The sequence below is a fragment of the Miniopterus natalensis genome, chromosome 9 (assembly GCF_054644295.1).
Source record: "Miniopterus natalensis isolate mMinNat1 chromosome 9, mMinNat1.hap1, whole genome shotgun sequence".
NCBI classification, from domain to species: domain Eukaryota; kingdom Metazoa; phylum Chordata; class Mammalia; order Chiroptera; family Miniopteridae; genus Miniopterus; species Miniopterus natalensis.
The window spans coordinates 71072912-71145000 of NC_142089.1; the positions used below are offsets into that span (position 1 = coordinate 71072912).

General features: G+C 43.9%; 2 protein-coding genes across 2 annotated transcripts; both read right to left on the bottom strand.

The window, feature by feature from the left end:
- Positions 1–2396: 2396 nt before the first annotated feature.
- On the bottom strand, positions 2397–40814 carry LOC107530417 (N-acetyllactosaminide beta-1,6-N-acetylglucosaminyl-transferase-like). The gene is made up of 3 exons (XM_087820643.1): positions 39818–40814; positions 9907–9999; positions 2397–4735 (listed from the first exon to the last, which is right to left on the bottom strand). The coding sequence occupies exons 1-3, from the start codon at positions 40734–40736 to the stop codon at positions 4545–4547; spliced, it is 1203 nt and encodes a 400-aa protein (XP_087676769.1). The 5' UTR covers positions 40737–40814; the 3' UTR covers positions 2397–4544.
- Positions 40815–63250: 22436 nt separating this feature from the next.
- LOC107530416 (N-acetyllactosaminide beta-1,6-N-acetylglucosaminyl-transferase-like) lies at positions 63251–64494 on the bottom strand. The gene has a single exon (XM_016204190.2). It carries the CDS (start codon positions 64340–64342, stop codon positions 63416–63418), a length of 927 nt encoding a protein of 308 aa, XP_016059676.2. The 5' UTR covers positions 64343–64494; the 3' UTR covers positions 63251–63415.
- Between the last annotated feature and the right edge of the window lie 7595 nt (positions 64495–72089).

Genomic DNA, 72089 nt, shown 5'->3' on the forward strand with positions numbered 1-72089 from the left:
GTTCCCCCTGAGAATAGTGGGGTCTAGCCGGGCTCCCAGGCCTAGAGCATCAGAACTGGGAAAGGCGCCCACATAACATCCAGCTGTGAAAAGCAGTGGGGTTTCTGTCCACCGGGGAGAGACAGTGGAGAGATGCAGGCACCGCCTTAAAGAGCCAACACACAAAACTTCATTCACAGCCACTCACCCTGGGCTCCGGCAGAGGGAGGGAACTGTGCACTAGAGCTGTGTGAGGAGAATCTGGGCCTGGTGGCTCTGGGGAAAGAGCTGAAGGGTCAGTCGCCAGGATCCCTGGCTCAGCGAAGGAACAATGACCTCTGCCAACACTTCTGCCTGGGAGAAAACTGCCCCTCCAGCTCTTGCCCTGATCCCGGACAATTCAGTCCCTCCCCATGTGTCCCTGGTGTCTTTGGAGCTGCTGCCCCAGCACTGGAGCTCAGAGCAAGTGAGTCCAAAGAAGTCCCTGTGTGGGCCCTTTGGGAGGAACCCCTAGGTCTCCAGCAGCCCCGCATCTCGCTCAGCCACAATCCCCACTGGCCTTTATAGCCAGGAGTTACGGGGACTTCTCTTCCTGGCACTGGAACCCTGGGCTGGGGGCCTGGTGCGGGGCTGGAATCTCTTGCTCTTCAGGGGGACCTCCGCAACCAAGACATCTTAATTTTTATCTGGTGTGGGACCAGCCAGTTCTGCACCTCAGCCCCTCCTACCAGTCTCACTGTGGCTTCTTTAAATCCCTCTTTGTGGGACTTCCATTCAGCTAGATTTCAGGTGGTTCTGAATGATGGTTGTTCTGTAGTTTAGCTTAAATTTTGATGTGGTTGGGGGAGGATGTGAGTACCACATTTACCTACGCTGCCATCTTGATGGGAACCCCTAAAAGCTTCTTTTTAAAGGGCCCAAAAAATCAAGCTACAGAAAGACATCACTTCCATTATATACCTACATAATCATCTAATTTTTTAAAAAGCTGGTATCTTTGTGTGCATGTGCACTGTGTACCCAAACACACACACATAATTAATGTATACCTATAGAACTGGGCTGTGCAGTAGCCACTAGTCAATGTGGCTATTTAAATTTAATTAAAGCTAAATAAAATAAAAAATAAGTAATATTTTCTCAGTCATACTACTCACATTTCAAGTGCCCAATAGCTAAAGTGACAGATTACCATCTTGGAAAGAACATTTTCATCACTGCAGAAATCCTATTGGACAGCACTGCTGTAAGGGGTGTGTGAGTGTGTGTGTGTATCATTGCATTGAAAAGGGACTTTGAAATATACACCAAGTAAGTGGTTACTTCTAGAGAAAGGGGTTCACTTTTTATTCTATATTCTTCTGTATTCTTTCTATTTTTATGAGCATATATATTTTTTATTATTTTAGTAGTTTAAAATGTTTTGCACTTTAGTTTAAAAATATGTGTTTTAGCCCTAGTTGGTGTGGCTCAGTTGGTTGGAGCATTGTCCTGGGCACCAAAAGGTAGTGGAACATTCCTGGTGGGGACACGTGCCCAAGTTGTAGGTTTGATCCCCAGTTGGGGCGTGTGGGGGAGGCAACCAACTGATGTTTCTCTCTCACATCGATGTTCCCCTCTCTCTCCCCGTCTTTCCTTCCTATCAATAAAATATATATAAATATATATATTTTTTAAATGGTGCACAAGATATCCTTTAACTGAGTTATTTTCCTTAGTATTCCTATCATTTTCCACTTGTCTAGTAAAGGCAATATTTGTTTAGCAAAACTTAGCACTAAAAGGCTTCTCGAAAACTTGAGCATTTGCCCTGGCAGGTGTGGTGCCGTTGGCTGAGTATTGTCCCATTCACCTAGAGGTCACAGGTTTGATTCCCGGTCAGGGCACATGCCTGGGCTGTGGGCTCGGTTCCCAGTGGGGGGCATGCAGGAGGCAGCCCATCGATGTCTCTCATCAATGTTTCCCTGTCTCTCTAAAAAAAAAAAAAAAAAAATCAATAAAGCATATTTTTAAAAAAACTTGGCCATTTGATAATCAAGTAATTGTGATAATAGTAACATGAGGCTTTTTCCTAAATTGTATCTTGATTTTTAAAAAAATGAATAAAGCAGGCAAACATGGAAAGATAACTTATTCCTGCCTCAAATTTTAAAATAGTTGTACCTAATTTCAATGAAATTGAGCTTCCATTATATTCTCTTTCTTATCATTCTCAAAACTCTCCTGACACCCCCAAAAGGGAAAGTTTAATTATTTTTCAGTGGACAGATGTTTTTTAGACAGGCATGTGTGATTGTATGAATGTGCTTATTTATGTATTTTTTAAGTACTAGGAGCATGTTAAACATGTTAAAAATGCTCTTTAGTGGATATTAACCAACCATCAAATAAAAATACACAACAGCCCCAAAGGTGGAAAACAATATATTAATTTATTTCCAAGAAAACAACATGGAACAGCATCAAAAACAGAGACAGATTCAGTAGTTTTGGGGCATCTCCAAGGGGAGGAGAAACCCACTACCCAACACTACACTCTTCCAACATTAAAGTATTAAAGACACAGGAGAGATGACCAACAACAGACATGTAAACATCTATTCCAAAATATTTCTCATTCTATGTGAGAAAGATCCAGTGTAAAACATTACTTCTCAGGTGGTATCATTTAAATAAGTTGCAAACTGACTCTGCCATGAGCTCTCAGTGTTCCCTACCCCTCAGCCCTTTACCACCCAATACACGTCCATCTTTCTAAGCAGCAGGAACAAAGACGGCTTTCTTTCGAAGTCATTCCTTTTAAATAGGATTAACATTCGACAGGCACAATTACAGGAAAAAAAGAAAAAATGTGTTAATTAAATGCATCATTAGCTGGAGTAGCTGTTTTTCATCAGGATAAATAAATATTAAGGAGCCCAGTGGATTAGAGGAATACAAAAGTAGACTTCACATTTTTCTGAGGCGACAGGACTTTTTCTCAATATTAACACTGAGATCATTCTTCAAACGTACCTTCTCTGGTATACTAAATATGGCTATATTTCACCTTCGTTAATATTCCACCTCAGGAAATGAACTAAGGCCAGTAGGAGAATCCCACCTGTCAGAGAGCTTGTTTCCTAAGCCTCAGTAACAACCTCTCTAAGCCTCAGCTACTTCATCTGCAAAAACGGGGGTCATGAGGACCTCACAAGGGCCTTGTGAGGTTTGAATGCAGTGAGCTGGCAGAATGCCTTGAACACGTAGGCTTTTTAGCTTCCCGTCTCCTCCTTCCCTTCACTCTTTTGAGTAATCTCTGATTTAAACCTTAATTTGTAATTACTGAGATCCTTGATCCGATATCACAATTTACAATCCTACATATGAATGTCTTAAAATACAACCATTACCTAAGGTTCTCTAGAGCAGTCTTCCCAACGTTAACATTATTACCAAGATTTTTAGAGTGAAAAGCTTGTGTCTTATTTTCCCTGCCTTGTCTCAGCACGTGTCAGGTGTATAATAGACACTCGAGAAATATTTACTGACTGCATGCTGGGCGAATTAGAGGAGGGAATGGACAACGGATACGTGGCAGGGATGCTCACTCACAACTGAAAGCTCTTAAAAATCTAGGCGTTCTTATCAGCACCAGGCATTGTTAAGCCGCTCAGAGAACACTATGGAGTTGTTAAAGCCTCACAGGACAGCATTTGGTTTCCATTTTGCACATAAGATAATTTTGGTGGGGGTGGAGGGGGTGGCAGAAGAGGAAAGTGACTCATTCTGAGGTATAAGGGACTTGAGACTAGATCCATGCAGTACCACCTCTCTTTGAGGAGTATCTTCATTCTGTGAGAACTTTCCAGCGTTCTCAATGAAAAGTTACGGAAGAGGGATCAGAGCACATTCTGACATAATCGAGAAATGGTCTGTCTCCCGGGGGCCTTCTACTGAAGCAGCAGGCAGTGATGCTTAAGGCACGCCCTGCCTCCGGTTAATGACTTTATAGTCTATACAGACCTTCAGACAAGTAAACTGAAAATGCTTGTGTTAAAACTCAGGAACAGGATCTAGTTCTCAGTTCTAATAGCTCAAGTTTTAAAGGAGGTTGGTGAGTTACCTAAAAGCTGCTTATATGTCTATGTGCAGTTGAGCAAAGAAGAGTGGTGTCCATTAATATGTGGTTGTGGATCTGTTATAAAAGATTCGCTCTTCAAAGAAACCCAATCCTTATTTTCCTAAATCATATTACCTATGATTCTCCTTTTGATCAGAACATTTATATTAGGATGAGTTTCTGGTGTAAAGAGTGACGACAGTGAAATTGATCATTGATCAGAGAACAAGTGGACACAGAAGTGAGCATCAGGAAACAGCCAGAGTGGCCGAAGTGCCAGGGCCGCTCTGTGCAGCCTCCTGTTGGCGTAGTTCACAGTGTCCAGTGGATATTTCAACTTAGAGGGGTGGAGCCAGGCCCTGAAGCCACGACCTCAGTCCTGAACCCTTAGCCAAGGCAAAGTCCCCTCACAAAGGCTCTTCATCCCAAGGGCAACTTCCCTTCTATCAGGAGTTGCAGTGGATCAAAAATACCAGCTGGGTTGTATTGCAGTCTCACTCTGATTTAGGGTTCTTTCTCGAAGCCTCAGTTCTAGGCATTCCACAGTAAGGGGGTACGTCGTAAGCTCAAACTTGTTAGCGAAAAGGCTTGGCGAATTAATCAACCACTTTAAGTCTCCATTTCCATAGATACAAATGCCACGGACGTAGTGGCCTGCAAAGGAGAGAACAAAAAACCATCAAAACATGCTTGCTTTCAGAAGTCGGGGTAGCGAACTTGCACAGCGTTGGGTTCCTCCAAATGCTAAGAAGCCAATGCTGGGCCAAGTGCTACGGGTTCTAACGAAACACGATTGTGTAGGCCCAGCCTGCAAAGAAGCACAGCTCTTCATAGGAAGACAAAGGGTACAATATGTATTTGAAGAAAATGAGTGTTAAGCAATATAAAGCAGGAACACACTAGGCATCACGAGGCAATTCATGTATTATCTAATTAAGAATTATGGATGAGAATTTCTAGAAGTGTCTTTATGAGTTGCACTGGGCAGGCCTCTTCCCTGAGCTCCAGCCTAGTCTCTCCAAGTGCCTATTTTATATCTTCGCTTAGATGAGTGATAAACCTAACCAATATAACATGCCAGGACCGAACTCCTTAATTCTCTCCAGGTCTTCCCCATCGAAATCCACAGCGATTCTATTCTCTGGTGATTTTGGCACTTCTCCCCTCTCACCCCCCACATCCAGCCTGTCAGCAATTCTGTCAGTTCAACCTTCAAAATGTTAATAGAATTTGACTACTTCCCCCACCTCCACTGCTACCATCCCAGCCCCAGTCACCACCATCTTCCTGTCTTGAGCTGCTGCAATAATAACTGGTTTCCGCTGACTCCGGCCCTGCCTGTTAATAAAGTTCTCAGCACAACAGCCACAGTGATTGTTTTAAATGTAAGCAGAGCGTGTCTCCTCTGCTCGAACGGCTTCTCATCCTAGGTGGAATAAAAGCCAAAATCCTAGCAATGGCATTCAAGACTCCTCAGAGTCTAGACCCTTGTCACCTGACTTACTTCCCACTGCTTGCTCGGCCACTTCTAACCCTTAATAACCCTCGCTCGTTCATTTCGGACACACAGGCCTCCCTGCTGGCCCCAAGCACACTAGGCGTGTCCTACTTGAGAATCCCCATTTGCCCTTCCTCCCAGGGCCACCCCCTTTCCCCAGACATCCTCAAGGCTCCCTCTCGCACTACCTGAGGTCTCTGCCTCAAGGCCATCTCCTCAGTGAGGACTCGTTTGACCTCCTTTTCTGTTGCATTTTTCTTTTCACACTTATTACCAACTGGTATGTATATATCAGTGCTGTGAAGGAAAATGATATTTTGTTTATTGTCTTTCTTAACAGAGAACTGTTTGTCGTCTTTCTCCCCAGATTAGAATATAAGCTCCAGAAGAGCTGGAATTTGAAACCAGATTGTTTACTGCTGTGTCCCCTGCATGTGAACCAGTGTCTGGTAAATATTAGGTGTTAAATTAATAAGTTTTGAATAAAAGGATGGAGAAGGAGGAGTGGAGAATTAGTGGATGGGTAGAATTAGCAAGCGTCAGGGGGATGAATGGTGGTTTCAGTTGGGGAAAACGCCTCTAAAAAACTGTAGAGATGGGAATGTTCTGCTAGAATGGGGAGTTTTATTGGGGAATGGGTTAGAAACAGAATGGTAGGAAGCTGGAGCTCTTTTTCAGAGGTTGCTTGGCATATAGTAGGACTATTATGGATGACTGACTTAAAACAGATTAAATAAAGACTTGGGCCTTTTTTTATCCCATAATTATGGAGAGTCTTTGAATAGAGGAGTCAACGATGAAATTCATTTTAGCAAGATTAATTTTTCAGAACTTTGCAGGGTACATTAGAAATCAATCAAGAGACTGCAGTAATACCTTAATGTAAACCAGAGAGCTCATTCAAAGTTAATGGTTTCCATGAGTGGGAAAGAAAGGATATTAGAGACAGAACACAGGAGGACTGACAGGTCTTGATGATTAACTCAACGTGGCAGGGAGGAAGTGCAATGGAGAGGAAATCAGTGGGGAAAGAAGCCAGAGTTGCGGGAAGTTACCGAATAACTGGCTGAGAAGTTCAGGCGTAACTTGGTGGGGGGACCGAGCACACAGGCCGCATCCCCAGGCCTGAGAAAGTGGGAGGAAGGGGAGCGCGTGCTCCGGTCTGCGTCAGGCAGCGGCCTCCGGCTAGAGGCGCTCGGCAAACTTGCAGGCGGAAGGGAAAGAATCATCAGCGAGAAAGGCGCCGAGAATGCGGGAGAGCCAGGGGATAAGCCGGGGGCACCCACCCCTCACGGAGACCACAGGCAGCGACCTGGGTGGGGAGGACGGGAAACGTTCCCTCTAGGAATGTGAGTGTGTCCAAAATACCCTCCGATGGAGGGAAGGGGTGCCACGAGAAAGGAATTGATAAGGAGGTTTTGATGAAATGTCTCAAAAGTTCTCCCTAGAGTTGAAATTGTCATTTTTGTTTAAAGTGGAAAGGCTGTTTTAGCCCGAGATTGAGAGCTTAGAGGTGAGCAGGGAAGCTAAAGTGGCGCAGGCAGGGGAGATAGTGAGGTAAATAAAAGAGTAAGTGGCAGCCGGGAGCGCCCGGCTGCAGCTGGAGGGCAGGTCCCCTGACCATTCTCCAGCGACGCTGTGCAGGGACACGCAGGCGGCCCAAAGCAGGCGCTGGCCGCGACTAAGCGGAGGAATCAGCCTGGCAGGGCCAAATGGCAAGGGAGCCTCAGGCGCTAGTGAAGACAGCGTGGGACGGCTGACAGAGTGCACAGGCTGGGCACGGGGTCCTCAGAAGGAAACCAGGAAAAGGGAGAAGCTGGAACAGTCGAACCTCCGGAAATCCCAATTTTAAAAAAGGAAACACGTTGAAAACAGCAACGATGATGACAACAACAACATATTTCAGGTGTGGGGATGTAGCAATGGACAATTTGGTCAAAAATCCTAGCCCTCGTAGAGCTTTTATTCTGTTCTGGGGAGAAAGTAAATACATATAGTATGTAAATTGGTGAATGAAATTAGTAGTGTGGCAAAGAGATTGTAAGCAGAGGCGAGAGCTCTAAGTTCAAGACCGTAGAGGTAGAATGGTGCTCTGTGATTCTAGGTGCTAAGAGGGCTTGTAAAGCAGGTAACATACATGGGGTTGGAACAAATCCTGTTACAGCCGAGGGGAACGGTCTAGATCGCATTACTGACTTGCTGAGTTGGCATGCAATGTTCTACTTCCTCTGGATTATGTCTTTTTCTTTTTCCTCTATAGTGGTTTGGGGGACAAACTTTTTTTAATTGATTCTAGAGAGAGGAGGGGAGAGAGGAACATCAGTGTGAGGGAGAAACATCAATCGGTTGCCTCCCGCATGTGCTCCCAACTGGGGATCGAACCCAAAACCTTGGTATGTTCCCTGACTGAGAATCGAACCCACTACCTTCTGGTGTGTGGGACAATGTTCCAACCAACTGAGCCACAGTAGCCAGAGCTAGGAGACAAAGGATTTTCATGCTTTCAGGTGTTCATTGGCATAACAGGGACCAAGAGAAGAAAAATGAGACATTTGTCTGAGAGGGGCTTGGGCTACCCAAGCTTTGTACCCAGTAGGTTCCTGGCTAGGGGCTACTTTCATGGCCCCCACCTTCACGTGATCAGCAAAGGTTCCTACAGAAATGCGAACCTGACTAACCTTTACCTTCTCTACCGGGACAGGGCCTGGATAGCGGTGATGACAAGGAGACTGAGGTAAGGCTCCACTTGGGGGTGGGGTGGCTGCTATACAACGGAATGGGAGCTTCTGTGGTGGGGGAGGGCTAGAGCTGCAAAGGAATGATGTCACATGGGTCCCTGTTGGGGATGTTGATGTCCTCAAGTGCTGCAGCTGGAGAGGGTGGAGAAGCAGATCAGAGGATGCCTGCCGCGGTCCTAGAGGGGGGACGGTAGACATTACAGAAGGATGTGGAGAAGACAGCATAGCCAAATATTGGGCCCCTGACTGATGGTGCTGGTCCGTTTTCTAAAGAAGACCCAGGAGCTCCAAGAGCAAAACACCCTCCTCCTTCCAGCAGAAGGGCAGGGCCACCGTGAGAATGCAGGCAGGTGGCGTGAGCTGTCCCCTGGAGAAAATGTGGGCTGATTAAGGTAAAGATATGAATGTACTAAAGAATAGATTGAAATTCCTGTACAGTGACGTGAGGGTGTTGCCATCCACAGTGGGGGGGGCTCTCAAGAGAAAGACACAGAAGGAGGCTGAGTGTGATGGAGAGGTGTGGAAAAGCAGCACTCTACAGTTAGGTGTGGACAAAATGAACTGCTACGGGAAGCTGTGATTGAACAGGAGAGTGGAGGCGAAGCCTTGTTATAATAGGGAAAAAAGTCATATTGCATCTTCACTCATTCATGCGTTCACTTAATCACTCACTCACTGAATACATATTCATTGCGTGCTATTATGGGCTGAGTTGTGTACCCTGCAAATTCTCATGTTGAAGTCTTAACCTCCAATACCTCAGACTGTGGCTATATTTAAAGAGGTAATTAAGTTAAAATGAGGTCATATGAGTAGGCCCTAATCCAGTATGATTGGTGTCCTTATAAGAAGAGATTAGGACACAGATACACACAGAGGGAAGACCATGTGAGGACACAGGGAGAAGACAGCCATCTACCAGCCAAGGAGAGAGACCTCTGAAGAAACCAAACCTGATGACACCTTGATCTTGGACTCCCAGCTTCCAGGACATGAGGAAATAAATTTAGTTGTGTAAGCCACCCAGTCTGTGGTTACGTGTAAAATGTCTTTGCTGTGTTAGCTCTAGCAAACATGTCCACCACGTACCAGGCAATAATTTGAATAAAATGTATGCAGGACTGATGAAAACGCTTCTTCATAAGGTTCAATAGAAATGAGACTACTTAGGATTTCAAGTTCTCCACCGGAAGAGAAATCTCCCATTAGTGTCACCCGCCACCATGCCAGGCCTGCGCAAACCCCTCCAAACTGGAAGCTGTCCGTGGAGGGAGCAGAGGCTGACTTGTGGGATTGGCGTCCGGTTTGCTCGTGGTCAGAGCATGACATCACTACTCCCCCAGACCACTCTCCTAACCACTGTCCTCTCAAAAAGAACAGAAAGGGAAATAAACAATAATAAGAAAGCAGAAACTACCTGGAGAATGTCTGTGAAATGTTTAAATTTACTTTTCAAGGGTAGCCTCTAGTACTCTTTTGATAACTCACAAATCAGTCTAAATATACCATGAGAGCCCTGTGCTCCACAACTGCTTTCCTGCCCACAGCCATAAGCCGTGTGGCCTCACAGTACGAAACGCATGCCTCACCGTGGCAGCCTCCGTGCTTGTCTTCCATGTCAATCCACTTGATGGCTCTGAGGTTACCAGTCCATGATGCATTGGGCATGGAGCCAGGGACACCTGCAATGTTGAGAAAGAAAAAAGCATAAATGAGAGTCAAGAAAGAAGGATGTCAATTTCATGAATTAACCTTCCAAGTGATTTTCTTTCAGTATAGTAAATTTCACATCAGATTTGTCATCACTGGTACAGGACCCCAAAGGCCTATGGTGTGAATAGTTGGTGGTTATGGGCCTGGCCTGGCCACCAGTAGGAAGAATGTGTTGATTTTTTCATAGTGTGTGATCAAGCCTGAAAAGTACAGCTTAAGAAATACTACAGTGTAAAAAAAAACAACCATAATGCAGAAGATAAAGTTGGGGATTTGGGGTCTCTCAATGGCCTTTAATTAAATTTTCTTTCAATCCTAATGTTAAATTTTTTTAGGGATTTTCCAGATGGCTTCTATTTAAGTGAAAGCCCAGGAAACAGGCTTCTTTAGGTTCTTAGTGCTAATAAGTGAGAGCAATTCCAGGGTCGCTCTTGTTTTAGACATAGAGAAGGCAGACAGCTTGTTCACTGCATATGGAACTCATAAACAAATCCTTCAACACACTACACTTTTTATTTGTTAAAATACTTCTTGAGCATTTGATATGGACAAGCACTGTGCTGGGAACTGGGGACAGAGAGAAACCAGACGTGATTCCTGATCGCCCGGTGAAGGTGATGAATTGTCTCTCCCAAGCAGTAGGTTTGGAGCTTTGAGTTTTTCCCCAGAAGATTGGTGTACAATGACCCACTTGTCTTCTCTCTCTCTTTCAGTTATTCTTTGACCAAATGCTGTTACTGACCTGTTATCAAATTAGTATTTTATCTAATTCATCTTTGAAACATAAAGAATTGGCCTTAAAAAGGGGGAGGCAAATTTAGGCTGTCACCTTGCTAAGCCAAGTTTTCTCCAACTTGACATCATTGATTGACACTTTGTGCTGGATAATTCTTTGTTGCAGGTCCTGTCCTGTGCATTGTATGATGTTTAGCAGCACCCCTGGCCTCCACCCACTAGATGCCAGTAATACATATCCCCGAACTGCGATAATAAAAAATGTCTTCAGGCATTGCCAAATAACCCCTGGGAGAGCAAAATTGCCGTGCTAAGCTACTTCAAATAACCCTCTCCATCTCCATAAATTTTGGAGAGGTCCCAGAGGTCGAAGGGTCCATTTAATCACACAGAGTAGTTATACCACAAGATTTCCATTACTGGAAAAGTAGATGGGAATCAACGTAAATGCAACTAGAGGAGGAACACTTCACTTCCTAAGAGCCATGACAATTTTCACCAGCGGGAAATTCAATCAGCATAATTTTGATGTAATGGCACTATGCAAATGATATCTGCATTCATACTGCAATATCCTTTCTTATAAGACCTTAAATATTGATAAGACATACTGCGGTAGGCAGAATAATGCCTCCCCTCCCCCAAACATACACTCCAAGAAGTCCATATCCTAATCCCTGGAGCTTGACAATATGTTATGTTTCCGTGGCAAAAGGGAATTAGGACTGCTGATCAGCTGACCTTAAACTGGGAAATCAGAAGAGTATCCTGAATTATGCTGGTGGGCCCAATGTCATCACAAGGGTCCTTTAGCAATGACAGAGGGAGGCAGAGAGCTGGCTGGCCTGGTGTGATGTGAGGACTCCACGCCTTTGCCCTCTGAGGGTGGAGGAAGGGGCTAAGACACACGGATGGTCTCCAGAAGCTGGAAGGCGAGGAAACAGCTCCTGCCCAGCCCCACGGAAAGAAACGGTCAGCGCCTTGACTTTAGCCTAGGGAGGCCCATGGCAGACTTCTGACCTACAGAACTCTAAGACAATACGCTTATGTCCATTAAGCTGCTAAACTTGTGGTAAGCTGTTATGGTGGCAAATAGAAAACTAAATACAAACTAATGAGAAAAAGTTACCCAAGTCGATGAGTATTTTTTAATAAGGAAAAATATTAGACACAACTAATACTTTTAAAGAAGTTTAATTGGATAGGCACATACAAAATATTTCCTCTTTAACAACATTAACAAAAACATGTGCATTTTCAGAAGGAAAAAAGTTCTGTTCTTTTGCCCTGATGTCACATAATAATTATATGATAATCTAAATCAAGAATTGTACCAAGGTTTCACAACTAAGATTAAATTGGGCACAGCTTTCCTGTAAATAGCATGAGTCTTTACCCCCAAGGACTCTGTGCAAGTCAAGATTCTTCTTTTCCTGCTGCCAAACTTGAGAACTTTGTTTATATGTGTGGAATATTCAAGAAAAATGATATTTATTATGTGATATTTCTTCCTACTGTTTTGATTTGCATTTAATTCTTTAAAATTTATTTAAGTGCTTGCATTTCCCAAAGTAGCTTCTTTATTTTGTTCTCAGCACATATTTTAAAAGAATTTAGAATAAAACTTGCCTTGGTTAGGTTGGGGTGGGAAGAAGGCAGTCTGGAAAACCACTAGGAAATTTAGTATATTTTCTCATGTCAAAAAGATTAGATTAATATTTTGATTAAATAGCTACAGCGGACAAGTGTGAATAAAACATGGCCATGATGAAAAGTCCCTTACACTCTTTTAAATGGCTGCATGTTTAAAAGGACAAGATATTTTCCTTCCTCTGTCATCCTCATTAACATTGATCAACACAGACAGACTCTTACCCAGAGTCACATTCCATTATTTTGGAGATAAGATTGTGACATTCATAATTAATGACTGCTGTCTTGAAAATAAACACATAATACCTATTAACCTCCTGCTAATAAAATTCCAAACCTCAACTTCTATACTTTCTGCTTGATGACAAATCTCAAATTTGTCTGTTTAACTATTATTCATGTTTATGCACCAAAAATGACATTTTTCAAAGCAGAAGCAGAGAGAGGGTCTAACACAGACAAAGTTGGATTCTACTTTGTCTTTTTGGCAAAGAATACTGAAGTACAGAAATATCTGGCAGCAACAGGGAGAAAGCCTTGCTTTCCAAGTGTGATTCTTGGATAGGGGACATCATCCAGCAGCCTGTCAAAAATCAGAATCTCAGGCCCCACCCGACCTCCTGCACCAGAACCAGCATCTTCACAAGCTCGCCGGAGGATCCCTGGGCATTGTCGCGCCTGAGAAGCTCTGGGCTGTCATCAACTCTGTGGGGAAGGCACAGCTTCCTCTCTTCCTCTCCCTGAAGTCCTTCCCTCAGCCCTCATCAAGTTTCCAGGTTAGACTCCCTCTCTTACTGTCCATCGGATTCTACTGTGATGAGGAAATCTGGTACTATATCCCTTAACATCCTTCGATTAAAGTAACAAACTTGACCCAGCTGCAGGATACATATGCTTTTTAGTAGACCTCAGATCCCCTCCTTCCAGGCCATCGGCCCACCTGTTATGGGGAAAGATTGTTGGGCAGAGCCCAGTCCTCACAGTGCACTTGATGTCACAGCATTTGGCCCTCAGGAGATGCTGGAGCGATGCTAAAGGAATGAATGAGTATGGCACAAGGGTTGCCCCATTGACTCCGTCTTTAGTGCTGGTGGTGAGGACCACTCAGCTCCTGTGTGGATCAGACAGGCCTGGTTGCTGCCTTGGTTTCCCAATAGGCCACCATAATTTAAGCTGAAATAATGTTCTACTTCTCAGTGTCAAAATATGTTTCTTCTACCCTTTTAGCAAGGCCCAGCCTGTATCAGCTTGCCCTCTGGCAATAGCCTAGGTGGCCATCAGCCATCTTACTCTCCACATGTTCTGCCTGGTACAACTAGCTTAGTGGGAGATAAACACTCAACTCAAATACTGTTAGGCCTCACTTGGTTGTTATTTTAGAGAAATAAGGGCAAGCGAGAGATTGGGTAGCCTAAATGTGTACTGTACCCACTGTTCAATAATTTAATTTGGCTTTTCTTAAAAGATACATAGGGACCCCAAAGCTACTGATCCCACACTTGTGCCAACGTCCAACTGCTCCTTCTGTTCCATAAAAGCATCTACTAAGCCTAACTCTGTTGCTATTTCTCTCCCAGAGACTGACCTCTAGCAAACCCCCTGATGGAACAGACCCTGGCCCCGGAATTGGGGAACAGAGTTCTCATCCCAGTTTTGTCATTAACCAGCTCTTTCCTTGTGCATTTTTTAACGCCACTCAGATTCACCTTTCAAATGAGGTAGATTAGATCAGGGTTTTTTCAACCTTTCAGACTGCAAACCACAGAAAATCAACTTTACACCAACACACACACACATGCAGTGCAAACAAAAATTTTACAAAGTAATTCTTAGGCTTATTACATGCAATGCACTTGCTTATTTTACACTATTTTCTGGCGTAGTCTCCTGTTAAAAACTCTAGTGAAAACCTACTAAAATGATTGCTGGATCCACTAACGAGATGCAACTACTATTTAAAAAATACTGGACTAGATGATTGTCTTGTTGCTTCTGTCATTATGATTATTATTGACTGTCAGGCTTCTAGGAGGGTATTTATGGGGTATATGGGTAATAGTCTACTCTCAATCCACAGGTATCCTAGGAAAGATCTATTTTTCATTCTTTCTGGGATGCGGCAAAAAGAAGACCCCAGTATTATCAGGGAAAACATTTCAAACTATTAAATCCAATTCTCTCATTTGCTCTTCGTAGGCTTATTTAAACAAAAGATTTGAGATAAAGTTTACAGAGTAACCAGGAATGTTTTTCTTGGGGCTCAGCCTTTATTAGTTAAATAACTGCACTTGTTGAATAAATGAAGATGATTCTTTGAAATATGAGCAGTATTTTCATTGACTTGACTTCCTTCGTATTACACAGCGTGGCCCTTATTTGGGGAGACCTACATCTGGTAACAAATCCCAGCAGTTGCTTAATTTTTAAGCTCAAAGATATATTTTTTAACTTATTAAATAAAGAATTTTGTTTTTAAATGTCAAAAGTCAATGCCAAAGTCAGTTTACTGAATGGGATTTCCTCACAGTTTAATGGTGGTGCTGTAAATTGGTGCAACTCTGGAAAATCAATTTGAAAACAATGTAGGAAAAACCACCATAAAAAACCAATAGTTTTGAAATAAACTAAGGAAATAATTCTTCAAGTGTGAAAATCTGTATATGACATGTTCACTATGACAGTATTTTTACATTCTCACTAACAGCCCTTTGCAGTCAGAGGGCAGGCATTTCAAACCCTATCTGCTATTCCTGGCTATGTGACCTTGAGCAGTTATGTAATTTCTTTGAAACATCATGTATGAACCTTCAAAACCTCACAGGATTTTGTTAATGTTAAATAAGATAATGTATGTGTTGTGCTTAGCATAGAGCCTGGCATACAGAACTACTCAATAAACGGTTGAAAATATAATCCCTCTATTAAAATCACTGGGACATGTAGCTGTAGAAGACATTGCTTTTTTCACTATAGCCTAAAGCAAGTTTCTTGACCTTGACATTACTGACATTTGGGCTGGATAACTCTTTGCAGATGATTCTTAGCCGGGGGGTTGCCCTATGTATTGTAGGATGTTTAGCAGCAGCAGCCTGGCCTTTACCCACTAGGTGCCAGTATCAGTCCCTCCCATCCCCCACCCCACCCCAATTGTGACCTTCAAAAATGTTTCCAGATATTGCCAAATGTCCCCAGAGGGGCAAAATCACCTCTGGTTGAAAACATGAAATCTTACATTATTAATAAAACCTGTACAAATATTTGCATGTGAAATGAAAAATGTTTTAAATGTATAAAACTGTCTTTAATGCTGTTGAATTGATTTTATATTTTTAAAAGTTTTTCACATACATCTGAGTCTTACTTGCCTTACTGATTTAGTAATTGTGCTTGTAGATATTCTAAGGATAATTCAACACAATATAAAAACACACAATGTTTACTGTTAATTGGCTTTCACAGTAAAAAATGGAAAATTAGCTAATAACTGAGAAAAGCAGTGTTAAATAACATATAGCCTCTTTCTCATTGTTAAGTTGGTTGGAGCACTGTCCTGTGCGCCAAAGAGTTGTGGGTTCGATTCCCACGCAGGGCACATACCCAGGTTGTGGGTTTGATCCCCAGTCAGGGTGTGAGCAGAAGGCAACCGGTGGATGTTTCTCTCTCACATCGTGTTTCTCTATCTCCCTAAAATCAATATAAAAATGTTTAAAAATAAAAAGATAGACTATTGTTTTCACCTACCAATGGTTCATTCATCACTTAGGATTATTAACACATGGAACATGAGATCTTGTTTTATTTCATGTGACTATTTCCTAGAGTTCTGCAGCCCCTGAGATAATAAATGGCACGATGTCCTTAAAATGACAGCTCTTCATTCACCTCTGATAATTGCCCACAAATGGACTCTTGCTTGCTTGTAAAAGGAATAGATGGAATGGGGGAAGGAAGGAAAATCCAGAGTTTTGAACTCAAAGGAGTTTTAGAAGTTTTAATATTTTAATCTTTTCCCCCTCATTGCCACGCTGTGTAAACCAGAGCCTAGGAAATTGAAGTGAATTGCTCAGGAGTGAGGGCATGCTAAATAACTTGTTAGTTTTGTTTCAAGATAATTTGCTCACATATTCAATGGTTGTTTGGGGGTTTTTTTGTCCTAAATATTTTTTTATTTTTATTTTTATTGAATTTATTGGGGTGACATTGGTTAATAAAATTATATAGGTTTCAGGAGTACAACTATATATCATCTGTAAATTGTATTGTGTGTTCACCACCCCAAGTCAAGTCTCCTTCCATCACCATTTATCCCCCCTTACCTTTTTCTACCTCCCCCAGCCCCTCAGTGGTTTCTTGCATGGTTCCCATGTTCTAGAGTAGATGCTGGGGGTAAAGCCATGGATGTGATGTTCAGCCTAGTGGATCCAGAGGGTTAATAGGTACTGATATCTTTACTAGCAGCCCAGACACCTCTACTCAAGAGTCTTTCCTGGACAGTCTTCTGATGTGAACAGGAAAGGTTAGTGGAGCATTTGGGACAGTGGGCGGTACTTGCCCCAGAGCAGTTCAGATTTCATTACAATCCCGACCTTGCTCCATTGGCCCTCTGCCTACATTTCTTTTTGGCTGTTTGTCATCTTTAGCTCTCAAACACCCCTTAAATTATGGCAAATTTTTCTGAGGCAATGAAGGTCTTCACGTTTGCTACTTCCAGACTTGTAGCCTGACAACTTTCCCTTCTTTCCTCCACTAAACCATGACATTCCTCAAAGTCCTTCATGTTCATAATTAATTCAAATCTAGTTAATCCCTTCCAGCTCTGACTTTTGGAATTTTGTGCAGTACAGGAGCCCCCAACTGATTTCTAATCTCCTAGCAGTTCTTCAAGCCTTCCCTGGCTTTTTAAAAAACAAAACAAAAACAACAACAATTACATAGCTATATAAAGGAAATACATTTTTTAAACTTCAGTCTAAACTGGCGAAGCATAGAAATCCATTTCTTGAGCCCCACTCCAGACGGAATCAGAAACTCTGGGGAAAGGACCTAGAAGTCTTTTATCTCAACAACTCCTGTATTTTTACAAGGCTTTAAAAAGGCCCTCGTCAAAAGATAGATGGGTAGAATGTGAGGTGGATCTTGAATGATGGGTGACTAGCTAACAGTGTTGCCTGGGAGCAACACTATAGTGACTGTATGGAGGCAGAAATGGTTCTAGCATGAATATAATAAAAATAGTCAATCTTTAAGAACTATTTTCCTTCCAAAAATGCTGCTTCCAGTGGCACCATGCAAGTTTCTGAACTCCAGCTGAGAATAAACTTGGATAAATAATTTGTCTTTCAGCATCTTCCCTCTGGACATCCTTTAGAAGAGTTTGACCTGTGTGAGTAAATGTACTTTTTGTTTTTAATATGTCAAAGCAAAATAAGTTTCCTTTCATCTGGGTTTGCTTGCCTTTAGTGCAAAATCATCTAATTCAATACAGAAAAGAAAGAAATACTAAAATGAGGAACAATTGGGTTATATTTATATGCACTATTCTGTGTCATTTTTCACTCCCCCCCACTAGTTCTGTTTAAGGGGTCCTCTCTCTGGCATCACACATCTCAAGCAGCCAAAAATGGTCCTTAGTTTCCCTTTGTAACTTTCCTTAAGTTACCCCGTTATCCTGAGAGTGTGAAGTTTTGTGAGTAAAGTATGGATCAAGTAGCAAATTCATTACGATCATGTTGTTTCATGAAAGCTTGAGATGGAGTAGCCTTTCAACCAAAAGGAGTAGGCCTTTTATTTAAAGGCTAATGAAAGCACCTGGGAGAAAGAGACACACATCATAGTGTCTGCCCACCGTCTAGTGAGCAAAGCATTCATTCACTGAGTGGCAGAATATTCTGTCGCGGAGCTATGTCAGGCAAGGCTGATTTCTGGCAAGAATAGGAGGAAAGTCCTCTCATGCGAGACTTTTATTAGGTGTTTCAGGACTACCACAAACATCAGAACATTGTCTTTGATTTATAGATAGAACCATCCTCAGACAAGTGGCCAAACTGCTAGCAAATACTCTGCAAAATGTTGAACAAAAGAAAGAAAGGAAAGGGGGAGGGGGAGGGGGAGGGGGAGGGGGAGGGGGAGGGGGAGGGGGAGGGGGAGGGGGAGGGGGAGGGGGAGGGGGAGGGGGAGGGGGAGGGGGAGGGGGAGGGGGAGGGGGAGGGGGAGGGGGAGGGGAGGGGAGGGGAGGGGAGGGGAGGGGAGGGGAGGGGAGGGGAGGGAAGGGAAGGGAAGGGAAGGGAAGGGAAGGGAAGGGAAGGGAAGGGAAGGGAAGGGAAGGGAAGGGAAGGGAAGGGAAGGGAAGGGAAGGGAAGGGAAGGAGGGAAGGGAAGGGAAGGGAAGGGGAGGATTTTCAAGTAATGTTTTCAAACTTCATAATGTATCAAAACTTTTTGGAGGGCATGTTAAAATAAAAACTACTGGGTCCTATACTCAGCGTTTTTTTCTTTCCTTTTTTTAATTGAGGTATAATTGACATTTAACATTAGTTTCAGGTGCAGAACATAATGATTTAATATTTGTACATTTCGTGAAATGATCACTGCGGTGAGTTGTTAATGTCCAACTGATTTTCTGTTGAGACTCAACTGATTTCCAGTGGACTGGCAGCTCCGCTCTTCCAGCGTCCCCTGCCCCTGGCCTCCGACAGTGCTGCTTCCCTCTGCGGGCCCTGCCCTGGCTCCGGTGCTCCACATCTCTCACCAAGACTGTTCCATCGCCTACCAAGCAGCCTCTGCCTCCAGACGGCCCACCTCACTGGCAATACCACCCGATGGCTCTTTCTAGATATAATCAGTGTTAATCCTGTTGCTCTTCTCTGTGGGGATCTGGGGTTACTTTGAGTCATCCACGCTGTGTCTGTTTCTTCAAGCCATTTTAAGATGCCCACCAGCCACTCACCCTATGACGTATGCAAGCAAATTCAGGCTGGTATCGTTCCAGGCCTTTCCTGCTGGTGCCCATTCCACCTCTTACTAGAATTCTGACTCTGCACCCTATTCTCATTTTACTCTGCTGACTTTGCTCCCCTGGATCCAGCTTAATGTTTATCTCCTTCCAAAAAAGCTAAACTGACATTTTTTTTCTTTTGTTTCAGATTGTCACTAACCAAAGCCCCAGCCATTTCTGCATAAATGTAACCCTGGCTGGGCCCATCAGTTTGCTGCTATAGATCACATTCCGACCAGGCAGATCCCCAAATGCTGACTGTGCACATAGGATATTTTGCAATCTTGTCGCCAGACTACAAACAGCCCATAGACCACATCTGATAGGTGTGTTTGGTTAGACCAGCGTAGAAGGGGGAGTGGAACACTGAAGAAAACAGATTTCCCATGAAAGTCTGATTGCCAGCATCCCTAGACAACCATTCACTGGGGCCGTAGGCAGCCAGGGGCCCTCCTGCGCCCTGGTTCCCACCGGGCTTCACTCACTCCTATTGTCTGCCTGGCCCTGCTGACATGCAGTTTGCAGTACTTCTTTCCAGGCCTCATCTTTCATCACTGTCCACAGACACCCAGCTCTCCTGTCACCCTTTTGGGAATCCCAGACTAGGTCTTCCATTTTCACCTGCTTCCCCATACCTTGGCTTATGCAAACGTCTAATACAAGAAAACAAGCTCCAAATAAATCCTGGGGATGTAATGTACAGCATGGCGACTATAATAAATAATACCGTATCGTATAGTAGAAAGTTGTTAAGAGTCAATCTTAAAATTTCTCATCCCAAGAAAGTTCGTAACCATATGTAGCGACGTTTGTCAACTAGACATCGTAGTGATCATTCTGCAATATATACAAACATCCAGTCATTACGTTGTATACCTGAAACCAATATAATTTTATATGTCAATTATACCTCAAGGAAGAAAAAGAAAAAAGACCCCAGCCCACTCCCCACCCCGCTCTTCCTTCTTCCCTTCACTTGCCCAGGACCTGGCCCTGGGTGAGCGCGGGTCTGGGGATGAGAGACACCGCCAACCTGGAGGTGGAGGCGGTCAGTCTGCAGGGCGGGAGGCGCCGCTGGGGGGGCGGGGCCTGGTGGGGGCGGGGCCTGGCCGGCGGGGCGGGGCCTGATGGGGGCGGGGCCTGGTGGGGGCGGGGCCTGACAGGGGCGGGGTCTGACGGGGCGGGGCCTGGCGGGGGCGGGGCCTGGCGGCCTTTGGCGCTGGCGCTGACGGGCGAGCCAGTCCCCCGCCCCCAGCCATTCGCTCCAGAGCCCCCGCGGGGTAGCGGGTGGAGTGTGGCCCTCGGGACCAGTGCAGCTTGAGGGAGGGGGAGTGGTCCCCCCCGGACCGCCCACGCTGGGGGCGAAGAGGGCAGGAAGGGATTTAGGGTCCGGGAGGGGCGGAGCATCTGTCTCCTCCACCGAGGGCCCCCACCCCTCGCCCAGCCCCCACCCGGGCCGGGCCTCCCCCTCCTCCGCCTGAGCCCCGACCTGGGCTTCCCTCGGCAGTCAGACGTTACCACCCCGCCTTACTGCGGAGCCCTGTTCCGCAGATGAATTTTTCCAAGCCCTTAATCACGCCGAGCAAACATGTTAAAAGGTGGAAAAGGACTTGAGGCATAAATAGTTACGTGATGTAATTCTGGCTGCTGGTGACGGCGGAATTCCAGCTCATGGGCTGGTGCTCTCCTGTCTCAGGTTATTTTGTGGCCATGTTACTAATGACGTCAGGGAAGCAGTGAAAATGGAAGGGGCAGGGCCGAATTCACGAGGCTTGCTGGCTCAGTGTGCATTTGCAGGCCGCCTTGAATTTAAAAAGGCAATGCTGAGTGCCCGTTAGCTACGTTGGCCTTCAGCTTCCACAGCTGTAAGGTTTTTTTGTTGTCTGTTTTTTGGTTAATCCTCATCAGAGGATGTTTTTTCCATTGCTTTTCAGGGAGAGAGTGAGGGGGAGAGAGAGAAACATCAATGTGAGAGAGACACGTCCACTGGTTGCCTCCAACAGGGGCCCAACCCAGGGCCAGCAGTGAACCAACCACCCAGGTACATGCCCTGTACCCTTGGATGTACAGGCCAGCGGTCCAACCACTGAGCCACATCGTCAGGGAGCATGCTGCATGTTTTTAATGAAACAGCTTCACCCATCCACCTGTCTTGGAATCCCTTCTTTTGCTGATGCCCAAGGTTATACAAATTTGCATCAAGTGGCTCACAAGTATACTATGGTGCATTTCATGGAGTAATTTGAAACCAGGAATTTGTATTATGGTGAGCCAGTGATAACATGGACATTCCTAATGGAGCGAGGATATTGAGTGCACTCCACAACTTCTGGTTTCCTCTGATGGGGCTGGGTGTGTTTGGATAGGACCAAGATGTGGACGAAGGTCTGCTTCTCTAAGCCCTGGATCCAGAAGCAAATCAGGCAAAGACTCAAAGCACCCAGAAACTGTTATTCAGTCTCTTAAGGAGCCCCAGACTGTAGAAACTCCCCAGGGTGGGGCCAGAGGTTTTCCAGCAGAGTGAGGCAATTGCTTCCCCCCTAACCCTCCCCAGGCAAAAGCAGCAAAATATCTGCCTGTGAAAGATGTCCTCTGCAGTATGGGGGAATGACTCCAGATGGGTGGCATCTGCTCTCTATCTCCAGAGGTCCCAACCCTAGATTCTCCTCACACAGCTCCAGTCCACTCTGCCCTCCCAATGCCAGGATCCCAAGGTGAGCGCCTGCACACAAAACTTTGGCCCTTTAAGAGGGTGCCTGCATTTCTAGCCCTCTCTCCCTGGCAGACAGAAAACCAGCTGCTTTTCACAGCCAGATGTTATGTGGGCACCTTTCTCAGCTCTGGTGCTCTGGGCTGGGAAGCCCAGCCTGGGGTTTAGGTCTCAGAGTCCTCAGTGGGAACCCCCACAGCTGAGATCTCCCTCGGGACCTTCAGCTGCTGCCTGGGGGAGCCCAGCCAGCCCTCTGGCACCTCCACACTTCCTCCCAGTCTCTATGTGGTTTCCACGTTTCCTCCTTGGTTATGAGGTTGCTCTCCAGCTCTGTCTTCAGTTGCAGTTGATTATTCAGGATGGTTTTCCTATATTTTAGTTGTAATTCCAGTTTGGTCCTGGGAGAGTGTCAGTGTCGCTTCCACTCAATCCACTGCCATCTTGGATCTCCCCAGTAACTATCTAGTTTTATCAAATGTTTTTGCTTAAAAAAACATAGTTTGATTCATTTGTTCCCCTCAAATACTTATGCATTCATCCCACTGCTATACACACACCTCCATTCAATATGACTGTAGCTTTTCCATCAAGAGGTAGAGAAAGCTGCTTCACCCCATGAATCTGGCTTTGGCCATGTGACTTGCTTTGGCCTATAGAACATTAGCAAATGTGACACAGCAGAGATTTAAAAACATTCATCGATTAGGCTCTGCCCTCCCCTGAGGCTGCCCAGTGAAGCAGCCCTAGCGAGTCTACTAGGAAACCAGGGACCATCTGGGGAGAGGCCTGGGTCTGGCACGGGTGCCATGCAACGCATCCAGCCCTAGTGGAGCTGCCCTGGTCAGAAGCGCTCACAGAATCAGGAGATACTTTCTTCAAGTCACCCACATAACATCTATCTACTAAGTTTTGCAAGTTTCTCTTCCTCCCAGGAAAACCTTAACTGATTTTTTTGTTGTTGTTGTTTTGAATGCAAATGTTAGGGAATGAACGAGGGCTGAGTCAAGATAATCAATTCCATTCTTCAGTTTTTATCTTCAACTCAAGCCTTCATCTATATCAGTGTTCCCCACTCTGGTCACACTGTGGAATCGTCTGTGGAAGTTTTAAAAAGTACCGATGACTGTGCCTCATCTCCCCGGTTTTCTGAATTAATGGTTCAGCGGTGAGGCCCAGGCATTGTTATTTTTAAAAATGCCCTACACAGTGGTAAGATATAGCCAGGGTTGAGAACACCTGTTCTTTGCAGAATATTTTATTACACATCCCTTCATAGGGATAATACACTTTAGCTTCTATAACACCACGTACTGTGCCTTAATAAGGAGAGATTTTCTTTTTCACCAAATAAAGCAACGTTATTTTTAAGCTTTGGAGATTTTAAAAATAAAAAATGTCAAAGAAGAAACCAATTGTTTCCCAGTTCCCCCAATTTGGCTAGTGTTAAGCATCTTAGCACATTTACCTTGTACTTTACTTTTTTCCTCTTAAAAATATTATTCTATAATTTGCAAAAAATTGAAGTTATTTGGATGGGTTGAAATAATGCATAAAAGTACAAGAACAAAAGTGAAAGTTTTTTAAAAAGGCCAAAACACTACAAAACCTTATAGCTGCAAGTAACAATCACTAAGAAAACATTATTTCACAACGCACCTTTTTTGTACAAATAGATACTTCTGTGTTCCCTTTCGACTACAACATAGCTGTTAACTAGTTGACTGATGTATATTAAATGTAGATTGCAAATAATCTTTCACAAGTGGCCTTTACCAGTGGTATATATGGGTTGGGATTCCTTAAATTAAATGAGTTGGGACAATGCTTATGAACACGTTTACCACTTTGGCGGCTTTATCAGTTCAAAAAACTGTTTCCTTATGAGTTAAGTTTTGTTAGAAGACAGAAACTCAGGAGATTCTGCTATTTGCAGCACATGAACATCAAGTAGTAAGTTTTCTCTATGATCTACCTGTTCAGATGTGTTTTTTCAGTTTGAATTAGGTATTTACATCTCAAGTGGCATTTCCTAGATTTGGTGTGACTGTTTCAAATAAAAGCATTTACAGTATTGATTTGCCTTTTCACTCGACTACACAGGAAGGGATTTCATGGCCTGGTCCTTCCCTGTTGGCATCCATAGAACAGAGCATGCCCTGTACCGCTTTGCCTGTTGTCTGGAGAAAGGCCCTTAATGAGTCCATTATACAAATCGTCACTTTCCCCTGCACAGAGTGCCTCCTTTATCTTCAAAACAAGGAACCAGACTACACCCAGTTGAATATAAATCAAGAATTCACTCTCAAGTTGTAAAACATTCTGTCCAATTCCTTGTAAAAACAGCCAAATAAAAATCATGTTTGCTTAGGACTCATCTAATTTTAACTCCTATTTACAACCCAAGACAGGTCCAAAGGAGCTGAAGGTCAGTGGTAAATTCCATTTGTTGCTTCATGTACTGGAGTATATATAGGTTGCTGATTCTGGGAACTAAGTGCCTATTTATAGCAAGCCCAATCTTTTAAACAGAACAGCAGAGGGGTTCTGTTTACACTCCTCTTCTACAAATATGAGAAATGTCTAAATAAACTTTAAAAAGAGAAGACACATAGGAGAAAGAGCCTTGTGCTGTGCCTGAAACATGTGCATATCCCCTCCCACCCCTGCCACCCCTGACCCCATGGAGTTTACAGTATTTTTTAGAAATATAGGAAGCCACAGGGTAGGCCTAGCATTTCTTCCTGAAACATATATTTAACCTGAAATATTTGGATGAAAAGCACTAGGCTACAATTAGAAGTTACTTAATGAAACCCATCAACAAACTGAAAAGGCAACCTACTGAATGGAAGAAGATATTCACCAATAATACAACTGATAAGGGGTTAATATCCAAAATATATAAGGAACTCAGACAACTTAGCTCTCTCTCTCTCTCTCTTTCTCTCTCTCACACACACACACCCAAACAATTCAATTTTAAAAATGGACAGAGGACCTGAATAGACATTTCTCCAAAGAGGCCATAAAAATGGCCAATAAACACAGGAAAAGATGCTCAATATTCCTAATCATCAGGGAAATGCAAATTCAAACCACAATGCGTTATTGCCTCATATCTGTCAGGCTGGCTAGCATCAATTAATCCACAAACAAGGGTTGGCAAGGACAGAAGAAAAGGGAGCCCTCATGTATTGTTGGTGGGATTGGAAATTGGTGCAGCCACTATGGAAGACACTATGGAGGCCCATAAAATTAAAAAAAATAAAACTACCGTAGGACTCAGCAATTCTACTTCTGGGTATTTTTTGAAAGAAAACAAGAACACAAATTTGAAAAGATATATGCACTCTTCATTGCAGCATCATTTACAAAAGCCAAGATATGGAAGCAACCTAAGTATCTATTGATAGACAATTGGACAAAGAAGAAGTGGTGCATGTATACAATGGAATATTACTCGGCCATAAAAAGAGAATGAAATCTTGCCATTTGTGACAACATGGATGGGCCTAAAGTGTATTATGCTAAGTGAAATAAGTCAGACAGAGAGAGACAAATACCATATGATTTCATTTATATGTGGAATCTAAAAAACAAAATAAACAAACAAACAAAACAGAAACAGACTCATACATACAGAAAACAAACTGCTGGTTGCCCGTGAGGAGTGGAGTTGGGCAACTGGGTGAAAAAGGTGAACGGATTAAGAAGTATAAACTGGTAGTTACAGAATAGTCCTGGGGATGTAATCAATAGGTAATATAATCAATGATGTTGTAATAACTATGTGTGGGTGCTAGACTTATTGGGGTGATCATAAGTTATGTCAATTGTAATTGAAAAATACAAAAATAAAATTTAAGTAACATAACGACACAAAAGAGGCAAAACAAACTTATGGGGTGGGGTGGTTGTCATTTGGGAGGTAACTGGAAGGGAATACAGGGTTCCTGGAGTACTAGTGGTAACATGGTTTCTTGTGCGGTTACTCAGGTAAGGATCAGTTGAAAATTCAGTGATCTCAATTCTGATATGTGCAGTTTTCTGGATGCATATGCTATTTCAATAAAAAGTTTAAGAAAGTTTATAGAGTGCCCAGGACTGTGATATTTACATAAATTTAAAAAATAAAACACGAGACTTCAAAAAACCTTGGCCTCTTCAGTGCCTCGCCCTTACCCCCATTCCCTCTGCTCAGGGTCCCAGTAGGGACTGCAGTGTCACTTTTGAGTATCCAGCTTTCTGGCTTTGAGGGCTTGACTTTTAAGCACTTGAATACTGGTGTTTTCTTTTGTGCAACAGTTAGTTCAGTGTTTCAGAAACTCTGAATAACGGGCATCTTTTGATCCAGAACAATGACTAATATATTCAATTTGTAGAAAAAGATAAACCCTTGAGCCATCTACAGATCCCGACAGGTCCCCTTCTGTGGGACTTCTGGGAAGCGCTCTTACTGGGGAGCTGTGGCGCTAACTTTCATGCTCTCCTGCCGTCTGACTGATTGAAAGGGCTCACTCTGGGAAGGTCTGTCACTTGGTCACGTGTTTCTGGAATAAACGTAGAACACAGCTTTTGTGATTCTTATTCTCCCAATTAAGTTCACGATGTTTGTACTATTTATTCTGAATCGTGGACACAGTCAAACCCGAGGTAACAAAAGCATACCAGATTCAAGCTTAATCATAATGCGATTATATGCCGTATTGACTGTTAGTTTATTGCCCCAAATGAATATTACTAAAAATAACCCTACCGTTTTAAAATTTTTATTTATTTATCTGTTTGTTTGTTCATCCACACCTGAGGATGTTTTTGCCATTGATTTCAGAGACTGTGGAAGGGAGGGAGGGAAAGGAGAAGGGGAAGAGAGAGTAAGAGAGAGACATCGATGAGGGAGAGACACATCCATTGGTTGCCTCCCGCGCGCCCTGACAGGGGCCTAACCTGCAACCCAGGTACCTGCCCTTGACTGAGAATCCGATCCGAGACCCTTTGGTGCTCGGGCACATGCTCTAACCCCTGAGTCACACCGGCCAGGGCAACCCTACCTTTTTTTTTTAATTATAAGAGGGCCAACTGATTTATTATTTATGAAAAATAATAAATAAATAATATGGGAAAAGAAAAGTGAGCCAAGTGGAACCAACACTCAACAGCTATAAAAGCTGCCAGAGCATCTATGGGAGACCATGATATACACCTTGGAAAGCACAAATGAATTCACTAAAAGAAAGGCAGACTAGGAAGCTGCTTTTCCAAACCCCAAAGGCTACATATTCTGTGAATCCATGTTGTGACATTCTAGAAAAGGCACAACCTTAGGAATGGAGAACAGGTCAGGATGTGCCAAGGGTTTGCATGGGGGCAGCAAGAGGGGATTTTTGGAGGTGATGGAGTTGTTCTTGGTTGTGGTGGTGGATACAGGACTCTATGCAACTGTCAAAACACATGGGGCTGGACACCAAAGAGAATAAATTTTACTCCAAATAAATTTAAAAACAAAATGGGGAGCTGCTTCAAATTTAATAACAAATGTTTAACAGAATGGATAGCCTTCATAATAAATGGATAAATTTTAATTTTACTTTGTCTTATACCTATAGAATTTTTCACTTGAGAAATATTAATATTCACTATCTTTTCAAAAATGAATTCTGAACACTTTTTATAGAATCCTGTTATTAAAACCAGTTTTTCAGGATTAGGCAACATACAGACCAAAATGCTGTTACTGCCCTTCTGCTCCACTATCTAGGGTATGTTAGAGAGGAATTGTGAGAAGCACTAAATATATAAACTGTTGGACTATGACTCAGAAGTCCCATCTTTGTGACCCAATTCAGCTGCTAAATCATCAACCAGAACAAATCGCTTCACCTTTGTAGGCTTGATTCATCTAATCTTAAATGATGAGTGTGTCCCTTCCAAGTCCAGTATGAAACTGCCCATTCCACTTCACAAAATCATTTTGTTATTCTTGAAGTAGGCATTCCAAGTTTCTAATCCTTCCAGGATTCTCCTCTTTAAAAAAAACACCACCACCGCAAACCATTATCACATTCAGCTGGCATCTTCTGTGTGTCCAGAGTGGTTACCACCCAGGGTTCAGAGCTATGGTTCCAGAGCTTTAAGTTACTAGTTAGAGTCATAGCATAGTTACAGAGTTACTACTTCATTCATTTCTCACAACTCGTGCCCCCCCCCCCCCCAAGAGATGATCAATCCTTGGCTGAGGAGACTAGGTTTGGAGAGTTGAAGGGACTGCCCAAGACCACAAGATAGAAGATGCTGTGATTTGAGTCCCCCACCCCTTTGAGGGAGGGGGACCCAGATTCTTCATTCTACAACAGTTCTCCGTTCCATGGGGACCACTGGAAGACTCTGAAGGTAAATGAGGCCTTGACTATTTCATTTGGCACACCCCTTACTGCGCATGTCCCTAATGGGACACAATGGATGAAAGCCAACAGGGAGATGGGCAAGATGGCTCTCGCTGAGACACCCTGTTTCACCCTGGTTCAGGTGCCTCCTCATTCTAGTGGAAACAATGTTGCTTTTTTTTTAACTGGGTCAGAGAGAGGAGATTCAGGTTATTTGGAAATTGCAGGTATCCTCAAGAGTCAAGCTATCAATACTGATGCAAGATTGTTGTTAGTCGTCTGTGTTTCCTACTATTTAAGTACATGAGTTCATGCACATGGGACAATCTACCTCACCAACCAGTGTGATATGTTCAGTTACTCTGCTCCTCTCATTTCCCCAAGCAGGCTGAGCCCGAGGAGTATTGTAAGTTACGGGTAGAGAGGAATTCAATCTGATTTTGTCTGGGTTCTAAAAAATCTTCCAGATCCTTTGTAGTAATCTCAGAAGCCTCTGCATCTTGGGAGATTGTATTTTTGCAGTCTCTGGTGACCCTTACTGAGGGCCACTGGGAGGAATAAAAACATCTAACAGTTATTTGTATTTATTAGGCACCATGCACCAATCTAGGCACTTGCCATATATTAATACACATAATTGGATTACAATTACCATCCCCATTTTACAAATGCAGAAACGGAAGTTTAGAGAGATGACAGAATTCGTTTCAAATCATATACATTCAGAATCTGAAAGCTGTATGTGAAGCCAAGCGGTCTGGTTCCAGTGGGCCCTCTCCCCTCCCCACAGTCAATATGCTGCACTAGCCTTGGTCAAGCTCAGCACTTAGGGGCCAACCCAGAAAATACTCCCCAGGAATGAGGGCCAATGTGCTACATTAACACAAGCAGACAAGGGGGAGAGTGTATAAGTGCTCAGTACTGCTCATTTGGTCAGAATTTTTGAGCACGACAATCACCCCCACACACTGCCTTTGGCGATTGGCCTGAGCTCTAAGTCATGGCAGTGGGGACAGCTGGCATCCAGACACTGACAGAGTAACCATGACAAAGAGAGAAATTCATTGCCCAGAGTCCACTGTTCCATTAATCCTACTGGTCACAGTGTAATATGAAGAAAGTCATGGCATTAATACCGCATAGAGAGGGGATGGAGAGGAATGGAGACGGTGACAGAATTAACAGTGGCTGAGCTGGGAGGTATATCTTCATTGTAACACTCAAAACTCTCTCATGAAGTTGATGTTGTCTTCCCTTTATAGATGAGTAAACTGAAGCCCATGTAGGAGAAGTCAATGGCTCAAGATCACACAGCAGGTAGATGAAACCTAAGTCTGCCTGTCTCTAAAATTTTTACTCCTTCCATTGCGCTCTCCAGAGTTAAAGCAAAATAATGCAGGAATCTCTTCTGAGATCACCTCGCCCAATTTCATCATTTTACGGAGGACGGAACTAAGACCCAGAGAGTTTTACGTGACATGCCCAAGGTCAAACAGCTAGTTAAAAACAGGGGCTAGAACCTAATTCTGTAGTGTGCATATCTAGGTCAGCAGCCCCTTTTACACGATCCAGTGGCAGGAGTTCGCAGCACTTGTACAAAGGAAAATAAACCTTCACACATAGCTCACATCACTTACTGCCTGTTGGCTTAATATTCTACTATTCTTAGCTGTGAGCTATGAAGTGTTTAAAATATCAAAGTCCATAAACTACTGTTCCAATCCTTGACAGCCTTTTGGGATAACTTGAAATTCACATCCTTAGAGTGGCCCAGACATTCTTCTGGCCCTTCTACAAACATCTTTGAAAAGATGCTGTGAGTTGTATTATTCTCTGGATATATATTTTTGGGGGTGAGGTTGAATCAAAACTGCCTAATACACAATTCTTATTTTTTAATAAATTCTTAAATACCTTCCATATTTTTTTGTATCCAGATCATTTTTATTTTATTTTTTAAATTTGTCTTTATTGTTGAAAGTCATACTTTGCCTTGTGTCCTAAAACCAAAATTAACTGTGGCTCAGCTTGGTTGAGTAATCTGTCCAGTGTCAGACGAGCTGTTAAGTGACAAGGCTGAGATGCCCAAGTCCATATTCTTCTACACTGCCCTGAAAGATCAGAGAAACCTCATGCAAAGCTACAGAGCTGAATGCCGGGGCAATCGCAGATTAAATTACATATGTGAAAAATTAACAAGATAATTGAACCCAACAAAGAAAGCTCTATGAGAGCATGTGGTAATGGAAAATACATTAAGATTTGGCTGAAGGCAAAATATCTTCATGTCAATTACAAAGTCATACTCAGAGGGGACTCATAAAATAATAAGACTGCCAATTGGCTCTTTTTTTTTTTTTTTTAAATAGAGGAAGCAGAATATTCAGTAGCGAGAAGAGATTTAGAAAGGTACCTCTAAGCACTGCACATGGGACAGGTTACTCACTGATCAATTTACTGCTCTTAGTAACATACTCCTCCCATTCTCCACACAGGAAAAGGAAGGCCAAGAGAATGGAAATCCTAAAAAGCAGGGCTCTGACTTTTGCTTCTAATACCTAAATGGCATGTGCTTGTAGATTCAACTCTGTCCATTTAAAAAGAAAAAAATGGAAAAGAAAACTCATCCTAGAAGTTTAAGCTGGGTGAAGAGATGTTCATTCTTCAGGAAGTCACTATCACAGGATATGTAGAAAGCCTTGTCTGGAATACTGGACTTTCGCATTTCCTCTGAAAAGAAGAAGCTACTCATTTCTGGAAATTAGAGTCAACCCAAGGATTTGTTATACATTTTTAAGTTTGCTTGCTTTGAGTTTGTGTAGTATGTTGATGGTTGTTGAAACTGGCTGATGGGCACAGGAGATTACTGTCCTATTCTCAGTGCTGTTGTATGTTTATAAATTTCACAGCACGGTTTTAAAATGATCTCTGTGTCAGTAGCCGGGAGGAATAACATTTGTTTCAACACTGAGGAAGTTGGACACCTGAAATGGGAAGGATGTGGCTGGGCCAGCAAAAGCCTTGACGGAATGATTTGAAAAAGTTCTCGCCTTTCGTTAACAATCTTGGTTATGTTGATTTCCTTTTCTAAGAAATGATATTATGTTCTGAACAGACATCTTAAGTCCTTTCTAGTACATGGTAGGGTTTAAGAAAATAAAACAATCATTTAATCCCAATTCCTGTTCTTTTCATGTGATGTGATCTCAAAATAGAGTCCTGAGAAACTATTGATGTCTCTGTGTTTTTAAGGAAACACTTTTCTAATAGCATACATGCTTCACATATTATTGTGAGGACTCCGTGAGGCTTTGCAGTAGTTTCAAAAATTACACCAATAACATTAAGGGAAATCAAAGTTATAAAGAATAAGTACACACCCCAAGATGTTAAACTGCTTAAATTTTCTTATATTTCCTCCTATTTCTCTTTGGCTATACCTACACCTAGTTTTACATGGTTGGGAAGCCCAATTTAAACATCCTTTTGCAGTGAAACATTTAGGTTTTCTTAATATATATTCATATTAATAAGTGCATAAACGCTTAACCTCATACTTTACAACCTTTTTTTCTATTTAATTCTCAAAACAACCTTACTAAGTAGCCATCACTACTGTGACTCTACAGATGAGGAATCTGAGGTTCAGGAGTACCCAAAGTCACAAAGCTGATGAGGGCAAAGCTAAAATTCCTCATCAGGTTTGTGTCACTCCAAACCAGGATAGTGCCTCAATATGAGTACTTTGAAACATGTCATTTGTCTGCCACTTTCATAATATCCACCTTATGCAATCAACACCAGAAAGCTTTCCCTTATCCAAACTCGCTTTTAGTTTTACTGGTGGCTGCCTTTTTTCCCAGTCAAGCAGCGTCTCTGATGGAAATGAACTGAATCAACATTTGCTGCAAATCTATAAACATGTCAGTCTCTGTAAAAGATGGTCTATGTCAGCAGTTCTCAATGTGCTTTCTAAACAGAAGCATCAGGGTCACCTGGGAAGTTGCTAGAAATACAGATTCTAGGAATGCTTTAGGCCCAGCAATCTGTGTTTTAACAGGCCCTGCAGCAGATTCTGAGGCATGCTCTGTGAGAACTACCACACTAGATACATTACCATATTTAATGCTCATAAGTTCTCTGGGAACTATGAACTATTTATTATTTCCATCATCACAGATGGGTAAACAGGTACAGCATAGACTAAGGCCAGTGTCACCGTTCCCCAGTAGCATGTGGGCCCAAAATGGGATGGATTGAGATGCTGTTGCAGTGGTCCAGAGAAAGAGTAGGGATATTTATGTTCAAGAGATTATTTAGACATTGATTATATCTATTAGGGCTTTGATATACAATTAATATTTTTTTGTTTTAAGAGTCATTGAACCCTGGCTGAATAGCTCAGTTGGTTAGAGCGTGATCCCAATATGCCAAGGTTGTGGGTTCAATCCCTGGTCAGGCCACATACATGAATCAATCAATGAATGCACAAATAAATGGAACAACAAATCGATGTTTCTCTCTCCCTCTCTAAAATCAATTTTAAAAAATAATTTTTAAAAAAGAGTCATTGAAATTCAATTTATGTTTTTGTTAAAAAAACAAACTGCTGCTTCTAGAAAAGATTCGTCTTATGCAATTCGTGGAGAATGATGGGAGGTTGAATGAAAATTGGAGAAATGGTCTTGCCAGTTCTGAAGTGGTAGCTACATTAATCCCTCCGGTAGAGTTACATTCTCATTAATTCAGCCTAGTGGATGTTTACCAATCATAATGATATGCGTACTTAATTAAATATTCATAAATAAATAAATATTCATATGCACTTTAATCCATTTTTTAAAATCTTGCATAATGTTGTTCTAAAGATTGGGAATTAAACCCGAGTTAAGAGCAGGGTTTCCTGATTATTTCCTTTAACAGAGCTGGGGGGCAAAAAATGTTTGGGCACAGATTCCCCAATGAAGATGGTGATCCAAATATTACAGCACAGCCAATGACTGGAGGCATCATAAGTGATCCCTCAAATGCCTATAGCTTCAGTGTAGTTTAATTATGTCAATACCCTGCAACCTGTTTAAGGTTTCTCTACCAAGAGCTCAGTATTTTGTGATGTAGACTTATCAGTCTAGGTACTCAAGAGCCAGGACAAATTGCACATTATAAATCTTCCTCAGATTACTGGCTCTAAAAGAGCTTAAAGCCCTTTACCAATAAGGAAAAGCAAGTTACACAAGCCCAAATTACTAATGCCATATTTTGAAAATCATGTTCAAATTTATTATGTGTATTTAATATTACCTAGCTATGCAAAAATGATGTCATTTTAAAAACTCTGTTAAATAGATAGAACCCATGTATAATTTTTTCTTTCAACCAGAATTTATTTCCGTGTTGACAAAATGAGCACCAGTGTGGATTGTCATAGGGCCACAAAAAAATAGATTTACTGTAGACCTGAATGTTCTAATGACATTCATTACAACATGATTCTACAATCCAACAATGTTTATCATTCTAGAAATAATTGGTATGATTAAATGCATCCTTTGTGGTTTTACAACCTGAATTCTAAATTTGGGCAGATGTACAGAGAACACAATGCATGCAGTCATGTGCCCCATAACGATGTTTCAGTCAATGACACTTAGTGACTAGGACATCTTGACGTCCTAGTGCAAAGGTTACAAAAATCAAGAAGGCTGTGACTGAGATGGCAAACCCCTTTAACCTGGTGTGGATGAGGATGACATGAGGAGCTCCTAGAGGTGGCTCCTGAGGAATAGACTAATGAGTAGTTGATGGAACTGGAACAAGAGGCAATAACAAAGGAAACTGCAGAAGAAAAGGACCTCCAAGAAAATTCACAGTGAAAGATTTAGCAGAAGCTTTTGCAGACCTCAGAAAGCTCCTCAAAAAGTTTGAAAACACAGACCCCAACAACGAAAGGTTTTCATTAATGGAGCAGAATGTTCAAGGTGCATTATCTTCTTACAAGCAAATCTATGATGACAAAAAGAAATAAACCAAGCAAACCACCATGGACACATTTCTGAAAAGAGTGGCACCTCCTCAAGAAGAGCCTCAGGCAGGTCCCTCAGGAGGTGTTCCAGAGGAAGGCATTGCTATCACAGATGACAGCTCCATGTGTGTTACTGCCTTGAAGACCTTTGAGTGGGACAAGATGTGGAGGCGGAAGACAGTGACACTGATGACCTGACCCTGTGTGGGCTTAGGCGAATGTGTGTGTGTTTGTCTTAGTTTTTAACAAAAAAGTTTAAAAAGGAAAAAAAATTTAAAAATTTTAAAAATAAAAAGGAGCTTATAGAATAAGAATATATAAAAAGAAAATATTTTTGAACAACTGTACAATATGTTTGTGTTTTAGATAAATGTTATTACAAGAGACTAAAAAGTTAAAAAATAATTTTAAAGTAAAAAAGTTACAGTAAACTAAGGTAAATTTATTATTGAAGAAAGAAAATATTTTTAATAAACTTAGTGTAGCCTAAGTGTTTATATAAAGTCTGCAATAGTGCACAGTAATGTCCTGGGCCTTCACACTCACTCACCCACCCACCCAGAGCACCTTGCAGTCCTCAGCTCCATTCATGGTAAGGGCCTATACAGGTGAACCACTGTTAATCTTTTACACATTCTTACTGAACCTTTTCTGTTCAGGTATGTTTAAAACCACAAACACTTACCACTGTGTTACAGCTGCCTGTGGTATTCAGTATAACGTGTTGTACAGGCTTGTAGCCGAGGAGCAACAGGCTATGCCGCGGAGCCTAGGTGTGTAGCATCTGTGTGAGTGCACTCTATGGTGTTCACAAAACTAGGAAACCGCCTAATGACACATTTTTCAGAACGTATCCCAATAGTTAATGACTGTGCTTTAAAAAACACACTGGGGCCCTGGTTGGTGCGGCTCAGTTGGTTGGAGAGTCATTCCATACAACAAAAGGCCACAGTTTTGATTCCCGGTCAGGGCACACACCCATGTTGTGGATTCGATCCCTGGTTGTAGTGCATACAGGAGGCAACCGATCCATCAGTATTTCTCTCTCACGTCTATGTTCCTCTCTCTCTCTCCTTTCTGCTCTTTCTAAAATCAATAAAAGCTTATCTTTGGGTGAAGATTAAAAAAACAAACAAACCCAAACTGGGACTGATCCAGCCACACCCAGATTTAAAGCCCTAGTAAACTTTCTGCAGAGAACATATATCTTCTAAATAGCTCAGTGTTAGTGTTTGCTGAGAGCTACACCTGGGGAGTTTCAAGTTTCCAGTATCGTAGTATTTTCTTAACCTTTCATTTCCTTATGTTTCCTTCTAAGACAGTAACTGGCGAGCGCTCGAGATCAAATTAAGACGGAGGAAGCCCACTGCCTGAGTCGGGAGCAGGCCAGGCATGGTATTAACAGCAGGGCTGCGAGGGTGCCAAGGTGCGGGAGAAACTCAAACCAGGTGCAAGTAAGGCGGAAACTGGAGGCGTCACAGAGAATGCCAGCGCTTTCTCTTGGCATCAGATGCCACTGCGTGATGGGCCCCGGCTGGCTAGCTGGGAACCAGATTTTCTAAGGAAGCACGGCCCTATTAACATTCCAATGGGAACTCAAGAGCTTACTAACTCTACACGGTCTTTCTTATATCTTTCCCTTTACTGACTTTATTTCTTGGCCTAACTATTACAGAATTATACCTCCAAGCAGTATCTTACTCACTGGTTCTCTAATCCTTTCTATAAAATATTGCCCCCACCCCATCCACCCAGGTACAGGACACTTATATCCATCCCTTCGATCTTCTCATAGCTATGCAGACACTCCTCAGATCCAACCCACCACCATCCGGCACTCTGCATATCCTCAGTCAGGCACAGCGACAGGTGGTGGTGTGGCAGTGATGGGGAAGACAAAGATAGATGTCACGTTTCTTACCCTTAAGAAACCCAAACACTAAGGAGGTAGGGCAGAGAAGATTATTCACTTAGCAGGTTATTATAATTCAATGGTGGCAGCTGCGGCACTGGGTATAAGAGAAGCCACAGTTGGAGTACCAACCATCTAGGAGGTGGGTTATCGAGATGGCTTCCGGAGGAGGTGAAATCCAGGGTGGGTTATACAGGATGGATGGGAGTTAGACAGAGACGGTAGGAAGGGTATCCAAGAGAGGACATCATAAAAAGCCACCAAAAAGAAAAAAAAGGCAGGTGAAAATTACAGAAGTGTGTAGAGCCAAGGAGTTGGAACATAAAGTCTGAAGCATCAGGTAAAAAGAAAGGAGGGTAGAGAGATGGGGTGAGGAAGTGGGAGGGAGTCCGGTCCCGGAGGTCATGCCACAGGTCATGTCACACTAAGAGCTTCAACCTGACCCTCAAGACAATGAGGAGCCACCGCAAAGCTTTAAAGAAAGGAACAACTGGTGACTGCCAGCCTGCCTGAGAGTTCACCACTGCTGGACTCTGGGAAGCAAAGGTCCCTGGTGCCTTTTCCCACAACATTCCTAGAATCTAGACTGAAGAATCTTTCGAAATACGAAAAAAGTTGAATTTTTAAAATCAACTCCCTAAATGTCTACATAAGATCTATTTAAATAAAAACCACATCTTGTGGTATTTTGTTTCTCACTTATAGACAACAGAGCATTTAAAAAAGAACCATTTTTCTTTTTCTGTGTATCTCTGTGGTGGACTTTTAAAAAGTATGTATAAGTATGTGTATTGTTTTCCACACATATTTAATTAGTTTTATTATCTGTAAACTTAATAAAGCATCTCCGGAAGGGTATATAAGAAAGCTATATTAGACATTGATGGAGTGCAAAATTTAAAAATTTCAAACCTGGTAAATTTATTTCCTGGTGGTGGTGTTTTTTAAGCTAACTTCTAAAATTGTTTTAAAAATAGGGACAGATAGCCCTAGCTGGCTAGCTCAGTTGGTTAAAGCGTCGTTCAGATACACCAAAGTTTTGGATTCGATCTCCGGTCAAAACACATACAAGAATCAACCAATGAATGCATAAATAAGTGGAACAACAAATTGATGTTTTTTCTCTCCCTCCCTCTCTCTCTCTAAAATTAATCAATTAAAAAAAAATAGAATAGATATAAGGACAGATATTCAGGGGGTAAAAAGCATTTTTTGAGAGATTGGAGTAGGGGGAAATTTGCTCAATATACTAAAATTATACTGAAATTAGCCCATTATACTAAACAGACACTAAATTTAATGCTCAACCACTCAAATCTTGAAACTGAAATTCCATGAGTCATGTCTGTCTGCTCACAGAGGTACACTCAGTACACAGAATAGTGCTTGGTACCACAGAAGGCTAAATACGGATTTGCTGATTGCCCAAAATATAAATGTCAAAATAGTCTATTATTTTTTGAAGACTTCTTTTCTATACAGTGTGAAGACAAATCCTTAACGCACTTCACGAGCCGGGACTCAGGAAGCTGGCACAGAAGCCAGTGTGGGGAGTGGTGATCATTTCCAGCAAGGCCAGCCCTCCGTGACTCAAACTAGCACATTGGCCCACTCAGCCTCAGCATGCTGCCTTTCAACACACACACACCCACTCACCCCCCCCACACACACACACACACCCTGCTAACCTTATTTCCAGCTTAAGTGGTGAGGTGGGGCTTCCTTCCACTGCCCTCCTCATTTCTCCCCACCCTTATCCTTCCTCCTTTCTGAGATTCTGCAGGGACTTAGCTTTGGATATACAGGAAAGACTAAATAATCATCCCTTCTCTTTCTGCTGGAGAGGGACAGCTCAAGCTGCAGGCCACACAAACCCAGCACCAGGTCCCCGCTTTGCCTTAAAGACGAGCACAGGAAGCCAGTCTCCCTAAGCCTTTCTTTCTTCATTGGTACATGAGGATAACAATAGTCATTTCTTATAATTAAAAGAAATGATGTAGAACATCACATATCTGGCACAAACTGTTATCAACCAGAACAGAATTAGATGCCACATATATAATATTTACATGTGTTATAAATAATAAACAATATGGATGCCCACTCACTGCACTGTGATAAATGTTGGTTCGCACCCCCTCCTACAAGTCTTCATGATCTGACAATTTAGTATCTCTGAAAATAAACTGCTCCAAGGATGTCTCTGTCCCCAGTCATCTTGCTGGACCTCTTTCTGCTTCTTTCTCTGAGTAGATTTCTATGCCCAGCCATTCTTGTTTAGCTCTTAGGAATGCTGAGTTATTGGGCACCTAATAACTGCTGTGAGTGTACTTCAGACATGAACATAGTTTCAAACAGCACTCAAATGCCCCAACAATAACGATACTACATGTAAGAGCAAGAAGATCTTCCAAGCACCGCAGGCATAGGGCCATCCTCACACAGGGCTGGCACCACAGCCATGCTGGCACAATAGTGGAAACTACTGTGTTGGGACATCACCTGGAAAACGTATGCAGGTCACACAGATAATCCCAGAAAACATATGGGAGACAGAATTTTGAAAAGAAACCCAGTCCTGAATCAAAGACAGAGTTTAGTACTGGGGTTTTTTTTTTTTGCCTTCAGTTGCCTGACATTGGACCCCTTTCCAAATTATCAAAAACAACAGAAAAGACTTCAAAGCATATAAACACAAGAGGCTGCAAAGTGGAATTTCTGATAAAAATCCATGAGTTTGAAATTAGGAATTTACTTTGGATCAACTCCAGCTAGAATCTCTCTGTATGTTTTATCTCTGCTACCCATTCTTCTAGGCAATAAAATATCAGACTAGATTTATTAAACCAAATAGGTTGAGACCAGAGTATTGGTCCAGGTCTTAGACTGCAGACATTTAAGAGGGAGTGATAATTTGTGAACTAACCAAAGAGAATTCAAAGATTCTGAAAACAGCCTCATGAAACTTGAGCAATGACTTTGAGCATCAGTGTAATATTGGGTAACATCCTATTTCAACTCCGAAGTTCTAGAATGCTTATGAAGAACATGTCTCATTATGCTAGAGCTGTGCTTATCGAGGACTACGAAAAGCATCCATTCAAAAGACCGAGCTGAAAATCGCCAACTATGAGATACAGCATCAAAGGTAGTTTGCCAGAGCTCCTGTGGCTCGGCATGTCCTAGATCACTGTAGTGCACGTAGCTGTAAAACAACAGAGCTGGCACTAAACTGTCACTAAAAAGCAACCAGACTAATAGCTTTCTAAGCATTTAAATTTTTTTTCAAATAATTTCAAATGAGTCAGTTCTCCAGAGGAGCTGAATGGCAGCAAACTCAATCTATGAATAAAAAGTGGTAACAGAAATTAGTACCTACTTGGAATCCTATTAAGCGTCACCCAGAAATGTTCATCAGGACTATAGGTATCTTTTGACCATTGTAGTAGATCAATGGCCCTTTTGTCCTGAAAGACAAAGTTGACAAACTCTCTGGTGAGGGCCACATAGGCAGTGCCAAAGTAAATCGTCAGCTGATGTGGAGGAGAGGTTTTCAAAACATTAGTGTTTTTCACAAAAGAGCCATCTTTGCCTATGTGCTCTCGGTGGACATACTTAGTCCGTCCAATGGCATGAGCTGGGGGCAGCACCCCAGGGGTAATGTTTTTCCCTTTAAATCCTTTCAGATACTGAACTATTTCCTTGTTGGTTTTCAGGGGGAAATCTTGCCCACAGGTGTTGATGGCGTACTTCCAGGGGACCTCCGAGGCCACCAGGTCTCTCAGGCAGTTCAGGTCGGCCTGGAGCCTGGAAATTCCCGCGTAGACCACGGGCTCGATCTTTGAAGCAATAAAGGCATTTGGGAAGCAGCTCAGTAACTGCCACACAGATTTCTTGAACTCTGCTGCAGCTTTTTCATCCACATGAACGCAGTAGACATTCTGGGGCATGTAGATAGCCCTGAAGAGCCTTTCAAAGGTATGGAATTCTTTGTGGATGACCATGACATACGCCAAAGGGAACGCCACTTCTTCCTCCGACAGGGGCCTTGTGATGTAGTGGTTCTGGATCAGGTAGTCCTTGCAAGGGACACTTCCCAAAGGTGATGTCAACGTGTTCTCCCAGAGAAAAGTGGACTTGTCTTCTAAGGCGTCCTCACAGGCACTTATCACAGAATACCTTTCACTGGAACCATTCAGCCTCCTCTTGGGCAGGCTTAACCAGCTGTTGTAACGGATCACAAAAATAACCACACTGAGCACGGTGAAAGCAAAAAGGTAGTACCTCCAATAGTTCATTATTTTCACTTCCTTGAGCCAGGAATCTCTCCCCAGGGGCTGAGAAATGATCAGTCCCTGAAGCTCCAAGTACGAAGAGGCTGAATGGACTTCCTCTGGCAGTCTTGAATTTCGACAGCTTCTCAAACAGCGTCTCCTTCAATCCTCACTGATTCTCTGCTTCAGTATCGCCTCCGTCCCCTGGCGGTGGCAGGAGGGGACCTGCTTCTCCAACACGCACTGGTCTCGGCCCTGCCCGCTGGATGCCAGCGGCTGGCAGAGCGCAGAGCGGAGTGGAGCGCTCAGCCCAGCCCAGCCCAGCCCGGCGCAGCCGGCGCCCGGCCTCCGGGAAGCCCTCCCCCTTTGCATATGAAATGCAAGCTGTGGCTCCCAGCAAATTACCTTCAGAGAAGGAGGGACCGGTCCTTTGCACCGGGGCTGGGCTTCTCACGCTTCCCGACAGCCCCCCTCCCTCCACTCCCTTCCGATCTCATCTCCCTTCTCTCCTCACACTTTCCCTGCGTTTCAGAATGAGTGGTTCTCCTCTTTCGGGTCAGCCCTGTAACCCGCAACCTGCAACCTGCTAGCAGGCCTTGGAAACCACAGCGTTCTGGACCAGTGCTCTGGTTTATATCTTTTCCCGTTTCTTGGCCACCTCTTTTCATTTCAGTGTTATCTCTGCCTCTGAGCACACACAGGCACAGATAAGGGAAAAAGGCACTTGCAACGGGGCTAAGTATTATCAGCATCAAGACGATCAGCAGCAAAACGTCTGGGGAGAGGCAGGTGTTTGCCGGATTAAATCAGACGGTTTCTGATGGTGTCACATAGCATATATATGTGTGTGCAGGCGTTGGGAAATGGGAAACGAGGATTGCACTGCTGCGGGCATGGGGTGGGAGCAGAAGGAACCTAGGAGAGACTTGAAACATTAAAGGGTCGGTGTGGATGACATCAATGAAATGAACACACCTCAGTCTGCCTGCCAGAGAGAAAGGTGATAGTCACTGTTCCCAGAGAGCAAAAGTAGTTGGTTCCCATTTCACAAAGAGCTTCAGATAACTCCTGTTGTTGACACGGTATTATCTACAATATGTACAGTGACTAGCCACTGGGTCTCTTCATAAGCCTGACGTGTTGAGATTTGCGCGCATTTCCGAGGACTCAAAGGATTCTTCTTCCCACCCAACACCCTCTCCCACTTCCTCACTCTGAAGAAAGAACAAAGGCTTCTGGGCTGCAGCTAAATTCCTGGAAGTATGGGTCAGTGAAATTCAGGGGAGCCAGGAAGAGAAGCCCGGCAGGTCTGGTCACATAGAGGGGTTCTCAGAGCTCACGGGTGCCAGGTGCCTCCAGCGCTCAGCAAGTGTGGATTGAGCGCTGAGCATTGGTGCCGGTGGTAAGGATGCCTCTGGGGAAAGTAACCAGACCAACTAAAGATAAGCGGTGGCAGTCCCTGCAGTCTCCCAGCTATCCTGCCTGTCTGGGCATGGTGTGGCAATTGAAGCAGTTGCCCTGTTAGGAAAACATCTGGTGTACAAAACAACACTCTCCCTGCCCCTTCCTATCCCACACGTCCGCATAACTTTCTGCGATCCCCTGGACAAATGAATGGCCACAGTAGCATGGATGTGACGGATATTGATTTAGAGATAGACCCAAAGAGCTGGCAGGGATCTTAAAAACCATCTAATACAACCCTTTATTTTACAGATGAGAAAACTAAGGCCAATGCAAATTTCTCTTTTCTTAAGTCATTCGGCTGGATAGAAGCCAGTGTTTTAGTTCTGCAGTTCCCTGGTCCAGATGCTGAAACCAGTCTAATTGGCTTCAAATCCCAGCTGGTCACTGACCGGCTGTGCGACCAGGGTAAAGTTACTTAGCCTCTCTAAGCACCAGGTTGTTAGTTGGAAAAGAGCAGTGGTTGCTGTTTCACATGGTTAAGAACCCTGAATGAGATGGCTCTTATTCAGGGTGTATGTGTATGTTCACATATGCTCAATAAGCACTAGCAATTTTTGTTGTTGTCATTTTTCTTTGGAAAAATATCCATTATTTCTGACCCTGCTGATGAACAGATATTTTGATTTCTGTTCTTATTAATGGAACAGAAGAACGTTTACCTTCTTAAGGCTTTCCAGTGGGTTGAGATGGGTGTTCCCACTCAAAAAGAGTGAAGGTTAAATTTCACATTTCACACTTTTCCTTCCTCACCGCTATCCCCTTCACCACCACTCCCCCCCCCCCCCCCCCCCCCGGGGAGGTGGAGTGAGATTGTAGGAATGTGGTCAGATAAAGGGAAGAACTGAAGAGTCCATTTTGATGCTATCACTTTCCTTCATTCTTACTAGAGCCACACCCTTCTCTGCAGCACACATCCTTGGCAGGACGTGTGAAGAGCAGGAGGGGGGTGGCAGTGGGGGGAAGTGAGGCAAAGGGCTTTCAATGCAGGTTCAGGCGTTCGCTCCCCCCCCCCCTTTGCCTTGAGCCTTGGTCCTATAGTAGCGAGCTCTGGGGGATGCCAGTGCAGTGCAGTGAACCCAGTGTTCTGGCCATCACTGCTCTGGCCACCATGGCCAGAAGAACACCTAAGGAACTAACAGTAAAGGTAGAAAAAGATCCCTATTGTACAGGACAAGGCCTGACAAGCTAGCCCAAGAATTACCGCTCCCCCTGAAGTCCTTCAGAAAAACAAAACAAACCAGTCACACCCCGGTCAAGCATAACCCCATTACTCATTGTAAGACATTGTGTTTAAATCATCCCTTTTATGTTACTAAGGGTCCCCCCTTGTTTCATGTTACAGAAGCTGACAACCTAACAAATTATCAAATTATTAGAAGCCCCTTTACCGTAGTTGCCTTTGTAGTTACTGAGTATAAAATGTGGGAAGAACTGAGGGTCGGGGCTGCAGTTCGGCTCTTACATGGGTGAGACGCTGCAACTGTAGCCGCTGGCCAGCTAATAAAGGCTCCAAAAATCCAAACATAAACTCTGGTGGTCGTCTGTTGCGGGTCACCCCAGAACACTCGGCAAATCTTTAATCACGATTGAGTCAAAGCACATTGCAGGTGGGAGTGTAACATGACTTATAGTTCAAAACAGCAGTACCCAAAAATAAAAAATAAAAATTCTACAGTTTGTCCTGCCTTATTTACAATGGTTTGGATGAACAGCCCGAGGTTAGCATGTGATGCCTTTTTAGTAATTGGCCTGACAAGAGGTTTGTTTTGCCTGGTACCTGTGATAACTGAACAGGCATTGTCTTCCTGGAAAAATTGGGTGGGCTCAGCTCTTAACTTCCAACCAGGACATTATTTCTACTCCTTTCACTTTACTTGCTTAACATACTGAAAAGTGAGGTCAAGTGGACATTTTGTATCATTTCCTGCCTCTCTCTGCCCCAGGGTAACCTTTATCATCACAAACAAGGACAAAGACAGCAACTAATAACACATAGTCAGCTCCGATCAATGTTAAAACCAAAGGCCAGGCTGTCTGGGGGCTTGCTGAGAACCCGGTGGGATCTTTTTCCCTTACAGCCGCTTAGCTCTCATTAACCTTCAGTGAGCTGTGCATCTACCGCAGCTGGGCGATCACAGGCGAACTCGCACGCTGGCTCTTGGGGACAGGGTAGAATCCCGGCCTGACTTGTTCCCAAGTCCTTATAGCTCTCTACCTCAGATTGCTTCTCTTGGCATAATTATTGGCTACTGAATCAAGGCAGTGCTTCTGATGGGTCCTCTCATCTCTATCGACTTTACACCATTCTGCTCCCCATCTGAGGTTTTGGTTGTGTCAGTCTGGCCACCTCAAACACTCTGGCCATAAGCGAGAGACAGAAAGTAAATAAAAGATCTCCCAGCAACCAAAACAATGATCACATGCTGTAGGCTGGATTCACACACTCAAATGTGTACAGGCAGGCAGATAAGATAAAAAGTAAGTGAAGCTGGTTGGAGGGGAGGAAAAACAGGGCTAGTGAGTTCACAAGTGGCAGCTAATGCTTGGCCATGGTGTCATGGATGTGGAGGAAGAGTGGGGACCCTGGTGAAGAGCTCTGCCCACCTAAAGCACGCAGCTCCCTCTCAACCTTAGAGATTAATCCATGCTGCACCATGAACCCCATGTTCAACATCTCTGGGTTTAAGCACCAAAGGTTTAAACATGTCTTGAGGTTTAGCCAACTAACTCTTAGTTTAGGCGCAACCTTAAACTTTCTCAGACCTATACAGGTAAGAAGTCACAGATTAGAAGAGAGATGCAGAACTGGTGGACTCCGGCTCCTTATTGTCAGCAGTAGGTGATAGACTGGGAATGAAATAGGTCCCAAAAAAACTCCACAAGCAAATCAGCGCAAGGTCATTCAATGACAAGATGACAAGCATTTATTTGTACAGCTGACTCACCATTTTATTACCGTTGATCAGTATCTCTAGCATTTGTAACTGTCAAATAAGTTAACATCTATGCAAGGGCTGGAAGACTCAATCAGTGCAAACACTGGGCCAACCAGACCTTCTTTGAAAACAGAGTCCTAACATTTAGGGAAACAGAAATATAAATGTATTAATAGATCTCTTCTACATATATCCTGCATATTCTATTTTAAAAGACATTTCTGAAATGTTTATTCAAAATAGTCGTTCTTTAACAAACCATTTTGTGCACAAAAGGGTTGTCTAGAAAATTCACAATTATGGCAAAAATTTTTCCTAAAAATTGTTAGGCAAATATGTATACCACGTGATTCTACCTCAGTCATCAGCACTTCTGTAGTAAATATTTTAGGCTTGTGGACCATTTCATTTCTTAGGCCACCACTCAAGTCTGCAACTAAAGCTTGAAAGTAGCCAGGACATAAGAGATTCCAAGATGGCAGTGGATTGAGTAGAAGCTACACTGACACTCTCCCAGGACCAAATTGGAACTGCAACTAAAATATAGAAAAACAATCCTAAAAAATCAACTGAAGACAAGCTGGAGAGCACCCTCATAACCAAGGTCATAAAGCAGAGACCACGTAGAGACTGGTAGGAAGTGCAGAGGCACGAGAGGGCTGGCTGGGCTCCCACAGGCAGCAGCTGAGGTTCCACAGGGACATCTCAGCTGTGGGGGGTTCCCACTGAGAACTCTGGGACCTAAACCCCAGGCTGGGCTCCTCATCAAAAAGCACCAGAACTGAGCACCAGAACATAACATCTGGCTGTGAAAAGTAGTGGGGTTTCTGTCTTCAAGGGAGAGTCAGCAGGATATGCAGGCATCCTCTTAAAGAGCCAATGTAAAAATTTTCGTGTGCTGCCACTCACCCTGGGCTCTGGCAGAAGGAGGGCAGAGTGGACTAGAGCTGTGTCAGGAGAATCCAGGAGTGCTGGCCCTGCTTATAGAGCTCGGAGGATGGCCATCTGGATTCCTGTGTTGAGTCACTCCCCCATACTGCAGAGGACATCTTTCTCAGGCAGACCTTTATCATCAAAGCAGCTTTTGCCTGGGGGCGGGGGGGGGGGGAGCAATTGTCCCACCCTGTTCAAAAATCTCTTACCCCATCCTGTGGTGTTTACTCTTTTCGGTGGTCTACAGCCTGAGGCTCATTAAGAGACTAAGAATAACAATCAGCCTGCAGGCAGAGGGGGACCTTTGGGTGTTTTGAGTCTTTGCCTGATCTGCTTCTGGACCCAGGCCTTGGAGAAGCAGACCTTGATGGGCATCTTGGTCCTTTCTAAATGCACTCAGCTCCAGCAGAGGGAGCCACAAGCTGTGGATCACTGATAGCTCCAAACAAGGTACCCAAAGCCAATCACAAATAGCATCTGACACTGGCCTGCACCAGAGACCCCCCAAAAATACTGGGAGTCATAGCAGATCTACCTAACACATAGACACGTAACCCAAACAGATAGCCAAAATGGGGAGATTTTTTTAAAAAGCCCCAAATGAAAGAACAAGAGAATTCTCCAAAGGAGAGATAAATGAAATAGAGATAAGCAATCTTTCAGATATAGAGTTCAGAAAAATGACTGTAACGATGCTCAACAGCATGAGAAAAGAAATGGAAAGCATGAAGGAAATTAAGAATGACAGCCCTGGCTGGTTTTGCTCAGTGGTTAGAGTATAGGCCTATGGACTGGAGGGTCCCAGGTTCGATTCTGGCCAAGGGCATGAACCACGGTTGCAAGCTCAATCCCTGGCCTGGCTGAGGCGTGTGCTGGAGGCAACCAATTGATGTGTTTCTGTCACATTGATGTTTTTCTCTCTCCCTTCCCCTTCTACTCTCTTTGAAAGCAATGAAAAAAATATCCTCAGGTGAGGATTTTAAAAAAAGAAATTAAGAATGACATAGCAGAAATAAAAAATACATTGGAAGCGATAAACAGTAGATTAGTGGAAGCTGAGGATCAGATCAGCAAATTAGAAGACAGGGTAGAAAAAAGCACTCAATCAGAGACCTGAAAAGAAAAAACAAAAAAAACCCCAGGAGGATAGTTTAAGGGAGCTGTGGGACAATGTGAAATGTAACAATATTTGCATCATAGGGGTGCCAAAAGGAGAAGGAAGTCAGCAAGGGGTAGAGAACCTGTTTGAAGAAATAATGGCAGAAGACTTCCCTATCCTGGTGAAGCAAAAAGTCACACAAGTTCAGGAGGCACAGAGAATTCCAAGCAGGAAGAGCCCAAAGAGGCCCACGCCCAGACACATCATAATTAAAATGCCCAACATTCAAGACAAAGAGAGAATCTTAAAGGCAGTAAGAGAAAAGAAAGCTGTTACCTACAAAGGAGCTCCCATAAGGCTGACTTCTCATTCAGAAACTCTACAGGCCAGAAGGAAATGGCATGAAGTATTCACGGTAATGCAAAGCAAGGATCTGAAACCAAGGCTACTCTATCCGGCAAAGCTCTCATTCAAAGTAGATGGTGAAATAAAGAGCTTCTCAGACAAAAAAGGGCTAAAGGAGTTTATCACCACCAAAGCAGCATTGCAGGAAATGTTAAAGGGACTGCGGTAATTAGAAGTAGAATGCTTGGTAAAGCTGTCCTGTGAAGCTGTCCGGACCAGGGCTTTTGTTTGCTGGGAGTTTTCTGATTACTGCTTCAGTTTCATCAGTTGTTATTGGCCTATTCAGGTTTTCTGATTCTTCGTGATTCAGTTTTACATGATCTCACTCATATGTGGAATCTAATGAACAAAAGAGACTGAGGAACAAAAGAGATCCAGAGACACAGAAGCATGGAACAGACTGACGAATCTCCGAGTGAAGGCCTTGGAGGGGTTGAATGGAGGGAAAAAAAGGGGGCATCTGTAATACTTTCAATAATAAACATAAATTTTTTTTAAGTTTAAAAAAGAAAAGGAAGTAGCCAGAACCATATGTGGCTGTGTCCCTGCTGAAAAAATTGCTTGTGGACATTAGTGCCTCAATGTCATATCATTTTCATGCCATGAAATAGTCTTCTTATCTTTTTCCCAACCATGTAAAAATGTAAAATCATTCTTAGCTTGTGGGCAGTATAAAAATAAGCCAGGTTGAACCCACAGGCTGTATGTTTTTTGCTGATCTCTGGTCTAGATTATCATCATGTTCCTCTGGGCCTAAATTTTGCAATATTGGCATCTTCGCAATCACCTGTCTTTTCTGTCTTTCCTGATGAAGAAATAAATGTGCAACGAGGGGAAATAGTAGTGCCGGTGATCCCTACGTAACCGCCTGGTTTACAGGGCAGAGCATTGGACTATATGGGTTTCTTTTCTTCTCTAAAGTGGAGATGGTAAGAGCAGCGACCTCACAGAGTTCTTAAGAGGTTTAAATAGGTTAGTACATTAAAAGGACTTAGAACAATGCCTTGCACATAAAAACTACTCAACAAATCTTAAGGCATCTCTCTCTGTTGCCAAATTCAGCTTATCTTTCAACAACAAAGATAATTTTTTTTTTAAGTTTTAAAAAAAGAAAAAGAGACGTAGCCAGGACCATATGTGGCTGTGTCCGTCCGTCCCCCCCCTCCCCCCAAGTAAGTTTAGTGAAGACAGCTGTGCTTGGGGGCTGCTTCTGCCTCTCCCCTCGGACCAGGGAACCGCCTTTCATTCTTTCACTCAGCTGCAGGCTGTGGGGCCTGTTCTCTCCACCTGCACTGTGGTTCCCTCTCCCGAGGGCCAGCGGGTCAGTGCACCCGCCGAAGCTGACGGCAGACAGTTTGCAACAGGGTGGTTAAGACAAGGCTTTGATGCAGGATATATTGTCTGGCTCTGCTGCTTACGGTGTGACCCTGAGAACATTTCTTGGGACCGCTGTACCTTACTTAGCTCCCCACTTTAAAAAAGTAGTTTCATCTATACGATTTATAAGTTTAAACACACACAGGCGCGCACACATGCACACACGTAGTTTGTAGTCTACCCAGGTGGTGGTGTTCTGGCCATCACTGCTCTGGCCACCATGGCCAGAAGAACACCTAAGGAACTAACAGTAAAGGTAGAAAAAGATCCCTATTGTACAGGACAAGGCCTGACAAGCTAGCCCAAGAATTACCGCTCCCCCTGAAGTCCTTCAGAAAAACAAAACAAACCAGTCACACCCCGGTCAAGCATAACCCCATTACTCATTGTAAGACATTGTGTTTAAATCATCCCTTTTATGTTACTAAAGGTCCCTCCCTTGTTTCATGTTACAGAAGCTGACAACCTAACAAATTGTCAAATTATTAGAAGCCCCTTTACCGTAGTTGCCTTTGTAGTTACTGAGTATAAAATGTGGGAAGAACTGAGGGTCGGGGCTGCAGTTCGGCTCTTACATGGGTGAGACGCTGCAACTGTAGCCGCTCACCAGCTAATAAAGGCTCCAAAATTCAAACATAAACTCTGGTGGTCGTCTGTCGCGGGTCACCCCAGAACAGTGGAAAGCAAATCCAGGAAGAAGCCTCTGGGTCCCCTCCCCCTCCCATTCCACCTGTGGCCCCCCAGCTTATTTCATTCCCCCAGGGCCACGCTGCTTTTTTCTTCCCCAGCAGTCTCCTTGGGGAGCACATTTCTTTCCCTTCTGGGGCTAACTGCCCAGATTTAACGCTCCTTGTCCAAAACAAAACAAACCCACAAGCAAAAAGTTTACCTTTGACTACATTCTGTTAAATTTCCAGGACAAGAATAGACGACTCTTTGTCTTTCTATGCAACTTTTCTGTTTCCAAATGTCTCCCCTGAGAAAAGAGACTGCAAAGTCCCGAGAAGCCCTTGCATGCCCAGGGTCTGTCCACTCTCTTCTGGTGCGCTTCTCACACCGGACACCGCCGAGCTCCTCCACCCCCATATTTTGGAATATCGAATTGAAGCTGCAAGGGGAGGGTATGGCATTTCTACTAAGAAATAGTATTTTATAATTCAGCTGCTGTCAGAGATGTGTGTCTTGAAGATACTCGTTATCTTCTGAACATTTTCAAATAAATGAAAACAAAAGTCTTAAAACAGAGCCAGGCAGTGGTTTCCTCCAACCTGTGGTTTTAATAGTCCTATGAAATTCTTAACTTATATTCGGTTTATTCAGTCCACTGCCATACCAGCTTCTCTCCCACAGAACCTGTTGTTGACTGGAGCTTAGACAGTCTGTTAGGGCACAATGCTTGGATAAACCCCCTCAAGCAGATGTTTCTTCTGCTTCTCCAGAAATTACAGCTGGAAGAAGTGTGCCACCAAGATGTGTCCTGTGTTTTGTACTTAGGTGAAGAAAATCTTTACATTTGATTTCCCCGCTGGTTAAAGTGGCTTTAAATTCAAATTTTATGTTTACCAATTCATCCTTTGAGATGACATCCTTAAACTCTATCCTTTCTCTGCAAAACCAATGGAAACATTGTTATAAGTAGAGCAGGCTCAGTTCTAGGCTCTGGTTCGGGCCCTCATAGCTGATGGTCTAATTTTCATCATTACCTTTTAATATGTCTTCAGTGTGTTGTGACCTACGTAACTGAGTGGTTTCGATTATAGTCTTTTCCCCCAGTTTATTGATCAGTGCTGTTCTGTGGAACATAGATATCTAGGGTGCTGATTCTCGATCCCGAGGTGCCTTGGCATTGGAAAGGTGAGCAGGAATGGGTGGCGACAGGACTCAGAGTAACCACCTGCTCCAGTTTACCCAGGACTGAGGACTCCCCAGGCCATGGGGTTTTCAGTGCCAAACCTGGGAAAGTCCTGGGAAAACCAGGATGAATTGGTCACCCCACTCACTCACTGCTGAAAGATATGCCCTCTAGAGGGAATTCAATAACTGATCAGTGTGGAAGGAAAGGAAATGTTTAAATCATTCATCTGGGTTGGAGGAGCATGCAGATCATCCAAAGTCTGCAAACTATAGGGCATGAAAACTCTACATGACCCTTGCCCAAACCACGGAAACATGGGGGCAAAATGATGAACGTTTGTGGGGTAGCTCTACAGTGAACCGAAAAGAACACACTTAAACCATTCTAATTACATAGATGTTCCCCAGTGGATACAAGAATGCCTAAGTAACAACCTGTCTAATGATTGGAGAACCTAAAGAAAATATCTGTTCACTGTATCTAAATCCCCTCCCTCCACACTACATAAGGACTTGAGAGTTCTTTCTGGAAAGTGAAGGCTGATAGAAAAATATGGGGTCTTATGAATGGAAGTGCTTATTTAACATCTATACTAAATGGGCAACGTAGCCAGAAAATGTTAAATCGTTTTACAGAACAGCATAATCAGCCAACTCTTTGATCTCTCTTACTCTCAATTTCCAAATTTATACAATGTTAGGATTGGAACTAGATGCCCCCTAAGGCTCCTTTCAGCTGTTAATGCTGCGGCTACCATAGCTTCTGCACAGAATAAAGAGGAAGCTATGTTTTTTACAGAAAAACTGCCCTGAGGAGTTATGTTTATACTAAGTGCAAGGCAAAGTCCAAAATGTGGTAAGATAACTCACCAGAGATAAATCAAGAAGACTTGGAGGTGAAGTGGAGGGCAGTTAGCTCACACAGACCAAAGTCCTAGGAGAGTGGAACGCAGACAGGGAAGGTTAGGGTGACCAGGAGACCACCCCACACCCAGCCAGGACTTCAGGGTCTGGGATGAGCAGTCTTGCCATGGGGCATGGGAGGGCCTTCTTTCTGCAGAACCATAAGAAGCTCAAAGAAGGGGCCCTGACTTGAACTGAGGAGAAAGCTATAGAATCTCAATGAAAGAGGAATTTTGAGGATTGGGGCTAAGGAAGGGGTGGCTAACGAAGAAATAACTAGAAGAGGGGACTGATCATGGCAGGGAGCTAACTGCTTTAGGATGATCTGAGCATCTTCAGCTTGCTGTAAACATGACAGTTTTGTCCTTGGATATGTTCCCAGTTATGTTTTGATGTTTTAAATCTGGCTGAAAAGAAATATTATGGGGAATGGCTATCATCTATCCATTCTCTGAAAATGTGGCACTAAAGTAGATGCAGGGTAAATATAGTTGGGGAAAACCTTCTGCTACTCATGGTTTTGTTCAAAAGTATCTCTGAAAAGAATGCCACATATTGTGCAGGTCAGAAGAGAAAAAGAGAGGTTTGTAGGTGGCTCTGGCTTTGAGAAACCATACTAAGAAATGGTTATTTAGGGAAGCAATTAATAGTACTTGCTGCTTTGGAGATAGCTTTCTAAGATTGCAAATTGTCCACTCTGAGACTCAGGGGGGAAAATCACCCCACATTTTAGCAGGGTCATTTGCTTCACCAAATGATAGATTAACCCCATCAAAGGAGCAGCCTTACAAAAGCCCAGAGTGGTCTTTAAAGCAGGGGCCTCTGCTGTTGGGCTGTTCTTTTTATTTCTTTGGTGCAGAGTAAGACGCCCTTCTAGTTAGCACATGGGTGGTGGGTCTCAGAGTGAAGCAGAGGCTGGCTTGAGCAGGTGCTGGCCCCAAAATAAGCTTGGCATTGAGAAGCATTCCCAAGATGAGCCAGGTGATTTGGAAAGATGGGGGGAGAGAGAGGAGGAGAATAGTCCCATTGCTGTTGACCAGAAGCAGAAAGGACTTCAGGAACTGTCCCAGAAAACTTGAACATGGCTGGAAGACACTATTTGAAGCTGAGCCCTCAGGATTTGGCAGGGTAATCTAGTTTCTCTTTCTCTCTCCCTCCCTCCTGCCCCCCCCCTCTTTCTCTCTCTTTTTCTCTCTCTTCGGTTATGGGGGCAGGGTGGAGAGGATGGTGATTTGCAACTGACTGGGCAGCAGGACTGAAGGGCATATTAAAAATTATTTCCTGCCCAGCCGGCCGTGGCTCAGCGGCTGAGAGTTGAACTAGGATCCAGGCGATCGGGGTTTGATTCCTGGTCAGGGCACATGCCCGGGTTGTGGGCTCGATTCCCGGTCGGGGGCGTGCAGGAGGCAGCCGATCAATGACTCTCTCATCACTGATGTTTTTCTCTCTCTCTCTCCCTCTCCTTTCCTCTCTCTGAACTCATTAAAGATATATTTAAACAAAAAATTACTTCCATCTGACTTAATTCAATAATATGTATTTTTATCCCACTGGATGCTCTCTAGTTGGGCTACTAAAAAAGTAGAAGGCCCTAAAGAGATTATAGCCCAGTCAAGGTAATATGATATTTATATTCATAATTATAATACAAAGAAGATTATGGAAGGACATAAAAGAGTTACAACAAAGGTTACAAGGGTGTACAGTTGAGAAAAAAACATCAGGAAGAGCTTCCTAAATGACAAGCCACTGAATGCAGACCAGTTAAGGTCATGATTTAAATGGGAGACATGGAAGAGATTGGCCCAGGTAAAGATAATGACATGCAGCAAAGGACCAAAGGCATGGCGGTGCTTCTGGAGTGTACCTTTCAGGGAAAGTGGCAGTGGGGATTGATAGTGGGGTGACACTGGCGATCCCGAGGTGATACCCAATAGGGACATATTGATATCCAACATGCCACATTGAGATGTTTATGCGGAATAATTCGAGAAGCTGTTGACACTCGCTGAAGCTTTCAGGATTGAGAAGTTATTCTTAGGGCTATGCTTTAAGAAGAAAAATATGTCGAGAGGGCTGGAATGGTGTGAAGGTGGAGACCTGGGCCAGAGAAAACACTTGGAAGGGTGTAGCAATCCACTTGAGAAGCACGATGGGCCCGAGTGAGGGCGGTAGTGGCAGGAATGGGGAGGGTGCCGCTCGCTAGAAACCTGTCACAGACAGAATGTGCAGAATGTGCTGATTAGATATGGGCACCTGCGAGAGGCGGGGCCCCTGGGGAGGCCGCTGGCTCCAGCCAGGGGATTCCGGGGAAGTGTGTTAGGGGGGCGTGGGGCGGGGAGCATGTCAGCAGGTTCCAAGGGTAGCTGCAGGAAAAGGTGTCCAAAAGATGGGGAGAAATACGGGGAGGGCTGGGAGCACAGAAATGGGGGGAGCTGTGGACAGAAATGAGCTCACCAAAGGAGAAGGAACAGTAAGAGCCAAAGAGCAAACCGAGGAAAGAAAGACTTGAGGGGATGTTTACTGAAAACTTAAATATCCCGAACTCTGAATTTCCCTGAGAATAGTGGCTCTCAAATCAACTTTTATCCAAGTCTCGCTTTCATAGTTGGTAAACAAGAATACGAAAAGAGCAGAATTATCCATTTCTGGCAGCATGATAGACTCTTCATGGCACTGCAAGTGGTGGCTGGAAGTTCCAGAGAGGGTCACAGGTCGGACAGTGTTGTTCAAAGGCTTGTCATTGATAATGAGCTCTTCTAGCACTTTGACTCTATCTGCCCTTCTAAGTAAAACCTATTTTTAGAAAAGAGTGATTCTATACATTGCCTTGTGGATAAGGGACAGGACACTGGATTAGAAGGAAACCAATCCAGATTTGCGCAGACTTTGCTAACTGTTCTAGAAATTCAACCCACATTTAGAGATTAGGTTGCAAAGTCGGCGTGTAAAGGAAAACATGCGGTCAAAATCCCTCTGGAGAAATCCTTTGGGAATGTGTCATATTAAAATGACACATAGCCAGTTTTCCTTATTCTTGGTCCAGCGTGGTTTCTTCTCACGAGCACCAGATGAGGTTGGCTCACGCTGAGGAGCTGTGTTGTGAGATGTGTCCTGAATCTTTGCATTAGGGAGCCGCGGGGGTCACCACTCAGCATGGGGCTGAGCAGAATCCACTCACGCTCACTCTAGGCCCCAGGCTTATTGGATAGGATGCAGGGCTTATTGGATAGGATGCAAGGCAGGGCGGGTGTGTGTGTGTGTGTGTGTGTGTGTGTGTGTGTGTGTGTGTGTGTGTGTGTGAATACAGTTGGGTTTGTGCAAGCTAAATGAACACAAGCCAAGACTCCATCGCTCATGTGCCAAGAGTTGTGCTGGATATAAGGAAAATGAAAATTAGCAGGTGCAGGTGCTATCCTTGAAGGTCAGTCCAGAAGGTCACTCGGAACACAAACAGCATTGCAAGACTTAGAATAGTACAGTGTGATACAGGGAGAGCGAGTCCACAAAGCAAGAATTAGGAAAGGCTTTTTAGAGAATGTGACTCTAAGCAGAATCATGCATACGGCCTGGCAAGTGTGGCTCAGCGGAGTGGAGCGTCGTCCTGAACACCCAAAGGTAGCGGGTTCAATTCCCAGTCGGGACACATACCTAGGTTTCAGGTCCAATCCCAGTCGGGGCGTGTACCAGAGGCAACCGATTGATGTTTCTCTCTCTCTCCCTCTCTCCTTCTCTTCCTTCCTCTCTCTAAAATCAGTAAAAAGCATATCCTCAGATGAGGGGGAAAAACGTGTACTGAAGGGTCAAGTTTAATAAAAAATAATACTTAAAAAAAGAAAAGACAAGCACATCAGTCAGATGAGGGAGAAGGTTGGAAGACCATTCCAGAGCATCCCGGCAGAAGGACTAGCATGAGTCAGGCAGAGAAGGTGGAAGTGGCACACTTGGGACCACAAGCCATCTGGTAGAGCTGGAGTACAGTATGGGGCGGGGCGCACAGTGAGAGAAGGTACTGGAAGGCCAAGGGGCCAGGCTGCAATGAGCACCCTGTGCCCAGTGAAGGGGTTAGAATGTCATGCTGGAGGTGACAGGGACCCATAGAAGGTTTCTAAGAAAGAGAGAGATGTGATCACGTAGTCAAGATGTTTTTTTAAAGAAATTGCTGATTTGAGAGAGAGAGTAACATCAATTTGTTGTTCCACTTATTTATGCATTCATTAGTTGATTCTTATATGTGCCCTGACTGGGGATCAAACCCGTAACCTTGATATATGGTGACGACACTCTAACCAATGGAGCTACTCTGCCAGGGCCCAAGGTGCATTTTTATGAATGTCATCCTGTCCCTGTGAAGAATGGGTTTAAGCAGGCTGAAGGTGGAGTCAGGGAAAGTACATAGAAAGAAATTAGATTCTGTGGGAGAGAGATGGATGGCAACCAGAGGTAGAGAGGAGGCCAATAGCAGATCCAGATTATTGACTGTTGACTCTGTATCCGGCACCATGCCAAACACTTGCACACATTGTCTTCCTGCTTCTGCCAATAACCCTATAAACAAGGTACCTCCAGGCCATGTCATCTCCATGGCCTTCACACATGGGCCTTGCCCACCTCATGCCTGGTCTGGTCCTCCACCTCGCTCACTCAGCCACAGCCACAAGGGCTGCTTTCCTGGCTCCTGAACACAGGGAGCTCTTGCTCACCTCAGGGCCTTTGCATGCCCTCCTCCCTCTGCCTGGAGCCTCTTTCCCAAGTGCATGGCTGGCTCATGCTTATATAGGAAGTGCAGGTCATGTGCTACTTTTGGAGGAAGCCTTCCCTGATCAGCCCCATTTAAAGAAGGTCCCTTCCTATATCAGCCTGCACTTTCTTGTTCTTTTCCTTGGTATCAGTTTGTTGTTTTTAAAACACTTTATTAAATTTATTGGGGTGACATTGGTTAATATGAAATATAGGTTTCAGGTGTGGGTTTCTATGTTAGAAGATCTGCATATTGCACTGTGTGCCCTCCACACAAAGTCATATCTTCTCCCATCTCCATATATTAAGACCCCTTTCATTCCCCACCCCCTTCCCTCTGGCAACTGCCACCCTGCTCTTTGTGTCCATGAGTTTCAGTTTTATATCCCACATATGAGTGAAATCATATGGTTCTTAGCTTTTTCTGACTGACTTATTTCACTCAGCATAATATTCTCTCTCCATCCATGTTGTTGCAAATGGCAGTATCTTGTCTTTTCTTGTGGCGAGTAGTATTCCACTGTGTGCATGCCCCACATCTTTATCCAGTCCTCTATCGCAGGACACTTTGGTTGTTTCCATGTCTCGGCCACCGTGCATAATGCTGCAATGAGCATGGGGGTGCAGGGTGCATATATCTTTGCGAATGCATGTTTTGGAGTTTTTTAGGTATATACCCAAGAGAGGGGGTGCTGGGTCATATGGTAGCTCTATTCTTAACTTTTTGAGGAGCCTCCATACTGCTTTCCACAGTGGTTGCACCAGTCTGCATTCCCACAGCAGTGAATGAGGGCTCCCTTTTCTCCACAGCCTCTCCACACTTGTTATTGCTTGTCTTGTTGAGAACAGCCACTCTCTCAGGTGTGAGATAGTAAGTATCTCACTGTAGCTTTGATTTGCATTTCCCTAATTGCTAGTGAACATCTTTTCATATATGTATTGGCTGTTCGTATGCCTTCCTGGGAGAGGTATCTGTTCAGATCCTCTGCCCACTTTTTGATTGGATTGTTTGTTTGCTTGGTGTTGAGTTTTATGAGTTCTTTATATAGTTTGGAAACTAAACCTTTGTTGGAGCTCCTGTTTGCAAATATCGTCTGGTTGGCTCAGCCTGTATTTTCTTCATGGCACTTCCAAAATTTCTAATCATCTTCTCTGTCTACTTTTTATTATGTCTCCCAATTCTAAAATACACTCCATGAGAGTAGGACTCTTATCTGCCTTTTTCACTACGACATTCCCATACTGGGTGCAGCTCTGGTGCTCAATAATAACAATGACAACAGCTATAAAAACTAACACTTAAAACATTTGCTGGCCCAACTCATTTAAGCCACATGAATTTCATATAAGTATTACCATTTTCTCTATTGTATTGATGGGAAATGGAGGCCTTCAAATTTAGGTAATTATCCAATATCATACAGCTTGTCCATGTGAGCAAGGATCCAAATTCAGGCAGTCTGGCTCCAGAGTCCATGCTTTCAACATCTGCGTTACACTGCTGCTCTGAGACTGAGCTTGACAAATGTCAGGCCACATGGCTGGTGATGGAGGAGCTAGGATTCCAACCTGGTTCTTTCCGACTCTGGAACCCAAGCTCCAGGGAAAGGCAAATGGACAGGGGTGGAGGTGATGAGCACTCAGGGGAGAGAGCCCAGCTTGGAGGTCTGAACTAAGAGGATGGCGCTGAGTTTAGGGGCACACAGAGGTGAGTGTAGGAGCTGCGCTCTGAGTGTGTAGAATTTGAGCTGCCCATTCGTTACCCATGCTCTCTCCTTTACTGTGCTTTCTGCTTTTGCAGCTGGACACATAACTCAACTCCTCTGATCCCATCTTCACATCTGTAAAATATGGACTTAAGTACCGAATGGACAAAATTCCTGGGAAGATTAAACTGAGGTAAATGCAGACCCACAGGCAGATGTCCAATAAACATTCGTTTCCTCATCTTTCCATACCTTCTGCTCACATGAAAAAGGCAAAAGTTCCAGGAAAATGGGCTAAATACCAAGATGACAGAAGGAACATGAGAGAACATTCTTGGGTGGGCCCAATTATATAAACACTCCATAAGCTTAACGAGACTTACAATGAGCTAAGTTTCATCTTCTGAACACTTGTATTGCAATAATTAAATGAAGACTTTGTAAAGTAGGCTCAATTTCATGTAAATGTATAACATTAGTCTTACCTCTCCTTCCCCTAGATGCTTCCTTTTATTCTAATTTCTTGCTAGGTATATGTAATATTTGTCTTTGAACAAGTCACATATTTTCATCTTAAATTTTCTCATCTACAAAATGGGAATAACAGTCCTTTTACAGGGTTCTTACAAAAATTAAAGGAGCTAATGTACAAGAAAACCTTTTGCAAACTAAGTATTATCCAAATATAATAAAGGAACATTATCAAAGATGTGTTTATGAGGAAAAAGTGGTACGCTTACTGGGCTCATGCCACTTCCACAAAAGCAGTTTAATTACTATTCTCCAAGTTAAATAGCTCACGTCCTGACAGCTACGCATCTCAGTAAGCCAGCGACTTTCAACCGGTGTGCCGCCAGAATTTTTAAGGCTTGCAGTGCCTGACTATTTAGTCAGCGGCACTGAGCTTTTTTCCCTTAGATGGTCAAATAAAAAACAATAACAGCCAGCACAACAAGAGCCACTTGTGTGAATGAATCAAAATTATACCTTTTTTTTTTTGTCAGATTGGCAAAAAATATAACATTTTTTTGGTGAGCTGCAGAATTTTAGTAATTAGTTTATGTGTGCCATGAGATGAAAAAGGTTGAAAATCATTGCAGTAAGTCTTGCCCCTCTGATGCGTGCAGATGGTCAGGACAACTCTGCCTGCAGGACTAGGAAGCATCTGCCCAGCATCACCCTAAGTAACCGCCCTGCACCGGAGCCTGCCCTCACCTCTAGCTCTAGTGTGAGAAAGCGACCCAAGAAAGGCTGGCCAGCATTCTTCACCCCCCTGATTTATTTAGAGATAGGGATTTGGACCAAGCAGAAGCAATCTGAGGACTTCCCCAAGCCGTGGCTAGAATTATCAGGGAAAAGACTTTCTTTTCTCCTAGAAGTGCCAGCTGTCAGAACCAAACACCAGGAGCTACTACTGGCCATTTCTGACAACATGTGGGCGAATCTGCCTCAATGAGACCTCCAGGGACAGAGGCAGAGAGATAGGGTGACCAACTGGCCCAGTCTGCCAGGCACATTCCTGGTTTTAGCACTGAAAGACCCATTCCCAGGACCCGCCCTCAGACCTGGGCACACAGGGATGGCTGGTCTCCCCACAGAGAGGTGGCCTGGCAAGAAAGAGTCCTGAATATTCTGTTGCAACTTTTGATCCAGCTTTATTTGGAGCCCATCCTTGAACATCTTAATTCCGTGACTCAGTAAGTTGTGCCGTCTGCTGAAGCCACTTTGAATTGCATTTCTGTCACTTGTAACTCCAAGAGTCATGACACATTCCCAAAGAATGGGCATATATAAATAAAACTCAAAGTTTAAGAAGCAAAATAAAAGTAGGAAACACGCTATTTTTAGAATTGAAAAATGAGGAAATGTGATCACGTGGTCTCTTCTGAGGCTTGGATAATTTATTTGACAAAGGAACTCTGGAAAAAAAAAAAGTGTACAAAGTGGAAAAAGGAAGAAAAATGAAAGCATTTTACAGAAGAAAAACATCATAGCACGAGAAAGGTCTGAGTCACGCATGAGCAAAAATCCCCAAGAACAAGCTTACGCAGGGAGAGAGAGAGGAGCTGACGCAGGGCCTGTGCGGCTTCACCTTCCCAGGAGGGATGGGCCTGCCCTGAAGCGGGCAAGACAATTTAGCCAGGGGAATGGAGAAAGCTAGACCACCACAGGCTTCTGCAGATGCTAAACAATCTGACAAGACTTGAGGCAAAAATCTAAATGGCCTCTGACACCCTACCCCGGGGACAGGTGAGCAAAAGAAAATGCTAGAGGAATAAGCAGAAAAGCTAGAGAAAATGGGCTTTTCTGAAGGTGACATAGTAGCTGTGATTACAAAGACCTGAGAAGTTAGAAAGCGTAAGTGTGCTGGATGTTTCCTACTGTGAGTCAAAGAACTTTGTGCTCCTGGGTTTCCTTTGAGAATACGGCCAGAGGGAGGGGTGTAGACAATAGGTCTGTCCAGGGGCCACAGAGGACAGAATGACAGCCGCTCTGTCTGGCCTCCCGAAAGGATGTGAGACTGGGGCTCCCAAGGGGCTCTTTCAGGCCCCTCCATCTCTATTTCTAACGCAATATAGGAAAAGCCTAAAGGTTGAGAACCAAGAGGGGAGTCATTTTCTCAACAGAAAGCATAAAAAAGTGCAGCGAGAGTATGGGATTTAGTGCTGCCTCTAGGAATATCCTTTTCATTGATTCTCACCAATTTTAAACTACGTTCACTTTGTTTTTTGATAGGTCATTATAAGGTACTAATCATTTTCTTAGTCGTACTACTCTTGTGGGGTTTGGGGGAACCCGATAGCCTATGCAGGGTCTTTCTAATGCAAACACTTTAATTTGGGATGTTGAGGAGAAAGAGAGAAGGAAACCCGAGGAAGGGAAGGGGCAGCCCTCTGACCTGCACATTCGTAAACAGGATGCTTATGCCGCATCTACTGAAAAACTTTCCCCTTAAAACATGACACTGAAAAGAGAAGAACTGATGTGGCTCAAGCTTGTCTGGTAATAAGGAAGCAGAGTCACACGGCAAATCTTAAATCACACAGAATGCTCAAGCAGAAAACCTCGGGAGTTACTGCAGCGAGTGGCTGGATTTTACATCGCCTTTGAAGATGAGATCTCCAGCACCGGGGCTGGAGTGTTTGATGATTTGTTTCATTTAATCACTTGTAATTCAGGAAGCTCCCCTTCCTGCCCCCCACAGCAGGATATTCTTTTGCTGTGTCCCTGACCCAGGACGCCATCCAGAGTCTAAGAAAGGAAGGAGGCAAAGCCCCAGGAAATGTCACATCCTGAAAAGCTTGCCTTGCAGAATCAGACCTGGCCGCCCACTGACGGGGCTGTGCTCACCCGCCTCCCTGGAGAGGTGCTCTTCTGGCAGAGCTCTCAGCTCTCAGTTTCCTACAAGGGGAATGGAATGCATTCGCCAGAGCCAATGGGCAATTCGAAATCCGGACTCCCCAGCATTTTCACCTTCCTAAACATTCCCCATAGCCCTGTGCTTGTTCTGGGCATGGCGTCTTCTGCAAAGAAAAGCATGTGTAGGAACAAAAGGTTCTTCCTACCTGTGCCCTCATTTCATAGCTGGGAGATCTGAGGTTCCAAGAGGTTATGTGATTTACATGGGGTCATATTGTTGCTGTGCCAGAGCAGAAGCCAGCGTGCCACACTGAAGACTACAGCAAACATGGTTTTCTCTCCTGCGCCGTCCTAGGTACCGTTCCTGGGCTCGGGCCTTGTCTATTTGATCAGGGCTGGGAAAGGAGAAAGGGGCTAAGGGAAAAAAGGGGGAGTGCAGGTTCCTTTTTGCCTTGATTTTCTTACAGATTTGACATTAATAAGACTGACCGTCCTTCTGTCAAAGTTAACCACAGACACTTAATACTAATCAGAACCCGTGTTTTCCTTTTCTTAAAAAGTGACAACTCAGGCTTTGCTAGGTTATGAAATGCCTTCATCTCAGTGTGATATCTAAGGAACCACATGGCCAGAACCAAACTGCTATAAATCTTAAGGGAATAGTGAAAATAGAAAGAGAATAAATATTTAACTGTGAAAACCAGCCTCTAAGTACCTAATAGTCTCAAATTCTATGCCGATGGTGGAAACAATAGATAAAAGGTGAAAAGACGGAGGCCACAGGGAGAGGGAGGTCAGGAAAGAGACAATGCACTGGGCGGGAGCCAGCCCTGTTCCCCAGGCCAGTCACCCTGGGACTCAGAGCCCAAACACTATTTTCCAGAGAACGCTGGCGTGTCTGTCACCCAGCAGGCCCTGCCCTGAACCTGAGAGCACCTACCAGTGTTTCCAACTTGGCAGCCGCCCACAACCAGAACAATGATTGCTTTTATCTTGCCATAATAATGCTGTCAAGTTCATCAGAGACCCATTTTGTATTTTTCATTGAGTCCAAAGCATGCTGTTTCCTTCAGGAGAAATCCTATCGTGTTTTATACAGTTTTGAAAATAGTCGATCTGCTCCATTAGTAAAGGTATAAATGTTTTGACAAAAAAGAAAAGAGCTTCTCCTAGAATCTCATTATTTATCTGAAGTAAAAAAAAGACAAAAAACAGCTATATATATTTTTAAGTCTACACCTATGATATGGTACATCCGTGAGTCTACATATTTCTCAGTTAACTGGGTCTTAGGGAGACAGCTGCAGTGCCATAGTAAAGCCTTATCCTTTGCCATTCATTCATTCATTCACTCACTCACCTAATACATATTTATTGAGCATTTACTATGTGTTCTAAGCATTGAGGTACAGTCATTAACAAGACAGAAAATGTCCTGACTTCATGGAGCTAATGCAGAGGAGGCAAAGAACAAACCAATACAAATAAGTTAATATGACAATTCCAGATGGTGATAAACTGAAGGAAAAACAGGTTGGGGAGGTCAGCTCAGATGACATCTGGCTGATAAGGAGGAGCCTGTGCTGGTCTTGGGATGGGCAGGAGAATAGCCTGGGGATAAGAGCAAGTTTGACAAATCTGGGAGAAAGAAAGAACTCCAGTGGGGATTGAGAACAATAATCTCTATTGTGGTAAGATGATAGATGCAAAAGAACACAATGAACTGCAAAGCAATACCACTGAGAAGTATTACTTGGCCGTGCTACAATATTGTAATATCACATTAAAAAAATCATTCTGCATTTAGAAAGGATTAGGCTGAGAACTGTGTGCTTCAGTTTTCATCTCCTGCTCAAATAAAAAGGAGCAGCCTCCCGAGAAGCCTTTCCAAGTGTGGCCTCAGCCTCACGTCAAATACAGATCTCACATACCTGGAATCCTATTGAGCGTCACCCAGAAATGCTCATCAGGACTGAAAGTGTCTTTGGACCACTGGAGCAAGTCAATAGCCCGTGGGTCACGGAGAACAAAGATGGAAAATTCTCTTGAAAGAGCAACATAGGCAGAACCAAAGTAAATGGTGAGGTTATGGGGAGGAGGCGGTTTCAGAGCCGGGGTTCTGATCACATAGGAAAGCTCCTTGCCCAGGTGCTCTCGGTGGACGTATTTAGTCCTGCCAATGGCATGAGCTGGGGGCAGCACCCCAGGGGTAATGTTTTTCCCTTTAAATCCTTTCAGATACTGAACTATTTCCTTGTTGGTTTTCAGGGGGAAATCTTGCCCACAGGTGTTGATGGCGTACTTCCATGGAAGCTCCAAGGCCACGAGGTCTTTGATGCAGTTCAGGTCGGCCTGGAGCCTGGAAATCCCACCATAGACAACCGGCTCCATCTTGGAGGCCAGAAAGGCATTGGGGAAGCAGCTCAGTAGCTGCCCCACCGCATCTTTAAATTCAACGTTTGCCTTTTCATCCACGTGAATGCAGTAGACGTTTTGGGGCATGTAAATGGCCCTGAAGAGCCTTGTAAAGGTATCGAAATTGTGGTGGATGACCATTATATATGCCAAAGGAAATCCAGCCTCTTCTTTGGATAAAGGGGCTGTGATATAGTGGCTCTGGGCCAGATATTCTTTGCAAGAAGACTTCTCATACATCATTAGCTTGTCTCTCCACAGGAAAGGTGTTTTGCCTTTGATAAAGGATGTGCACACTTGAGTCAGCATCAGAGTGTCCGAATTATTCAGCCTCTGGAAGCTTTGCTCTGCCCCAAAACTGAACACATAGAACACAATTAAAATGACTACACAAGAGACAGAAACTATAAAGAGGTAACGCATCGATGAAGACATGCCTCAAAGAGGAGCGAGACTGCAAAGGCGGTGAAAATCCGTAAGTCCTTTCCCAAACTTACTTTTTTCCTCTGAGTTCTTATTTTGGTACATACTCCAGTAATTTCTACCCTGAAGGAGCCGCTGTGAATTTATTCAGTGTCACGCCGGGAGTCCCGCTGCTGGCTCCGTCCCCATGCTGATATTAGCAGCTGATCCCGCCTCGGCCTCTGCCTCTCGGCCGCCTTTGTGTAAATGCCAGTAGCAGGTTGCTCAAGCCCAGCCTCGCTCCCTCCCTCTGCCTCCGGACTCGCCTCTGCGAGAGCCCCAGAGGTTTCACTCAAACTCTGCTAACTGCTTCCCCCCCGCAGATTGAGTGTCTCGGATCTTTTTTTCTTTCATTTCCCATTTCCCCCGCCTCCCCATCTCTCCCCGCCCCTTGTTATTGCCATTGGGGGAATTAGCGCCGTGAAAGCCAAAGTTGAAAGGATGTGTTCTGGCAGGCACGCGTTTCCTGCGAGTCACCCGACGGGCTGTGGCACTCACCCCCTCTTGCTGCTTTTGGAAAAGATCCGTAACCGGGCCCCTGGGCTCTCCCAGTGTGATCCGTGGGGTATCACACAGCCTCCACTCTCAAACGTGCTGCTTTAATGAGAAAAGTGACGGAGGCGACAGGGAAAAGAAACCTCTTCCACCCTGGCTCCTTTGTGAAGCATTCCTGCCCCGCCCTGCTGTGTTCTCCAACAAGAGACTGCAGGAGCTCCGGTCCCGGGGGATCTGAAATGGCAGGCATCCTGGCCCTGTGACTTTGAGATTAGGTGACTGCGCCTCTCCTCCCATTTGCAGCACCCACTGTGGGGCTTATCATAGAATGTTAGGGTCACGGGAGCAAGTTTTGAGCTACAACCCCTGATTTAGTTAGGCGAGACCTTAAAGCTTCGCTTGAATCCTGCCCACAAGTGACATTCAGATTAGGGGACCGCGGGGCTACTCAGGTTATAACCACCCAACGTCCATCATCTAATACTCAGGGACGTGCTTTATTCCTGCCATTAAGTTTCTCAACCATCCAGGAAATGAATGTTGGTTTCACTATTTGTAGATAATAGTGTTTTGGCTAAGGAGTGCCAAGTTCTTCCTCTTAAAAGGCTCTCTTCTTCAACCTTTCACTTTTCCACCAGCTACTTTAAAATATAGAATATATTTTATTTAAAATGACTCTGAAACACCAATTCAACTACTGAATGCCTTCCCATTGCTCCTCACTTAATACCTCAGAGCCTCCACCCTACAGCCTCACAAGGGAGACTGAGCCCCACATGACCTGGCGAAGAAATAAGGGCCTTTTTTTTTTTTTTGAATTTATCTTTATTGTTGAAAGTACTACAGGTGTCTCATTTTTTCCTCCCATTGACCCCCTCCCCCTCACTTCCCCCCCTCCCCAGGCCTTCACCCCATTACTGTATGTGTCCATGGGTTATGCATATAGTAGGAGCAATACTACCCCCCAGGATCAGGCATCCACTCCCACCGAGGACACGTGGCGGCCTGAGCACCCGCGGGGTCCCATAGTCCTTTCCATGGTTCCCGTCGCTCCTTCTCTCAGCTCGGCCGTTACTATCCTCTCTGCCTTACTAAATTGCCCTCGTTCTTTCAGAACCATCATAAATAAACTCCACATAGACTTCACCTCTGGATTTGTAGGTAAAGCGAAAGGAAAGTGCAGCCATTATATGGTTGAAGCAGATCAACCTCATTCTTAGTGTTTCAGTGGATTAGAGCAAAGGAAATGCCCGAAAGTTCAGGATAACAGAAAATTCAATCCCAAGCTTCTCTTTTTCTAAATAATTCCTTTAAATGTTAGGTTATTGTATATTCTATTTCAAAACAACAAAGAGTAATTTCAGTATCTAGTTTGGCAAAGGCTGTTGACTTAGAATGAATGTTAAAATATTTGCAGTTTGACCAAGTGTTCAGTATACAGATATATAAGTTAATTAGGGCAATGGGGCTTGTTTACATGATTAATTCCAACCGGCTGATAATACAGGGGTTCAGCGTACATGGGCATTAACAATATTTCTATATTAATACATAGAGACACTAGCCAAATGAAGAACTTGCATAATACTTCTGTATTCAGTCCATTACGTCAAGTGGCGTTGTCTGTATGCTGAAAATATAGCTGTTTTTCCCCTCCACCCGTTCGGCTGTCCTTGAGCCAACTTTCCCTCACCCTCAGGTTCTGTTTTTAAGAAATCCCTACGGGATAACTTTTTTTTAAAACCTCTTGCTGCAAAGCTATTACCTGTTACCTTTCCTTCCTCATAGGCTTCCAGCCTGCTTATCACAACAGACACTATGCATTTTTTTGCTACTGAGGCAGAACAACTCAGCCTTCCCGCCCCGCCTTTGGCTGCAGGCAAGGACGGTGTTGACTCTCGCAGCCCTGGCAACCACGCCTGTCGCTCACTTTGTAAGCAGCTCTTCCCCAACTAGCCAATTATTCTGGCTAGACATGTTTACCCTCCCCGAGGGCCACCTGAAAAGCTTACTCTTCATTCCATTTAGAAGTCTTTATTTTTTGTACATTTTAAAGACATTTTCCCGGTCATGATACCATCTACAACATGATCCAAAGTGAAGAAGGTGTCCTTTCTTTGAAATGATTAGAGACTCAGATCTCAGTGCAACAGAGGCAATCAAAGGGGAGAAAGTGTCCTCCGACACCTCGGCACCTCTAGGCTCTGCGTGTGGAGGGGCGAGGGAGCACTAGCCTCGGCCGCAAGCCTGGAGAAAGTGAGTTTGCTGCTTGCCAGGCTAAGTCAGGCCTGCGAGGGAAGTGGCAGGCGGTCGTAAAAGACCTTGTGTGTTGTGCTGAGAAACCTGGACTTTATCTCGCTGCCAGAGGAGCACCACCAAAGACCGTAGACGGAAGGCAACACTGCCAGGCAACGTGTGCCAACTGGAGAAGGGACAGGAGTAAAATAAATCATGGTGCAAGTCTGCCCATGTATGCATAATGCACACATTAATAATAATAAAAGTACTAGTAAAGGTGCTATCTACTCTTTAATTAACATTGCTTCCTAGAAACAATTCCAAGGCTCTAACAAGGACTTTAGGCCTGTAGATATTCACAGAACATCAGTTACTGCATATTGTTTTAGGTTTTTCTTAAGTAAAGAAACAAAGATAGGGGAAGAATTTAAAGTCCCAGGGACATTAAGGGATTCGTGATGGGAAATTAGAGGAAAATCTAGACTTATTTTTCCATCCCCTCAACCTTGTAATGTAGAAGTATGTACATTACCATATTTATACTATTTATTTACCTATTTATATGTGTTGAATGAATGAATGAATGGGGTCCACATCCTCCATGGTTCCAGGTGCCCATGGGCTGATGAGCTCTCAATTAGAATTGGGAACAGAGCAACTGGTATCTTTTATTTTGACAAACAAGAACTCTGACCAGACTAACCAAATAGATTAAGTGACAAAAACCCCCACAACGTTTGAACAAATTTCTGGGGGAAACAGAGTAGGCAGATGATACGCACTGGGAGAGGGTGGGAGAGGCAGCTGGGGCTTGTAGGAAATAAGTGTGAGTTGTTACAAACTGAAAATAGACAATGGAGGTGAAGGCCCCAAGGTGAGCAGGAAAGATTGGGAGCCTCCAGGATGCGGTCTAACAGTCTAAGGGGTGGCATACACCTAGATGAAGGAGCCTTACAGCTTAAAGATACATTTTTTTGAGACATCAGGGAGGGGGTGACTTGCTCCTTGCCTAGGGGCGTTCCAGCCTAGGGGTATAAATCCTCTAAACTCCCCAAATATCGGGGCACTCGGTTGGGTCTCAGCCAGCTGAGCTGTCAGCTCAGGTCCTATCTGAGTGTGCCGCTTTCCTACAAATAAATCCTCGCCTGCTTTTGCTGCCATTCGTAGTCTCTTGTTTGAATTCATTCCTACGAGCAAGACAAGAACTGGGGGTGCAGAGTACTGTCACGAGGCCCCCTTGACCACCACTGACAAAACCATGAAATACGTGTTTCTTGTTGTGTCAAGGAAGGGTTGTCCACTAACTCCCACAGCATTACTCACAGGGCCTGGTGCAGGTCACTCTCTACGTCTCACTGACCGTGTGACCTCACCTGCTTCATCTTTTTTTTTTTTTTTTTTTAAACATATCTTCATTGATTTCAGAGAAAGGAAAAGAGGAGGAGAGATAGAAACATCAATGACGAGAGAGCCATTGATCGGCTGCAGCCCGCAAACCGGGCATGTGCCCTGACCGGGAACCGAACCCCGATCGCCCGGATCCTAGGTCGACGCTCAACCGCTGAGCCACGCCCCGGGGGGGCTCACCTGCTTCATCTTAAACAGGATGTTCCCTACGGTCCTTTCCAGCTTAAATGAGCTGTAATTCAGTATGTATGAGGTGAATCTGCTAAGCACAGTGACAGAATTCAAGTGTGAGTATGGCCCGTCCTGTAGGAGATTGCATCTTCCCTGAGATTCAAAATACATACAACAGGAAATATAACCAATGGAACAGGGAAGACTACGGGTAAGTTCCAAACAAGAGGCTACCCATTAAATGTCATGGGAGCTCAGGGGACAGAAAGTTCCCTTGGAACTTTAGAATGGTTAGAAAGGGTTAGATTCAGACCCTTAGAGCATGGAGGAGACATTCCAGTTGGAGAAACCATAAAAGAAAGCAAGACCACAAAAATAGGAAAGCCAATGTAGAGAACCTTCCAGGGGAGCATAGCGGCAGCAGAGAGAAACATTCGATCAATAAACCATTAACAAAGTACCACTCAGGGGAACGCCACTGATGTCCGGCTTTCGCCTCCTGTTCCTATCGGAGCCCAGCAACCCCCGAGGGCCTACATTCGATGCCTGTTGGACGGGTGGGGAACCATCTGAGTGTCTGAAAGTGCAACCTTCAACAACAAAAAAAAGGATTGCTGAAACCATGTTTCACGATCTCTCAATTTATTTGTTAGAATAGCATGGGCTAGGAGAGCCCTCTGTGATTTTTTCTTTAAGCTGCTTTGTAGTTATCCGGAGGTGTGGTTTCACTGCACTAGCAGCGCTTTTTCCTCTCTTCCCTTTCAGGGGCCGCCTTCAGGCCTAACTACAAACGCGCATTGGCGCTGAACTCTACTCCCACTTTCTCGTGAGAAAGGCATCTTACTTTTGTTTAATTCCGTATACTAATTCAAAGTTCGTTATACTTTCATAATTGTTCTGGGACTCGGTTTTCCATTCTCAATTAACTGCTGTTCTTTAATTAGGAAAGAAATTGAGGGAACACAGGCCTGAGTTAAATAACAGCAAAAAGGGCACTTAAAGGACTGGCTCTGATAAGCTTGTTGAAGTAGCATCAAGAGGCTAAGTAATATTTGCAGAAAGGTTAGGTAAATGAGGTGAGATTGTATCAGTTCTTGGGCTCACTGATGGCTGTTCCTTGAAAGGTCATTTCTATGTGAATTGCTTTGTTATTATAGCATGTTGAATGACTCCGGGAGTCATTCTTACTTATAAAATTTCAGGATTAATTTTTTTCCCCCTTGAACTAAGAATAATTCACCAGAAAGGAGAGAATGGTGAAAATCCAATTCGCTTTGGACAGCCACGTGAGTCATTCTGTTCTGGTGGCCAGATGGTTTGTAAATGGAGCCCTCCCCCTTTTTTTTCAGTGACAATGATCATGATGTTAAAGAAGAGAAGAGAAGGAAGGAGACATTTCCAAGCACATCTTTAACTGAAATGACAGTTCTGCCATAACTGAGAGTCTTCCAGTGGGGTTCACTGGGGAAAATCCACCTTCTCCTGGGACCCAATCATTTTTACCTTCTATATCGTTCCTCTAATTAGCAACAAAAGAAGTTGTTGTCTAGATTACAAAACCCAAAACATTATTTCAAACTCTCATCTTAAAGAAGGGGAAGAAGTTTAATATACAGAATTTGAAAGGCCTAGGTGGCAGGTCCAGAAGGTGGTCACGCTAGAGTGTACCATGGCAGTGTGGGGTGAAGTGATCTGCATCTGATTTTGATGTAGCGAAGGTATCATGCAAACACTTCCTGGACGCTCAGAGAGCTAAGCAAATCCTTGCAAAAGACAGTGTGCACAGATTCAAATAGGCACATTCAAAGCGCGCACAGATAGGCCACAATCTTCTGGGAGCATAAGTGTAGCAATTAGAAATATGAAGAGCCTGAAATTTAGGGGCTTAGACAATGAAAAATAAATTACCCAAAATAAGTCACAGCCAAGTATCATTTCAAGATGAAACTTAGCACTAAATTTACATGTGCAAGTTAACTGCTTAACTCTAGCAGAATAATTGACTCAAAAGTTCTATGAAAACATTTGTTTTCAAAAGTATTCAGCCAAACTAGGGGTGTCTTTGGCTTGGCAATAAGAATAGATCCAAAGTTGGCAGACCTCTGTTTAACATCTCATCACCAGAAGGGGTTGTCAAAAATGCAGGTTACAGGGCCCTGATCACAGGAGGTCAGTAGGTTTCAGACGAAACTTAATAATTTGCTTTTCTAACGAGGAATTGAGAGCAAAGTTTAGAACCAATGGATCAGAGACCAAAATTCCTTGATATTTTCTCCTCAATGACCGCACTTGATCTATTTTCTTATGACTACACAATTTACTGTAAAACAAAACAAAACAACCGATGTTTAGGATAAGCCACACTATACAATTTAGAAATGCTTAATAAACACGAACTCAAACGGTAGCTGATGCAACCCCCTGTAAAATTTACTAGGGAAAGCAGTCGGCACTCCTAGGAGGACTGAAAGGAAATGAATATACAGAAAGGGGCTAATGCTCTTATTTAAATGTGAGAAACCCTAGGAGCAAGTTGACCTGCCCTGAATGCAGTCTCGAATGTACTGTACACAGCAAGCACACCTGGGCACAATCCCAGGCTTCCTCAAAATGTGGAACAGGATTACTTACTGACAAACATGGATGCTTTGAGTATCTAGTGTGCCATAAGCTGCATGAGAGGAGGGTGTAGGAGAAGAATAAAAACATAAATGAGAAAAATACAGGAAATACAAACATTGGTGCAGAAGTAAAACAACCTGGGTGCTCGCACGCTGCTTGTGGAGGTGCGAATTGGCACAACTGAAACACTGGCAGTCTCTGCTAACGCTGAGCAGAGGCACAGCCTATGACTCAGAAATTCCAGTCCCAGGCGTTTACTCAGTGGAAATGCGTGCGGGTTTAGGAAAGGACATATAGCTCAACATTCACTGCAGTCATACTCGTAACAGACCCAAACACCCACCAACAGGTATCATAGATCAGGGTTTCTCAGCCTTGGCGCTACTGGCACTTGGGGCAGAATAAGCTTGTCATGGGTGCTTTCTTGTGCATTTTAGGAGGTTTCGTGGCATCCCTGGCCTCTACCACTAAATGCCAGTAGCACCCTTTGCCCTCCCCTACCCCACGTTGTGACAACCAAAAATGTCTTCAGATGGCGCCAAATGTTCCCTGGAGGGCAAAATCACCCCTCCCCACCTCATACGCTTCCTTCTCTCCACGCAGCAATGAAAATGAATACATAACAATGCCTGCAACAACAACAGAAAGTAAATCTCACAAACACAACATGGAGCAATGAGCGCCAGGTGAAAAAAGAGCACTGGCTGTGTGTTTCCATTTATATAGAAGACAACAACAGGTCAAGGTAATCTATGGTGTTAGACATCAGGGTAGGGCCTGCGATAGT

Coding starts and splice junctions, on each gene's coding strand:
- LOC107530416 (XM_016204190.2), bottom strand. CDS start 64,342: ATGTCTTCATCGATGCGTTACCTCTTTATAGTTTCTGTCTCTTGTGTA.
- LOC107530417 (XM_087820643.1), bottom strand. CDS start 40,736: ATGAACTATTGGAGGTACTACCTTTTTGCTTTCACCGTGCTCAGTGTG. Junction 10,000..39,817: donor GACGCTTAATAGGATTCCAA/GTAGGTACTAAT, acceptor TCAACATTGCAG/GTGTCCCTGGCTCCATGCCC. Junction 4,736..9,906: donor CAAGCACGGAGGCTGCCACG/GTGAGGCATGCG, acceptor TCTCCTTTGCAG/GCCACTACGTCCGTGGCATT.